General features: G+C 31.3%; 6 protein-coding genes, 1 long non-coding RNA gene and 1 pseudogene across 15 annotated transcripts in view; 4 read left to right on the top strand and 4 right to left on the bottom strand.

The window, feature by feature from the left end:
• Window positions 1-4056, top strand: part of NRPD1A (nuclear RNA polymerase D1A) — a 12201-nt gene extending 8145 nt beyond the window's left edge. For all 6 annotated transcript variants that reach the window (XM_068613090.2, XM_068613087.2, XM_068613091.2 and 3 more), the window contains 5 exons: window positions 1-78; window positions 186-323; window positions 1155-1396; window positions 1843-1954; window positions 3316-4056. The exon at window positions 1-78 is cut by the window's left edge and continues 96 nt beyond it. In XM_068613090.2, coding sequence (XP_068469191.2) covers window positions 1-78; window positions 186-323; window positions 1155-1396; window positions 1843-1954; window positions 3316-3516 — 771 coding nt within the window. In that variant the 3' untranslated portion in view covers window positions 3517-4056. The remainder of the gene's footprint in view (window positions 79-185; window positions 324-1154; window positions 1397-1842; window positions 1955-3315) is intronic.
• Window positions 4057-15035: 10979 nt separating this feature from the next.
• Window positions 15036-20580, top strand: LOC137811381 (hydroxymethylglutaryl-CoA synthase). The gene is made up of 12 exons (XM_068613086.2): window positions 15036-15433; window positions 16076-16182; window positions 16781-16913; window positions 17215-17358; window positions 17528-17686; window positions 17941-18014; window positions 18560-18635; window positions 18778-18833; window positions 18922-19009; window positions 19187-19327; window positions 19418-19567; window positions 20149-20580. Exons 1-12 carry the CDS (start codon window positions 15371-15373, stop codon window positions 20374-20376), a joined length of 1419 nt encoding a protein of 472 aa, XP_068469187.1. The 5' UTR covers window positions 15036-15370; the 3' UTR covers window positions 20377-20580.
• A 2090-nt stretch (window positions 20581-22670) lies between these two features.
• On the bottom strand, window positions 22671-24068 carry LOC137811380 (bifunctional dTDP-4-dehydrorhamnose 3,5-epimerase/dTDP-4-dehydrorhamnose reductase). The gene is made up of 2 exons (XM_068613085.2): window positions 23481-24068; window positions 22671-23369 (listed from the first exon to the last, which is right to left on the bottom strand). The coding sequence occupies exons 1-2, from the start codon at window positions 23925-23927 to the stop codon at window positions 22905-22907; spliced, it is 912 nt and encodes a 303-aa protein (XP_068469186.1). The 5' UTR covers window positions 23928-24068; the 3' UTR covers window positions 22671-22904.
• A 3257-nt stretch (window positions 24069-27325) lies between these two features.
• LOC137811377 (phospholipase D beta 1) lies at window positions 27326-32431 on the bottom strand. 2 transcript variants are annotated; one of them, XM_068613082.1, is made up of 10 exons: window positions 31160-32431; window positions 30958-31074; window positions 30569-30763; window positions 30209-30457; window positions 30014-30082; window positions 29791-29938; window positions 29234-29382; window positions 28653-28820; window positions 28352-28549; window positions 27326-27874 (listed from the first exon to the last, which is right to left on the bottom strand). In XM_068613082.1, the coding sequence occupies exons 1-10, from the start codon at window positions 32123-32125 to the stop codon at window positions 27581-27583; spliced, it is 2553 nt and encodes an 850-aa protein (XP_068469183.1). In that variant the 5' UTR covers window positions 32126-32431; the 3' UTR covers window positions 27326-27580. The 2 variants fall into 2 exon arrangements, with proteins under 2 accessions (XP_068469183.1, XP_090154680.1); XM_090298554.1 differs by having other exon boundaries at window positions 30958-31082; window positions 31160-31268.
• Window positions 32432-40502: 8071 nt separating this feature from the next.
• Window positions 40503-42429, top strand: LOC150029107 (uncharacterized; annotated as a pseudogene).
• Window positions 42430-45951: 3522 nt separating this feature from the next.
• On the top strand, window positions 45952-46857 carry LOC137811379 (uncharacterized). Its single transcript, XR_011081071.2, has 2 exons — window positions 45952-46075; window positions 46190-46857. It is a non-coding gene; the product is annotated as an uncharacterized LOC137811379 (long non-coding RNA).
• Window positions 46304-54018, bottom strand: KNAT7 (homeobox knotted-like protein). Of its 3 annotated transcripts, none has more exons than XM_068613083.2 (6): window positions 53245-54018; window positions 53031-53151; window positions 48521-48711; window positions 48285-48416; window positions 47797-47933; window positions 46304-46331 (listed from the first exon to the last, which is right to left on the bottom strand). In XM_068613083.2, exons 1-6 carry the CDS (start codon window positions 53515-53517, stop codon window positions 46319-46321), a joined length of 867 nt encoding a protein of 288 aa, XP_068469184.1. In that variant the 5' UTR covers window positions 53518-54018; the 3' UTR covers window positions 46304-46318. The 3 variants fall into 3 exon arrangements, with proteins under 3 accessions (XP_068469184.1, XP_068469185.1, XP_090154681.1); XM_068613084.2 differs by lacking the exon at window positions 46304-46331 and adding an exon at window positions 47454-47706; XM_090298555.1 differs by lacking the exon at window positions 46304-46331 and having other exon boundaries at window positions 47578-47933.
• Window positions 54019-62463: 8445 nt separating this feature from the next.
• LOC137811376 (FAM63A-like protein (DUF544)) lies at window positions 62464-71018 on the bottom strand. The gene is made up of 12 exons (XM_068613081.2): window positions 70618-71018; window positions 67833-67951; window positions 67643-67749; window positions 67463-67550; window positions 64491-65556; window positions 64320-64374; window positions 64119-64200; window positions 63898-63978; window positions 63440-63544; window positions 63309-63358; window positions 63099-63219; window positions 62464-62961 (listed from the first exon to the last, which is right to left on the bottom strand). Exons 1-12 carry the CDS (start codon window positions 70820-70822, stop codon window positions 62872-62874), a joined length of 2169 nt encoding a protein of 722 aa, XP_068469182.2. The 5' UTR covers window positions 70823-71018; the 3' UTR covers window positions 62464-62871.
• Window positions 71019-72089: the final 1071 nt, after the last annotated feature.

Genomic DNA, 72089 nt, shown 5'->3' with positions numbered 1-72089 from the left:
GGATTAAATGCTAAAGGCATGGCTCAGCAACGACAACATGCGTCCGTTTCATCACCATTTGTGCAAGCATGCTTTTCTGTCAGTTTTCACATTTGTTATTCGGTCAATGCTTTATGATTTCTCTCATGTTAAGATTTTCATAACCCATATATAATTCATATCGAAATTATCAAATCTTATTGCAGAATCCTGGTAGGAGCTTTATAAAAGCTGCCAAGTCTGAACTCACGGATAATCTCCAGGGCAGCCTGGATGCATTGGCTTGGGGAAACTGTCCCTCTATGGGGACAAGTGGACTGTTTGATATCATATATTCAGAGAAGGTATTGGTTTTCTTATCTATTAATTAATTTTCTTGCTTCCATTCAGATTTAGTGTATTATGTATCATTAAGATTATTCTACAACCATTTTAGTCTTTGTAATGTATAAGATAAATGTTTTATTTTTTTGATATCATACATTCAGAGAAGGTGTTGGTATTCTTATCTATATTAATTTTCTTGCTTCTATTCAAATTTAATGTATTATGTATCATTAAGATATTAAGCTTAACATATAATATAAAGTCAATGTGAGTGATAACAACTCCTAAAAATGTTTTGAAAAATCATTCTAAAAATCTCTCTTTTTCCAGATAAAAATTAATATTTATAATATAGGAGTTGATTTTTAAAGAGCCCAGGAATGTACCAGTGCTTTTACTGCCCTAAAAGTGTTAACTTTTTGAATCGAAAATTGATATGGCTGGTATGTGCAAGTTAGAAGAATTTCACTCAAGTATCAAAATGTTTGACCAACTTCTCCCAAGAAAGCAGCATCCTATTTGTTGACTTTTTTACTGTGAACCTTTCAAGTATAAATGCGAGTAATGCATTCTATAAACACTTTTATTTAGCTGCTTTCTAAATCCTGAGATTGTTAAAACATTTGACCTTTGTTTCTCCAATTGCCATTTTCAATTCAAACATGCTAGTTTTTTTTTATTAGTAAATTTACTATGTTTACCATTTCTGACAACAAATTAAGGTTTTTACCGATTAAAGATAGACTTGGAAGAGTTTCTAGGTTGTTATGGAGAAAAGTTATCTTGTACCGTGCAAGTTGTACATGTAGTTTTGTCATTTACAATGGTCCAACATTTTATTTTATCAGGGACATGAGGTAGACAAGGCTGTAGATGTATATAAGCTGCTAGAAGCCAGTTTTGACAAGCCCAACAATAAGATTGGTTTCCATGCTCACAACAATTCATCTGGCAAATGTGGTTCCGAGTTTAGGCATAAAAATGGTTATGCCTTTAAAGAGGGAAAACAGTGGAAGAACATTCTAAGAAATTTTGTGACGGTAAATGATATTCAGAAGCTGACTACTGCTTCAAGGTGCATATTGAACAAGTAAGAACTGTAGCCTTTTTGAAACTCTGTTGTGTTTTTAATGGTACATAGTTCTGTATATTCTAGGTATGACATTTACATTACCGTATATAGCATGAACTAATATTATATGGTACAGCTGGTTGTACGTATTGTTTGTTATGTATACCATGATTATTTCTTGCAGTCAGGCACTTCCACTAATCTACTTTCTGCTTTGTAATAATTTTTTTTTTATACTGCTGGAAGGTTGTGTTTATTATTATTCTTTGTTATTTTCTTGCAATTAGTTGCTAACACGATATTACTTTCTGTTTCACAATTGTTTCATATATATATATATATTGTTGCCAAACTCAAGGTATATTTTATTGGCACAGTTCTGTATGTTGTCTAAGATCGCTTGCTGTGATTGTGGATCTATGACTTTGCAGAATAATTGTGAATTTGGGCTGTTGTCTATGTAGGTATGAAATTGATGAGTTGCTAAGTGAGTTTGACAGATCAACAATTCTAAGAGTTTTGAATTTTCATCCTCGTAGAAGTGAGAAGTTAGGTATTGGACCACAGGACATTAAGGTATGTGTACTGTTGTGAAGAAGGTTTTGGATTTGCTGTGAAAATATAATTTTGTTTCTTCTTGGTTTTGTCTTAACGCGTTTAAAGGCAATGCACATTAAATTGGACCGCACTTCAAATTTCAGAGTTGGCTATTTTTTTCTATATTTTCTCTGTATTCCTCTTAAAAATTTCCTTTGAAAATGTTTTTTTTTATTTGTCTGTTACTTCATTGCGAACATTTATGCATTATTGAACTTCATTTTTTTTTTTCTTTTGATCGGCAGCATTATTGAACCTGATGAAGTCAGTGATCCGTGAAAACAAACACCCCCCTCCCGAATTCTTTTCTTACAATGTGTCGAACCCCTGTATGATTTTACACTAGGTTCACTCTGCCTAATACCCGTAAAGAAAAAAGACAAAATGAAAAGCAGTCATATGAATTGAGATTGTTTTGAGTATTAGTGAACTTGCGTGATCAGAATAGAACCTTTCTCGGCACTTCTTGTGGTTTAAATTAAAAGGCTAATTATTTCACCTTCCTATATGGGAAATTTCATTCCATAGTAGCACATATTAGTTAATGGCGTGCTGTAGTGACCCTTTTCTGCCACGGGATTCAATGTGAAGCAGTTATACAGTCATCAATCATGGCTACAATAGTGGCTAAAAGAAGTAGGGATATTTGCATGTTATAGAAAGCTACCATGATATAGGCTTTAAACATCCATTTTTACCCTTTTTTTTTTTTTTTGATCAGCATCCATTTTTACCCTTGAAACAATTTTGTTTAAGGTTTTTGAAATTGTGATTTCTCCTCAATTTTCTAATGGAATTTTTGCTTGAGAAACAGAATATAGGATTTGAAACTCTTCCTTAAAACATTCACACAAAAATTGTCTTGTTTCCTTTACACTTTAAAGTTTACTGAACTAATTTTTTCTTGCATGTTAGTTCTTTTTCTTCCTTCAGATTTTCCAGTTCATATTTTGCTATTTTTTTTTATCTAACGTGGCGTGGTATGTTAGTTTTTATTAAAACCATTGTCTTTCATACTCAGACTTCATTACATTGTGTGTGTAACGTCTTATTTCTCATGAATTTCTTTAATGCTGGCCGTTTACTGTTTTGGCATTTTAGTATTTATAAATGTAGTTTGTATTATAATGTTTAAAATAGCAGTAATCGTCCCACTAAAGCATTATGCCGCCATTAGGATTTGATAATTATGATTACGCAGTAGCTTTTAAGTATTAATCCCTATTAATGATAATGATATAGCAGCAATATAAATAATGAGTAGATACTGTACCAATCTTGCTTTTTTTGCTAGTTAAAATGTATCGAGTATTGAAGTTTGTTCTTGCTCTCGGTCACAGGTTGGATGGCATCCTAAATTTAAGGATAGCCGCTGCTTCCATATAGTACGAACTGATGGAACTGTTGAAGATTTTTCATACCGCAAATGCATTCTTCGTGCTCTTGAGGTAGTTGATCCAAAAATGTCAAAGATCCAGAAGAAAAAATGGTCAGCACGTGATGACGCACAAGTCCAGTGCGTGACCAAGGATATTGAGTGATTTTCATTTGATCTGGTGTTAGTAGTGCCTCAACTCTACAATCACAAAAAGCAACGTTGTTTTTCTACCTTCGATTTGAAAGATGTCCAGAATCAATGGTAGAGGAGCACTGTTCTCTTTTGCGACTTTAGAGTTATGTTATTGGCATTACTCCAGCTAAAGGTGGAAGGAATCTGAAAGGTTTTTGAAAGCTTCTTTTGTTGTGTTATTATATAGTATCTCAAAGGGTTTTTCTGGTCTGATAGAGGCAGTGCAGCAGCACATTTTGAAAGAACTGAGATAGTGCATTGAAGGGGGAGTACACAAGTTAAAAGCAATGGTAACACATTCTTTTATATTAACAATTTAGGTTTTCTGTTGTATGGCGTGGGTTCTTAGCCTTAGCTCCTTTTTGCTGTTTCCACTAATACTTTATTTGCCAACGATTACGTAAGGCAAAGAAAGATCTAGTGGAAGCAGCAACGAGAAGCTTGTAAACATTTATACCCTCAGACCATATGTATTCATGAATATGTACCTTATCAAATCTCTGCTTTCTTATCTTTATGTCTTAATTTATGTTTTGGATCAAAACTATCGCCATCTTCCACCAATTCATTGTGATAGGCCAAGTTTTTCTTATACACTGTTTAAATTAAGATATATATACTTCAAATCATAATGTAAATAATAATTTAATACAATTTATTTAATAGGTTCAAAAATAGGTATGTATTGTTAGTGTAAAACTATATGTTTTAAGTCTCACAAAGCTTGTTGTCAACTTTTTACATAGTGTAAAATTTTTCCCATTGACAATATAAATCTATTAAGCCCCTTTTAAAAAATATAAAATAAATTCAATTTTTTAATATGTGGGACAGATTCAAGTTCAATTTGAATTGTTAAACTTGTTTGAATCTCTTATTCCTAGATAAAACTAGTTTATAATATATAACTACAGACAAACTTGATTTCCTTTTTTAAATGAATTTTGTAAGATGAATTAAATTTAAATTTAAATTTTAACAAAGTTTGTTAGTCTTATTATAACATCCACTCGAAGTCTAAGCATTTGATAGTTTTCTTAAGACTAGGCCACAATATATACTATCATATGAAGATATCGTAACCAAGTAACAGAAAAAAGCCTTCTAATATGTTCTTTATTATAATTGAAATTTGTAAAAATTCACCACAATATAAGCAAAGCCTATATCAAATAAATAAAAGGAGTCAGATTTAAATTTGAAAACTCTAATAAGCTTTAACTTAAAATAAAATGTCTTGATAAAAGAAATACTTTAAACAAGTGTTATCAATCAAGCCAATATTAAAGTGTTAGAAATATTAAATATCGTGAAGTTTCTTTTAAAATATTGGAAGTAGTCTAAAGTGGGAAAATGTAATTTATTGAAAGCTAGAAAGCAAAAGAATATGTGATGTTGGAACATATATAAGTGGATTTTAATTTTGTATTAACTTTATGTACTGACAGTTAGTTCAACACTACGTCAATAGTTAAGTAAATTAGTGAATAATAAAATATGATAGATAATAATCAATATACCGACAATTTAAAGGTTTTTAAATCATTATTGAATTACAAATCAATACATGTACTAAACCAATTGATTTTTATATAACTAAAAATTTGGACAGATAATAATTTCTTTTTTTCTAATTAATTAATTTATTAATTAATATACTTTTAATAATTGTGAGTTTTTTTAAAAAAAAATTATGCAGTTCAAATTAAATAAGAAATATTTTATTACATAATACTATATGGAAGTTACACACAATAAAAATTAAAAAAAATTGTAACAATAATTTAAAATTGAGAAATAAAAAAATTCTGAAAAATATAAAAAAATAAATTTGATTAATACTCATTTAAATAAAATGACTTCTTCAAATAAATAAAAAATGCAAAATTTAAGAAACAAATAGAAATATTAAAATTTTAATAAGAATTTAATTATTTTAAAAAATCTTATATATTTTTCTTAGAAAATAAAAAATATTTATATAATACAATTTATATAACAATATCATTTTATATCTATCAAATGCTCTTAATTCAGAAAACTATTTTATCAACTCAAAACTAAGTTATCACCTATCAATTGCAAATTAACTTAATTGCTAGTTTATCATGTCAACCCTAAATCATTTTAATCTTACTTTTAAATTGAGGTAAGTTTCGTCAATATCTAACTAAATATCTTATTTTAAGATTGAATTTGCATTTATTAAGTGTTTAGGCTCAACATTGAAAACATTAAGAAAATTTTCAAGGTTACTAGTTGTTTGAGTTTTGGCTTTTTGTTTTGAGGAGTGTGAATTTTTGAAGAGTTAATTTCCTATTATGAAATACAATCAATTTGTGTAATTTAAAAATCAATTTGTGTAATTTAAAAGTTAAATTTAACTTTTAGATCATCAAACCTAAATATCAATTTTGACTTTTAAATTGTGTAATATGGAAGTCAATTTTTTTAGATAGTGTAATTTAGAAGATAATTTTAATTTTCAAAATGTATAATTTGAAAGGCAAAACTGACTATCGAATTGTATAATTCAAAAGTCAAATTGACTTAAAAAATATGTTTCAGATTGTGCAATTTAGTTGTACATTCGGAAGTTAACTTTAACTTCTAAATTGTACAATCCAAAAACCAATTTTAAAGTTTAGAGTCTATAATGCATAAGACAAAATTGACTTCTAAATTACACAATTTAAAAATCAAAATAGACTTAAAAAAATTGTATTCTTGATTAATTATGCAATATGGAACACATTTTATACTTTTGGATTTTACATTTCGAAAGTCAATTTTAATTTTTGGATTGTGTAATTCAAAAATCTCTTATAAATCATGTAATCTATAATAGACTTTCAAATTGTAAAATCGATTTTTAAGTTACATAATTCATAACTCAAACTCAACAAAACACTTTGAGATTATACAATTCAGAAATCATTTCTAGATTAAACAGTTGAGAATTTAAAAAAAATAAATTAAAATATTATGTTAGGAAAAGAGAAAGAAATATGCACATGATATATATGAAGATAAGTTTAGACAATTTGATATTTTCCTCACTCTTGTGAGAATCAGCTGGAAATTATAAAAGTGCAAAAAAAAAATATTTTAAGAAAATGATAGAGTGATGAGTGTTCCTTCTTACACCATTAAATCTTTACTTTTGTTTACTATCCTTTGTTTTACTATATACACTTGTCTTTTGTTTCTCTTATTTTAAGTAACATACCTATCTTTATTTTTCCTTATAATTAACACTCTTACCTCACTTGTACTCACACACTTTATCACATTTAATAGGTATTTTTCATGTTTCTATCTTCACATTCTAAATACTAATTTTCTTCTTATATTTAAAATATTTATTTTGAAATGTTAAGAAAATTAAAATATATTTTTAAAAAAGTACATTCTCCAATGTAAAAAAAGAAGGAAAAAAGTGTTTTAAAAGTATGTTTCACTTATGTCTTTCTATATTTTGGAATCTATTTTTCTCAAACACATGGTTTATTTCCATAACATTTCAAAAATTACTTATTATATTTTTTTTTTACTTGCATGTTTCTTATTTTTTTAAATATTAAGAAACAAAAATTTATTTTAAAAAAATCATTTCAGAATATAAAAAATAAAATAATTTTATGACCAAGTTGGGCTTAAACTCATATTCCGACCCGAACCCTAGAAACCTATTGAAAAAAAAAATGTTATCAGATTTGAATTCGTACAAATTCTTAAATTTGTTGTAACCCAACTTAATCCCTTTTTTAAAATTATGTTTTCATTTTTATTAAATTTTAGTTATGCTTTCTTAAAAGAATTATAATTTTTAATTTACAAGTTCTTGAGCCTAAAAATTTCAATGAATCCAAGATATTCTCTTTTAATTTGTTTAAAAAACTATAAAAGAACACTGTTTTAAAAATAAGTTATTTAAATTGATTTGATATAGAATTAGAATTTGGATAAAACTATATAAACCTACTCGTCTCCACATTTGCAAACTTAACATATTTTTTTCACAAAAATATGGGTTCATCTGGTTTTGACTTTGACCCTAAACATATATTTTTGTATTATGTTTAAATTTTTTGAAAAAATAATTTGCATAGCACTCTTTTATTTTTCATATTATGGAATGAATTTTTCAAAATATTAAAAAAAAAATGTGTTCTGAAATGTAAAACAGAAAGTGTTTTGCAAAGTATAGAATATTAAAGAGATTGTTCAAAAATATTTTTTTTTGAAACAATAAATGTATTTCGTTTGTTAGTTATTGTTCTTGAACTCAAAGAAGAAGTAAATAACTCAATACTCCCACTTCTCTCCAATTATGTACATTTTTAAGGATGAAATTGAATATTGCAGTCGTATAAGATAAAGTTTTAATGCCTTTGTTTAATTAAAAATGGAGAGTAAAGAAAATAAACAAGAAATATTAATTGCATATTTATTATTTAATAACAATATAATATTTTATAGGATTCATTTTTTTATTTAAAATTAGGATTTTTTGACTGATGAATAAGTTTATTATAAATTGGAAATGTGCACAATATTCAATGAAAACAAAGATTTAAGGTTTAGGATTTAAATAATTATATTATTTATTTTATTTTTATAAACAAAAGTTAGAAAATTTAACGTTTTAACTAATGTGATTAAATTTATATTTTAAAATATTTTGTATTCTATCTATATAAAATTTTAACATCGAAAACAAATTAAATATTTTTAAAAAAGAATTATGATTAAGTAAAATGAAAATATTAATACTAAAAAAAAATAAGAAAAAGAAGAAGAAATAAATTAAAAAAGTTATTAATATATCATTTATTAAAACTTTATTTAAAATAATTTTACAGTTTTGTCTTAAATATAAAGATAAGAAAGAATAAGATATAAGATAAGAAAAGATAATGTTACTTAATGCATTTAATAATAACTTAGATAAGTTTTATAAATAGATAGGGTGAGGTAGACTATCAGAAAAAAAAAAAAAAAAACGAAGAAACAAAGAACGAGAGAGAAAAAAAAAGTTGGTGGAGTGAGATATTTAGGAAATTCTAACCTTTTAAAAACACTTATAAATTTTATTTCTATTCTGTCACCCCCATTCACTATGATAAGGAGCATAAGGAGAGAGAATGGTTAAACTATTTTTTTATATATTAATCTTAAATATTTATGTATGTTTTATTAATATTTTATTTATTTATTTGATTATTTTATTTATTTTTATCTTCAATTTTATTAATTTATAATTATGTGAGTTATTTTACTTATATTACAAGAAAATCATTAATTAGAAACTAATTTTAGAGATAAAAGGTAATTAGTTGTTATAGTTATTAAATTAAAAACGATTTTAGAGACTAAAAAATTATTGATTTCTAAATTAGTTTCTATTATTGGATAAATAATTTCTAAATTGGTATCTAATTAACTACCAAAGTTTTTACTACCAAAATTAAAATATAAATAATTGGTAGTTAAAATCTTGGTAGCTAATTATATACCAATTTAGAAACTATTTATCGTGAAGTATTTCTGTATAAGGGTTGGACCACCTGAAGTGGTCCCTATTTATTTATTTATTTTATTACTGATAAAAAAAAGAAACTATTTATCAACCATAGAAACTAATTTAAAAACCAATATTTTTTTTAGTTTAAAATAACAACTAATTATTTTATGTCTCTAAAATTGATTTTTATTAAATAATTTTCTTGTAGGATATATACTTTTATTGTTATTTTTAATAAATTATATTTTTATTATTTAATTTATCTATGTTACTTACTGATTTTATATATAAAATAAATAAAAATAATAATAATAAAGAAAGTAAAAGTAAATATTTTAAGAAAAATTAACAAACTTTGATAAAATTTTTTTACATACATGCTCTATTATTATTTTTATACTTTTCAAGTTTTTTTTATATATGTTTGAATTGTGTGTTAAAATTATTGAAGATAGGTGACTTTTGATATCATAGTTGATAATATGGAATATCTATCCATATATTTAAGGAAGTGAGATTAAGTGTTATAGTTGTTATAGATTAAATTCTAAATTTTTATTGTATTTTAAGTTTATTAAAATTTATATTTAGAACTTATAATAACTTCACTTTTTTCTTGTTTTTTTATATGTAATTGTTGTACGAGTAGAAATATAAATATTCTCAAAAAAATAAAATAAACTATTGAGTTGTTATCATTTTTAAAGATTATATTAAAATGTCATCCTTTAGTGAAATGTACGACATTTAAAGATTTAAACACGTTATTTAATTAAAAATACTTTTATCATTATAAATAAATATATTTTCTCTCATTTGTTATTCTTTTATTATTTGTCCATTCACATTATTTTTATGGTCACCTTGGACATTTTTTAGTCTCAATTTTTTTATCAACCTTGTTAAACTAATGCTTAAGATACACCCTTTTTCTTATTTATGTTTCTAATTTCCATTGTTTCCATGAGGTAAATGACTCTCTTTTTGGTGGTCTTTCTTTAGATGACAAAGAGATCTTTGACATTGTGGATGAATTTATTAACTCAAAATGATCATTTCTCTTATGATAGTGTCAAGGTTATTGAATATATTAATGTCACTGTTCAGATTATAGTTCGGATAACCACCAACAAGAATTTGAGTGAGAATAATGCCGTATCCATTTTTCTTAAACGAGGATTATAAATGGTTACCAAGTAACCATAAAGTTAATCAAGCGAAAAAACACATTACACAAGTGACATTAACTTGGTGAATCGATATTTCTCTTAAATTATGTGTTTAAGGTTCTCTTAAAATATAACTCCTGAAATTATCTAAATTTATTTATTATTTTTTGCTAATAAAAAAATTTCTTAAAATATAAATTGTTGTAATAGTATTTTTTTTTTTTACATATTTTCATAAATTTCTTATGAAAAAAGATAGTGAATTGTTGATTATGTTGAATCCAATGTGATATTAAGTTTAGTGCAAGTGATATGAGGAAATTATTTAGGTTAAAGTATATTAAAATTGAAAAATGACATATATTTCCTACACTTTACTTGTTAGAGTAAGTATCATGAGTTACTTTAACTATTTGTAAGCTATCTTATAAGTGAAATTTTTAAGTTAAGTGTTAATCTTTAATAAATATATTTAATTCTTATATTTCAAAAGTTCTCAAACGAAATCAAATTCATATATAACATGAACACAATAAAAACTATGGAAAAACTGAGTAAGACAGTGTATGATTTTGTTATAAAAAGTATCAATATAAGTATTTGATATGTTGATTTTTCATACATTAAATTTATGATTGAAAATTTATGTTATACTATAGCTTATATTTTTGTGTATCTTGTAGGTTTCTATTAGGATAATCATATATTGACATATAAATAAGCCTGTCACATGAACTAACATAGATAATATATATATATATATATATATATATATATATAAATAAAAGATTTATTGGTGGTTTTTGTCTCACTAATAGTTTGGTATGTAAAATTCATTGGCCTATAACATTTTAGATTCACTTATTTTATATTTAGATACCAATACATATTATATTTTACATTATAAATTCGGGTGATTGCTGGTGTATATGTTTTATGGAAACCGAGTAGGTTTAATACAAAAATATAAACACTCTAATTTGTATTTTATAAAAAAATATAAAATGAAAACAATGTTAGGATTCAGTTGTTTAGATGATTTTAATATTATTATCCAAACAGAATTCAAGTTTCCTTTATTAATTTACGTTCAAATTCAATGCTAAATTTATCGTGTGAGTGGTTGAGTGAAACTCTATTTTTATTATTGCAAAACAGCCTTAAAATTAATTAAGTACATATTCTGAAGTTTTATTCATGAAATTATAAAATTTGATAGCATACTAAATATATTATAAATTAATAAGTTTTGTCATAAAATCCTCCAAAACAAGAAGATAGAAAAAAAAAGTGATACTTTTACCATTACTTTTAAGTCTGTACAACCTTCAAACAACTCTTTATAACATTTTTAATTTAATATTTTATTACAAATAGTAGTTGACGAAGTATTATATTTAGAATTTTTTGAATAGAAAAAAAAAATGGTCTTATAGTTGTACTTTAGTGTGAAAAAAAATAAAAGCATAGCGTGTGTCCTCGTGGAGGGCGTGGAAAGTGAGGTGGATAAATAATGATTTATTACACCAGTTATTCAATCATCTTATTTATGAGCTTTTGTTACTGCCATCGTGCACCGCGAGGCTGTCATGGAGCCCTCCACCAATTAAAACCACTTTCCTACATTCTCCTCAAAATTCTTCCAGTTACTAAAAAAATCTATTCAACTCAAATAAACAAATACCTTAATAATTTACAATAATATTATCTTTCTGCATTTAATAATTTTTGTACATCATGAACAGAACTCTTACGGGTAACGGTTGTCTATCGATATACATGATTATATTTTAATCTTAAATAAGAGATAATATTTATTATTAAATTAAGTCGATAAAAATGTCAATTATATCAGAGATAAAGTGAAAATTTTAGTATATATAAGAGAATATACAATAAAGAAAGATAGATTATACACCAAGTTAAAAATACACTTATTCTTAACTACACTGGATGATCTAACACTACAAAAACATCATTGAATAAAAACGAATAAAAACCAAATTTTGAAATAAAAAATAATTAGTTACTAACTAAAGTAGATACTATTTTTAAAAAATTATTGATTTCTAAATTAGTTTTTATTATTAATAAATAATTTCTAAATTGGTATATAATTAGCTACCACTCATTATTTAGATTCTAGATTTAGTAGCAAAAACATTATACCAATTTAGAAACTATTTATAAATAATAAAACTAGTTTAGAAACCAATAATTTGTATAATTTCTAAAATAGTATCTAATTTAGTCACTATAACAATTAATTAATTTTTGATCTCTAAAATTAGTTTATATTCAATAATTTTCTTTGTAGCGTAAATTTGAACTCTTGTCTGAAACAATTTCCAAAATATTTAATAAATATTTTAGTAATATTTAGTAGTAACATTTGCATATTTTGAGTTAAATGATATTTACAATATTAAACTTATTTTGTTTAGCCCGTATTTAGAATTAAAATGCTTAATTTTGATACTATTAATATAAGGATTAACCCGTTTAAGCTGGCCACTAACTCTTTAATTTAAAAAATATTTGGTCATTTACCTCATGTTAGACGAAGTAAGCTTAAATGGTCCCTTTCACAAGCAACCATAGCTGTTATACTCACAACGTTAAGGATGTTAGAACAAGAGGTAGTGTGCTAAGGAAAACAATACTTAGACGTGTAAGGAACCAACTTCATCTCCTAACATAGCTCAAAAATAAAATGAAGTGGGAATAACTTGAAACATAGAAAAATAAAACAAAAAAAGACATGCATATCATACCTAACGTCGTATTATTTGTTTATTTTTTTAGATTTTACAAAAGTTTGATTAATAATTTATAATAATATATAAATGAATGTAAATTTCACCTTATAAACTAATTTTATGGTTCAAATCTAACTCAATTTTATAAAATTGATTTATAAAATAAATTTACTCTTATTTATTCTTTATAAAATATTTTAATTTTTAGTCCAACAAATCACATGGTTCCATAACTAATGACATAGTTGGATATGTGAAGGCAACAAGAAGAGGTTAGTTGCATGTGAAGACAAGAAGTGGTTTGTTATGAAATTGAAAGTAAAGTCTCACATGGATAAGAGTAAATCCTCCGTTACTTACGTTTAAGATGAAGTGCATCATCACCCTAAGCATACTCCTGTCAAATTGCAAATGCATGTGAAGTTGTGAAGAAACAAATAGATGCAGAGTGACATTTGAAATTGAAAATGAAAATGAATTTGCTACATTCGGTTTGAAAAGTTGAAGGCCTTGCGTAATCACTCATCCAAGACCAATAAGACAACATTTTATCATTCACCAATATGAATGCAAGATGACAGAACAGATATTGATTTTGGTGGCGTACTTTGCGTTTACCAACTAAACCCTTCTCTCTTTCCAAAAGACAAAAAAGAGTTTGGCATATGATTAACTAAAAAACCATTAAACACCAATACTTAAACTATATTTATAGGTTAAATGTCCCATTTAAGAAATATTACTTGAATTTATGATAATTTAATTTGATTCTAACATTATTTTTAAAAAATATATTAATTTAAAAAAAATTAATTTTAGTATATAATTATTAAAATTAAAAAAAATCATTTTTAACCAATTAGAAAAAAAAACATTTTTTTATTAAAAAAAATAAAACATACACATATATCTTTATTATAATTTATACAAAAATTCATATACACAGTTTAAAAAAGGGTAAAAATAATTATATAGTGGGAAACATGGACCGTGAGAGTAAGGATCCATCCATGACCAGCATAGCAACGGCACGTGATTTTTAAACTTTCAAGTTGTCAAGCCCTCCTTTGTCTCTCCCTTTGGCTTTTTAAATAAAAATACTATATTTTTCAAATATAAAAATTATGTTAAATATTGTTAAAGCATTTTCAAATTATCAATTTCTGGCAGTGGAGCTAGATTGGTTCAAGGTAAAGGCTTAAATACTGATGAATTGTAATTATAAAAAAGTTATAAATATTGATAGACAAAAGTAATAATAACTTATAATATATTTTGGTTATATTACTTTAAATAGAAAATAAAATATATTGAGAGAAAAATACACACGTGTCTAAATAGAAAGCTTTTTTTTTTAAAAAAAAAACTTAAAGAGGGAAAGTAATTTTGGGTTACAAAATCCAATTGAAGGGACAAGTCAAACTGAAAACTTAACTATTTATATAATTAAATAAACTAATAAAATTAATCCAAAGAAAAATTGAAAGTTCTGCAGAACAATATATATAAATAGTTCATCAATACTTGAAAAAACTATTCTTTTAACTTTTGTCCTGACAAAAATAAGAATACACTTAAAAATATTTACCACTTTCTTCTGTATTTCAAATATAATTTTATTGTTATAAGTAAAATATTGGTGTTTATAGTTGAAACTTTGGTTTAAAGATTACTATTTGATTTAAATATTAAAAAGACAAAGTGGGTTTAATTTTAATATCGTTTAATTATTACTCTATTAATATCATTTAATTATTACTCTATTGACATCGTTTAATTATTACTCTATTAATATCAATATTAATCTAACCATGATTTAATCTTCAATATATTAACTAGTTTAATTTTAAAAACATCGATAATAATTGAGCAGCTAAGTTAAATAGTTTATTAACATCAATTTATATTTGTTCCTTAAATTAACAAGACAATACATATATTTATGATTAAATATATGATTTTATTCATATAAATAAGTAAGAAGAATATAATAAAATAAAGAATATGGTAAATAAAGGGGTAAAAAGAGAGGGTTAAAGAGGGAAAAAGACGTGTAATGTTTGTCTGATGTGGGGGTTCACTCACGCAGTCTGCATTTATTCACTTGGAGATGCATGAAAGAGAGAAGCACTTGGTACACCTCGCCGCACCAGATCACTTGGGGTTGGTGGCTGTTTCCCAAACGAATTTCCTTTATATATATATATGCTAATGTCCCAACACTTCCCATGTGAGTGAGTGACTTGCACAACTCACTTCTCTTTCTCTCTCTCTCTCTCTCTATCTTTCTCTGCGATCTTCTGTCTTCGCTTCTATTCGATCAAGAGACCCTTCATTTTCATTCTTCTCTTTGGAACCGCTCAGCACAAAATGGCAAAGAACGTCGGGATTCTCGCCATTGACATCTATTTCCCTCCAGCATGCGTTCAGCAGGTCACTCCACCAACTTCCATTTTCTCTGTGTTTTTTTTTTGGGTTTGTTTCTTTCAGTTAACGTTTTCAAAAACAAGCACGGAAGCTGTTTGTTATCTCACGGAAATTTCGTTTTCCGTCTTGTACTGGTGTTGCTCGCTTAATTGAAGATTATGGAAGGATAAAATTGTCTCAAGATGCTCCAGCTAACACAGTAATTTGAATAATAAAGTCTGGAGTTTAGGAGTGGGGTATCTTTTGAGCATGTACCTTGTTTTAATCACCTGGGGCTGGATCGAATCAACAACGGTTTTCTTAGGAGCATATAAGATCGATTTTCCTATCATTTTTGGTTGAAAGTGATGCTGTAAGGTCTGAGATTTGTTTTCCATTTTCACTTTTTGTTAGATTAGTTCTTATGCGAAAGGAACTAGCTGGAAATCAATAGTAGAGAAAACGCTGTAGGAAATTATTGTATTCTGGTGGATTAACCCGTGATTCTTTTTCTTTAAAAAGCTATAGCGTATTCTCAATGCATCCGAAACAATGCATGTCGAACTTATTTATTTTTTACTATGTTTATTATCTCACTGATATAAAATTGAAGTTGCTTTGACTTTTTTACTTTCGAGATTTTCATTTTCTTCACATAACCACGTGCAGGAGGCATTGGAGACTCATGATGGTGCCAGCAAAGGGAAGTACACCATTGGACTTGGCCAAGATTGCATGTCGTTCTGTACCGAAGTAGAAGATGTCATCTCAATGAGGTTTCTACTCTGATTTTGATAGTCTCTGTTTTTTGTTTATGATTGGCTTATGATTTGCATTGTGTTTGGAGTTGTCGTTGCTTGTAGTTACCTGTTTCTGGGTTATCCTTATCATTTATTAACTAGGATATCATCATACGTCATATTTTGAAAATGCTAAAGTTTTACAAGTTACAAGCTTTACCTAATGGTTTGGTGGACCCTTTTTGGTGGACATGTCAGTTGGTGATATGGTTAATACCACCCATGATGAAGATTTAGCTCTGTCAAAATTGTCCACGATACACTGAATAACCTGACCTATTTGATGTTGTCATGAACCATTTAAAACCTCACGAGGGTCATTAGAGTTTTACATTACGTACACTTAACATTGTCTCTATTTGATTAATATAAATCTTTTAACCTTATGTGATCTTTAGTCTTAATGTAGTTTTATCTTTGAAGCCATCTTAATACAAGTCACACTAAGGTTCCTTGTTTTGCATGTTTAATGTTGAATAAGAGTAAAGGACTCCAGTGCTGAAGATTTATCTAATACTTAACAATTAATAATATTATTAATCTCATTTCTTGAAGACTAATATTGCATCTTCAGTTTGACAGTGGTTAATTCGCTTCTTGAGAAGTATGAGATTGATGCTAAACAAATTGGTCGCCTCGAAGTTGGAAGTGAGACTGTGATAGACAAAAGCAAATCCATCAAAACATTCCTTATGCAGATCTTTGAGGTATACTTTTCGTGTCTAACCTCATGGATTTTGGTTGTGATTTTCCCTGTGACAGTAGACGTACATATTCATCTTCTAATTGTAGTTTAAATGCTTATTTACTTGCTGACAACTGTGCGTTTTTCATCCTAATTGTAACCAGTTACCATCTTCATAATGTTTTACTGTCTTATTGGACAATTATTATGTTAATTATCAGATTGGGTTGTTTCTGTCGTATTATAATTTTCTTTATCATTCATCCATTTCTCCCTTACTTTCCACTATAAATTAAAGTCGTTTATTTGTTTGAAATGAACAGAAATGCGGAAATACTGACATTGAGGGTGTTGATTCATCTAATGCATGCTATGGGGGAACTGCTGCTCTGTTTAACTGTGTCAATTGGGTGGAGAGCAATTCTTGGGATGGACGCTATGGACTTGTTGTCTGCACTGACAGTGCTGTAAGATAATTTCCTAATCATTCACATTGCATGTGGACTATATGCAGCAATACTAAACTTGCTTTGAACTCTCTTATTCGCCACCAGAACAATACAAGTTCCTTATTCAAAGTCCTAAGATTATGTGGTAGATTAATTTCAAGCTTGTGTCAAATGTTTCCCTTCTCAGGTCTATGCTGAAGGACCTGCTCGACCTACTGGAGGAGCTGCTGCTATTGCCATGCTAATTGGTCCTGATGCTCCCATTTCTTTTGAAAGCAAATATAGAGGAAGTCATATGTCTCATGTTTATGACTTTTACAAGCCTAATCTGGCTAGTGAATATCCAGTAAGTTTTTTAATTCCTTTTCGTTGCTGGCAGAACATTTGACTTTTGGGATCATATGCTTTGAAAAACATCTTGCAATTATTTTCCCTCGTGATGGTTAAAATTATCCTTGCAAGTTGCACTTTAATTTTGTCTAGATATGCCATGAAGGATAACATTTTGATTGTCCGTGTCCATTTACTTTCACCCATAACCCACTGATAGCGTATCAGGATGCCAGCTGCAGTAAATTCACATATATTTTTGTGCTGTAGGTTGTTGATGGAAAGCTTTCACAAACTTGTTACCTCATGGCTCTTGATTCTTGCTATAAGAGTTTCTGTCACAAGTAAGTCTTTTAGTTCTTATGAACATGTTTTATAAATATAAATATAAAATTGGATCCTTTTGTCCTATTGACAATTTTTTGTTGACTAAATCACATTTTCAAAATCTTAAATGATGTAATAACGAGATTTGTGTATAACACTGAGGAAAAAATATTCTTCTATTTGTTAAACATTTTTTTATTTGAACTCGTAAAATCACAAGTGAGATTCATTAAATAGGAAATGTGAGTTCCAACAAGTTTTATCTAGCAATAATGTGTTGTAAATGTGGCCCATCAAGGTTTAAAACTGAAAAGATTGACTGTATGAATTAAGGAATTTGAGCCAGTTAGAGCTTTTCCTGCTGATAAACATTCCACTACCTAGTAAAAACAAATAATTCTAATAATATTTGTATCAAGACTTGCAGTGTCCTGCTGATAAGGTTGCTGCTTAGTAGATGAAAGTAAATAAATCTAATAATATTTGTTTTAACACTCATATTGTGTTCAAAACATCAATAGTAACTGATCAGTGAAGTACCTAACTATATCTACTTTTGTAGGTATGAGAAATTCGAGGGAAAACAATTTTCTCTTTCTGATGCTGCATACTTTGTTTTTCACTCTCCTTACAACAAGGTACTTTATATTTCTGAAGGATCTAGTGTTTAATCTCCCAACTCCATATGATGCATAATAATGATCCCTATAACATGTTCTATATATTTCGGTATCTCATCTCCCTATAATAATGTTCCTCTAATTCCACTTGCTTCTGCAGCTTGTGCAGAAGAGTTTTGCTCGGCTGTATTTCAATGACTTTTTGAGGAATGCCAGGTCCTCTTTATTTTTCCAACCTCTAGAAAAGTTGTTTTATTTTTTATCAGTTAATGTGTGGATGTTCTAAAATTGATTATGATTGCAGCTCTGTGGATGAGATTGCCAAAGAAAAGCTGGGACCTTTTGCAACTTTATCTGGTGATGAGAGCTACCAAAGTCGGGATCTTGAAAAGGTCTGAGAACCTATCCCCCAAAATCCATAATCTTTTGTTTCTCTTATATATTGATCAGTTTTCCTTTTCGACCTTGAGTTGTCAAACAAGCAGTAGGTTCGCATATGTAGAATTCTATTGAAAACGAACAGTATTTAAATTTTTTTGCTGATGTGCAATATTATTGATTTGTTGCAGGCAAGCCAGCAAGTTGCGAAGCCTCTATATGACGAGAAGGTACAGCCAACAACTTTGATTCCAAAGCAAGTCGGCAACATGTACACTGCGTCTCTCTATGCAGCATTCGCATCCCTTATTCACAACAAACATAGCACATTGGTGAATGTCCTGACCACTACAGCAAATAAAATTCTTCGCAAAAAAATGTTTTGGGCTTTCTAATAAATATTTACATTTTTCAATTTTCAGGCTGGGGAGAGGGTGGTACTATTCTCATACGGAAGTGGCTTAACTTCCACAATTTTTTCTTTGCAATTGCGAGACATTCAACATCCATTTAGCTTGTCAAACATCGCTAGAGTGATGGATATCGATGGAAAATTGAAGTCAAGACACGAGGTAATGATCTGTAAAACTCTAATTAAATATGGATGTATTCCTCGTATGCTCTCCTGGTTTAATATTGAATCGAAGGTGAGCATGCCAAAAACATAAGAATGCGTTTGTTGTAAACAAACATTTGATTGACAACTGACGAATTTCTCAGTGGACAGAGATACTGTTTGGCCTCCTATGAAGAGGTTATGTTAGAATGAATAGAAAGATTGCAGCATATTAGACCAGCAATAAGCTGTAAACAGGAGGGGAACAAATAGCAGAGAAGAGGAGAGTAGTATCAATTTTGGAATTGTTTGGGGCATTATTTTTAAAAGCCCTTGGGGAAAGTTATTCCCTTAAATTTAGCTGAATCAAACTTGCATTGCATATATAGGTGCTAAGAAATTTTCTTTCTCCTATTTCCTTATTGACATTTTAGAAACTTCAAAAATAGATATATCATTCTCTAAAGTATCTTAGAACTTGAAGATTAGTACCATAGCAGTCAACGTATGATTATTGTTGTAATGTTTGTTAAGTTAAGATGGTGAAAACTAAATCCTGTGTTGAAGAGTGTTTTGATGATTGTTTTTGTGATGCAGTTTCCACCGGAGGAGTTTGTTGAAACCCTGAAGCTAATGGAGCATAGGTATGGTGCGAAGGAATTTGTGACAAGCAAGGACAGTAGCCTTCTATCTCCAGGCACATTCTATCTCACTGAAGTTGACTCCATGTATAGGAGATTCTATTCAGAGAAAACTAAAGAAAGCAGTTCTATTCCCGCTGTGAACGGTGTGGCTGTGAACGGTGTGATTTCTAATGGCCATTAATGTTGAAAATGTACAATCATAGCCAGCTTTGCCTAGAATGAAGAAGGGTATTGTTAGTTAGTGTTCTTGGTTCAAATATTTTATGCTACTAGATGTATTTACTCATTAAGTCTACAATTTTATCTTTTTGTGTATTTTTTTCTTTTGAATAAATTGTAATAACTTTATTTATTTTATTAGGTAAGATGAATTATCATTTGAAAATCATATTTTTAGAGATATTTATCATGAAATCTTTATTACTAATTTTCTTCAATGTCATAGTCTATCTTTCTTCCCTACGATTAAAAACCACGTGAATTCAGTGACCTTTTTCCGTTTTTCTTTTACCCATAAATGTTTCTCTTGTATGTCTATATCATATCTATTTGACGTATATCCAAGTGTAAGTCTGAATTAAAACAGAAAATATTTAATGTGGGTTAAAGATGTTGGTACGAGAGAGTAAGCGACCCAATAGTCTCACTAGAGTTAGATTTGCGCAAGCTGCGGGATTATCAGATGGGCTCAATTTCCACACCTAAATGAATGAGATTTGGCTAATTCTCCCTCCACCCCCATTGTTGTTCCTACATCTCCACAATAAATGTGAATTTCTCTTTTTGCCCTTTATTAAAAATTTAAATACCCTAATTATCTCCTAATATTACACTACACCCCTTCATTTCCTTTTTTTCCTGTGGAGCTGGTAGAACAACATAAATGTGTATTTATTATGTGTATTTTTGTTATCAAGAATGATTTGAATTAATCTATAAAATATACTTTCTCTTTTCATATGGGATTGGCACAGCGATAACAATCCGCGTGAATCCATTATTGTGAAGGTAAGTTTAATTATTTTGTTTTGTGAATCTTTCTCACATCTTTTTGGATCTTTCATTTTTTTGTGTGTGTTGCATTGATATATACAATTTAATTTTCTTTTTAATATTCTAAATTATACAATCCATTATATACAACCAAATCTGAGACATATCAGATTGTAATATAAATTAAATGTACACATTTGATTGAATAATTTTGAAGCTAAAATCTTATTTGGGGACAATCCAATATACAAATTGAATTGTAAAATTCAATATATAATTACAAAATTAAATGTACACATTTGATTGAATAATTTTGAAGCTAAAATCTTATTTGGGATTGTCTACTGAATTGGACAATCCAATATACAAATTGAATTGTAAAATTCAATATATAATTACAAATTTAATTTTAGTTTTCGATTGTTGAATCCATTGTGTAGAAGGTGTTAGAGATTGTTCAATGTGATACATACAAATACAAATAGGTATCTTTGGAATTTTAAAATTATATGGAAGAACCAATGGAGGTGGACGAGAATTTGCCATGAGATTTTTTGGAGCATTAAAGTATCTTTCGAAGAGTTGAATGAGAGAAGAAAGATCCACATCAATCAGCTCTAGCTTAGATTTCCATATATTGGTCTAAAACTTATCAGTTCACGCAAAATTACTTTACCAAATATTCTCACATTTTTAGCCATGTCTAAACCAGGTTAATGCTACTTTATGACTTTTTATTACCTTTCTCTACTAATTTCTTCTTAAAAAGCAAATGTTTATCATCCTTAAGCTATCTTAGGATAAGACCGAATGTTGTGTAATGCAACTTCATTTAAAATCTCGCAATCCTCTAGAAAATTTTTCCTAGATCCTTTTATCGACAAAAATCTTCATAATAATCTTGAAATTCTGTCATTAACAATCAAGAATAAGCTATTCTTTCCCGCTTAGATCCTCACATTTGGGGATTTTTCTTCTTCTTGTGTAAAGCGTTGAATCAACCCTTCCAAATCTTATTTTTTGTTGTTGAATAGAACCGTTCCAAATTTTCTTAAAATAAAACTTCTTTCAAAAGCACTATTAATTCTATACACATGGTTTACAAGCTTTTGTGATATTGATAGCTTTGTTTGTAATAATTAAGTCAGAAGATAAAACTTTGTTCGAACTTCTTTTGACATCGATCCACCATACTCTCATCCAATCCTGTTTACATTAAATCCATTTAATTTTCGTAATTTTTTTAGGTGGACATTTTTTTTACAATTTTATCCTTGCTCGTAATATTTTAATAATTACTTTTTTAAAAAAAAATGGTTTATTATTTTTATTTTAATAGTCGTGCTTTCATTATAAAAACATGACAAATCTGATACGATTGGATACTGCTAACATGTCTTTAGTGATAATAATAAGAGTCCTGATATATTCATAATAAATAATAAAATTAAAATAAGAAAGAATCTTTTAAAAATGTAGAACATAAACTGAAAGTAAATTGTTTTAATAATAATATAAAAAGAAAGTCCTTAGTAAATGAATCCAAATACATTGAAAGTGTAAATAGTGAATGAGAGTGAAATAACAGGATAAAAAATATAGAAATATTGGAAATAGAAAGAAAGAGATAAAGAGGGTGGAGGAGGTGTGTAAGAAATAGAAGATTGAGAACTGCATGCAGCAAGAACAGCAGAGAATCTGAAAGAAATGTGAAAACTAAGAAGGTTGAAGGAGTGCAGGGTTATGGTGATTGGGGTGAAAGACGTACTTAAGAAGAGAGTCCTTGATGGAAAGAAGGTGAGGAAACTCCTTCTTCAACTTAGAGGCATCAAGCTCGTTGTTGCTTCTGGGAGCAACAATCACCTTAGCCTGCTCCTCCAGGGTGAAGTTCTTCCACCTGAAGCTGGGATCCACGTAATCCCTGTACATCTCCAGAATCTCGTTGTGGCTTACCACGCCGGGGTTCGTGAAATTCCAGATCCCAGTCAGATTCCTCTTCGCCATCTCCAGCGAGATCGGGAGGAGCTCGTCCAGTATGCTCATGGAGTTCGGAATGTCGACAACCTTGTCGTATCGAGTGATCTTGGTGATGAAGTTGCGGGGGTTCGTCAAATCCGAGGAAATGGGCATCCTCACACGCAACGTGCACACGTTGTCGTAGTTCTCAAGCAGATCCTCCACCTGTGGCATCACATCATCACATAAGTTTTAATTTTTTTATCAACAATACAAAATAAATAAATAGAATCAGTAATTCAACTCTTATGCAGACTTTGGAGAATGAGTAGTTACCATGGCCTTGGTCTTGGAGTAGAAGGATCCGGTGAAGTTGGGAGTGTCGTCTTCCTTGAAGCCGTGGCCGGATCCCAGGGTGTGGGAGGAGTCGTACTCGAAGATGCAGCCGGTGGCATAGTTTATCAGAATGAGGTTGTTTTGACGGCAGACGTCGGCCAGGGTGAGAGTGCCCACCACGTTGGTGCGGATGGTTTCAGCCTTGTGAGATTCGCACCAGTCCACGTTCGGCCTACCGGTCACTCCGGCGGCGTTGAACACGTGGCTGGGCTTCACCGCCGTTATGTCCGCCTCCAAGGACAACCGGTTCTCCAATCTCCCGCTTCCGTACTCATATTGGATCCCTCGCTCTTCGCACAGCTTACCCAGGAAACCACCAATCCAACCGGTTCGGCCGTAGATCAGAAATTTCAGTTGCTTCTCGCCGCCATCTGCTTCTGCACCCATCCTCTCTCTCTCTTAATTTTCTTCTTCTTCTCTTCTATATGTCTCTTTTATACAGAGGGAGGGACTCCACAATTTCCCCTTCTTTTTTTCTTTGCTGTCTTTTTGGGAGAAGACGGTGATTATAATAATATCACCTTCTCCAATGATACCAACTTTAAATATTTTTTAAATTTAATATGTTAAACATGGTTAATAAGAAAATAACTTATTATCTTTTTTTATTATTAAATTCTAAGAATGATTAGCAAGATATAATTATAATATATAACAGCATGCTCCTTACCGTTTATAGGTTATACATTGCCTGAACCTTGTTGTGGGTATTTGTTAGTTCACATTTTGTTGGCAATGGTGAAATAAAGAGAAAGGAAAGTACATGTCATGGTGAAATAGATGCAAACATGTTTCTGCAACCTATAAATTTGCGATGGAGAGTCTTCTCAAATCATAATAATCTCACTTTCGATCCATTTCTTATCAAGAACTCACCCATCTCCCTAACAAACACACATAATCTTCTGTCAACATAGAAGATGATCTTTTAACACCCTTCATCATCTTCATCATTGTTTATTATACTAATTAAAAGTGGGACCAAATGGAGGTAAATCATCTTCAAAGTTCAAACTTAAACAGCTATCTTTTTTTTTTCATTGCTTCATTTTATTAATCTACCATTTTGAGAATCCTCTCTCGGAATTAAAAAAAAAATAGTTAATCAGATTGAACAAAATTATTTCTATTGTAAGTTAAACTAAGTTAAAATTTTAGTTCTATTGTAAGTTATTGAAAAACTTTCATTTCAACATTAATAGTATTTCCAATAGATTAATAATTATATTGCTATGAAAAAAATATTACGCCTTCTAGGTTTTTATGATAAAAAGATTACTGTTTATTTATCAGCAATAAGATTGAATAACAAGAATCACTTTAGGAGTGGTTCAACCCTTATAGATACCTATACATTAGAACATATCTTCTCGGACCCTATTCCAGTACAAGGAAAGAGTCAAAATTAATTTAACACTACATACCCAGTAAAAACACATTTCAAACATATCAAGGAACATAAGAACAACAAACCTTAGCCACCTAAACCAACAACCAACCCATCAACCCTCAAAAACAACATCCATCAAAATAAAGATACTTGCCAACCTAAACTGATACAAAACATTTATATCAAATTTAAACAAGATAAAGGGGCAAGACACCAGTCAGAAAAGGAAAAACAAGCAGAGGAGATTTTAGAAGTTACCCAGGACTAAGCCTTCAATTGAGGCAAAGTGAAGATTTGTGAATGATCCACCACGCCATCTTTAAAAATGACCTTGTTCATATGACACCAAATCTCTCTAACCATCGAGATCCACACACTTCTCAGGACCAAGTTGAAAGGCTTAAGTGCATTACAAAACTGCGTGAAATGAGCAATAGGATAAATGGGAGCAACCGACGATACTCTAATCACGAGGAACATTGAACCCAAACAACAAACGATACAGTCAACCACCAGCCTGCATCGTACCAAGTTGACTTTAGTAGCAATCTTGTTTTCCAGCACCCTCCACGACAGAACCTGGACCGCAGGCAAAGCCTTAAACCCCAAAAAAACTTGTACAAACTTGACAATACCCCATCACTTTGTCCCCTTAATACACCATAAACAGATTTAATCGAGAAATCAGGAGACACATCATCTTTCCAAAACCACGTGTCGTCAAAATCCGAAACAAGACTCAACCCTTTAATCTCGTCAAAAAGTTGCCCTAACCCATCATTTTCTTTCACATTAAAACTTTCATTTTTCTATTAGTTTGTTGGATACAATTTGTCCACAAAAAATTGATAACTATATTATTAATGAATGAATTTAAATTAAAAGAAATAGAATAATAAATTATTTTTCTATCATCTTTCCATTGCGAAATAATAATGATGTTGAAATAATTAAATTAGTTCAATTTTGAAAAAAAAATCAATTATAAATTATATGTATAACTAAACTAATTTATATAGTTATTTTAATTCAATTAATCTAAACACCAGGTTCAAATGCTAATTTTAACATGAATGGATGAAGTTATAATTAAAACAAATGACTCTCTAGTTAATTCACTTTTTTGGGAAAAAAATTAATGCGTATCTCTTCAAAGATTATGTTTTACTTTTGATAAACTATCAAGTAATATTTTAGTAAATAGTACAAACTTACGTGAGATTGTACTGAAACTGTTCCAATTTGTTTTATGGATTGTTTGATTACGAATGAAATAAAAAAAAGTAGGAAGGAAATAATTAAATATAAAGCTAAAAAAATATGCTTTTGATAGTTTAAATATATAATTTTGTTTGTAAAAATATTCTATAATAATTTAAAAATGAAATATTTAATTTCATATTTTCTTAATAATTTTTTATTGATTTGTCATTTTTTATATTATAAAAAACAAAACAGTTAAGGATAATACCAAATAGGACGTAAAGTATCTATCTGTCACCTACCCATATATACTCCATAATCTGTTAACAAGGTATAATGAGTTTTACAGATACTAGAGAAAATACAATGTAAAATAATAATAAATAATTATTGTAGTTACTAAAATAGTAAAATTAAAATTGTATAATAATGTATATGCCGAAATTAACTGCCGAAATTGATGATATTGTATCAAATAAGAAATAATTATTTGTAAAAGTAGTTACTAAAATAACAAGTTAAAATTATACAATAAAATATATACTTAAATCAAAATAGATGATACGTGGTTATCCATAAATAGTCGTAGATATTTGTTAAAATAATTTTAAGGAAATAAAAAATAATTTTAAAGTATATGTTTGCACCTAAAATATTTTTTTTAAAATATCTTACTTTATATATAATAAGAGAATTTAAATAATTTTAAATAGCAGGTACCCGTAAACATTTCTAATACGTTATCTTCTTTTTATTCTTTTGGAGAGGTTACTATTACACATTACTTATTCTTATTCTATAATTTAAGAACCTCTTTTTCTTCAGCATACAACCAATTGAATTAGTTTTGGTACCATTAGGGGAAAATAATTAAAAAAAGGTGATTAAAAATTTAAGACTACAAGAAGAAATAAAATTGATTTTAAAGAAAACTTTGAAAAACTACATGAATGAAAAGAAAAAAAAATACATAAAAAGAAGTAAAAATTTCAATAACTACAATTTTTTAACTCATAATTTTAATTATTATTCCTTCAACAAATTAAATCAAAATCTCGTTTTTTTACTAGAAAATGTAAAAAATAGCATTCTATTATTACCATTTTAGTACTACTTTATCCAATAACTTATCTGATCCCATCATTTTTTTTTCATTTCAGGAATAGTACACACTATAAATTTGAATCATCACTTCAAAAGAAAAATCCATTTCATCGTCATATTTTTTCAACATAACTACAAAAATAAAAGAGATTTATTGAGCTGAAAAATAGAGAACTGGTATTTAAGACAACCTTAAGGTAAACTAATAACTCAGCAGGTTATTATAATTACAGAGCTTTATACTCTTTATTTTGTTTTTTTCAAAAGAATCAAAACCCTATGAATAAGCTACTGAATTCTACTATAGTATTCAGTGAGTTTGAGAAGTGACAGAAATGATTGATCAGATGGTGAGATTTTCTTGGGGTCCTTTGAAACTGCCACTTATGTTCCCACCAACATCTGGGAATGTCTCACAGCCAGAAAGAGGCTTCACCTTGCCCTTTGAATCAACTTCAAGAGGATATTTTAATAAATGGCTTTTCATTTCAGTTACCTCATCTGCTGCATACTGTCTCCAGTTAGACTCACTCAATGACTTTATCCGCCTTACACACTCAAGCCTCTCTGGTTCCTCAAAACATGCTTCCACACTTCCTATATGTTCGCTCCACAGTGACATTCTATAACCATACACCTGAGATCATACCAAAACACAACATTAGACCTTCTATAACTATGCATCTGAATTCGATAGTATTATATGTAGCATAAACACTGACACAGATACTAATACGATACAAATACAAACATGGAGATACGTATGTTTCTGGTTCAAAAGAATTTATTCAATAAATGTGAGTATTTTTTAAAAATTAATGTATTTCTTCTTTTTAAAATTGTGTTAGAACTGTGCAAGAATTATTAAATATTCAACAAATATTTCTTGAATTTGACATTTCATCGAAACGTGTCATACAAGTATTGGTATCCGATACGTGTGTCCGACATGTACACACCATTTTAGAGGCGTGTCTGAATATTATCATTTTTTTTCATTTTTAGAGTATCATTACTTTGTAGGTTATATCATTTGATTATTATAAGCACAGCCTTCAATCTTTTCTCTCCAAATTTTTGTCTAAAAAAGTACTTGTATGTTTATAAATCTTGCCTGTCCACGAGGTTTAGATTGCTTCTTTGCCCAAGTATGATTAGGCTGATATGCTCCCATTGCTATCTCTGTATCTCTAGTGCCTTCCATGGATCTCTGGTTAATGTTTGCAGACCCCAGTAACACATATTCATCATCCACTATCATTCCTTTTGAATGAACATAAATCATGAATCTTCGGTTCTTTTTAGTGAGTGCCTAGGTTACCAGTGAGCAAACAGGAAGGATAAACTTGTTTAGGTGGCAATGAGACATTCAGATAAGGAGCAATCATAAAGTTTATTCAAGAAGGTAAAAAAACCTGAGGTGTGTTTTCTCTAGTAGTTTTTGTAACATGTTCGTTTTCAGGGATCTCACGATTACCAAGGCAAAAGAAATTCAAGTAGTCCTGTGGCTCATACTGATTGTCAAGCCCAGTCTCCTGTAAGGCCTTGTAAACCGTTTCATACATCATTTGCATGGTTTTGAACTGCCAACAAATCAACATGAGCATGTGAGACAAACGCACAACTTAACCATAGTAACATTATGTTTTCCATGATTTTTCATCATGCTATTTTAAATTGAAGGCAATATATATACTGTTGCTAGACAAACTTCATAAGATCTTTCTCATTTTAAATGAAAAATGTGATACAATTGTCATGAGATCTTGGCAGCAAATTATGAGCATTTTCAGCAATGCAAAATATATATTGTGCTTCAAAGAATTAAGATCATTTGACATTATGAAGCACAGAAAAATCAGCAGTTTCTTCTGGCTTGCGACCAATTTTCTTACACCAAATCTTCCTAATCCATTTTCATGATCTAGCCAATAAAGGTTTTAATGGTTTGTCTTATATACTACCCTTTTAAGAGGTAAAGATAAAGGAAGCCCACCTGCCAAAAGAGAATCCGCTGAGTCAATTTACTTTTAGGCACTCCTTCAGGCCACATAGGAATGACAATATACACAGAGAATCTCTCATGCTGTTTGATTTTGCTGGCTATTTTCAATGCAATTTCCATTGGAATTAAGTTGTTTGCACCTGTGTTGAAAATGGAAAAAACCATCATGTAACAAATTGCCTGTCGTAACATGGGAAGTTTAGGAAGAATTGGTCACAAGTACACCAAAATGGAATAGAACTCGATGCAGAGAACTAGTATTGGGACCCAAAGAATTAATTAGAGGGAGAATAACTTTTCTAAATGATCATCTTTTTCATTTGCTCCTCACCTTACTATGTAATGATCCTACACCTTGTGAAAACAATGTAGAATACTCTACAAGTCGCATCATCTTATATTAATAGAAACAACCTCATAAGTTTGCCAATGACATCAACTAAAAAATTTAATACAAGGTATTTGGAATGAGAATAGCCCATGACATACTTCATAATCGTCAACAGTGGGTAATTTCTGTAACAAGATTTTTTAACTTCAATACTCACCAAGGTTTATGTAAGAATCCCAATTATATGATGAGCCAAGAAAGTATTGGTTCTCAATATAGATGAACTTTTGGGCTGCTCGAATTGCCTTGACATAAGCTGAATGTATGCTCATGTCTATTAGCACATTCTTTCCACAAACCAAGTTCTGTTCGATCAAGAAAACAGAGTTAGCATTTTCCTTCACAAGAAAAAGTTAAAATTCAGTAGGAAGTAACTTCACCCTTCTTATAGCATCTTGTGATTGCTTTGGAAATCCTTTCACAGAATTGGAATCAATTGATCGGAAGACCTTCAATTAGAACAATGCAAATGATAATCTCACACTAATTTGAACAAGTTTCCCAGAGGGAATAAGAATTCTGTTAGAAATAGGAACACGAATCATTCATATTTTCCAACACAATCGATAATATACCTGGGTATGCCAAATCTCCTGGTCATCTTCATTTTGGCAGGAAACTTTATCAATGCCAACAATGTCATCGATTCTATCAATTTTAAGCAATGAATCATCAAGCGAACTTTTCATCGTTCGCAATCTATGCATTTTTAAAGCCTTCAACCAACGCTCCTCGAAATTGGTGAGGATGTCATATGCTGCTGGACCATCAACTTTGGAATGCAAATCATGCCACGGTTGTCTTGGACAGTCAGTGATAGGTCCCTGTTTGTTATTATACAGATGAAACAATCACAACGTAGATGACAATATAATGATTATGAATTTTGAAATTGATTCTGTATGCTCAATCATTAAAGGAAAAGGAAGATTTACCTCAAAGTTATTATTATAATAGTCATTTTTGTGTGTTGTCTGCAAAGTCCTAAAAAGGGAATGGTTTGGGGTATCATATCGACCCGCACATAAATCAAGACCTCCGATGAAAGCTACTATCTTTCTTTTATTGTGATCTGCGTCAGCATCTACAATCACTGTCTTCTGATGATGGCTATAGATTGTTCCAGCTTCCTAACAATTAAGTATAAAGCAAAAAAACTCTTGTTTAAATACAATTACAGTATACTAGAACCGTTACATGGAATAAATATGCATACACTTGTGAGCATCTAAGTTTCCCCCATCTAACTTATAACAAAAGATGCACAAAAAAAAGCATAAACCAGGAATATAAACATTATTAAAACTTTTGGTATTTCTAATACCTGCGTTTTGAGAAAGCTATGTCCCTTTCCACCAGCTCGTTTGCACAGAAGCACCTGTACCGAAGAGTGCTTGAAAAACTGGTGAGTGTCCTCATCGTGGGTTTTCATATGTCCAACCTGCATATCTTACAAAGTCACATACTATATGATTCAAAAGTAGTCAAGTGAATATTGGCCAAAACAATCATTTAGAATTGATTACCGTATTGTATCCAAGAATGCTTCTAGAAGTGGGATCATCCCACACAAGGAGCAACACTCTCACACCTTCCCGTGATTTAGCTTTGAGAAGGTCACCTAAAGTGTGAGCCTTTCCATCACCCATATCCCGAATGAGACTAACATTGTAGTACACAGACCACCCAACAATGTAAACCAATCGTTGAGCCTTACTTATTGCATCAAAGATGTGGTGCCAACAACTTTCATGCTTATAATTCACATCCCCATCCACCTTCAAACTGGGAAGGCACCCTTCATGAACATGAGCATCTTGATAAAGTGTAACTTTTCCACCTTTCCTAAGGGGAAAGTATGTGTCAGGTACCCCTTGATAATCAGGACCAGCACCTACTCCATGGCTATAAAGAGGCACCTTTTCAACAGGGGTGTACTGAATGGATAAACTCAACATTGCTCCACCTTTACATGGTTTTCCATTAGTACTAATGATGGGGAAAAAGCCATCAACTCTTGCGCCACTACATAACGCTTCCACTGGAATACCCACTGCTCCAATAATCTGGGAACCCACGATATCACTGTCCTTTACAACGAAGTGGACTTCAGAAGCAAGGTGGGCAACGGGGACATTGAAACGCTGCGTCCAAACGGGGTTCTCCATGTTTCTGATGACAAAAGTTCTGGCAATCACAGCATCCGCCACAGACACTGTAACATAGGGATCACTGGTTCCAGTTTTGGACATGACGCCTTCGATTTTGCCGCCAAGTCTTCGGGACAACATGGAAACCATTTCTCCCGTTTTCTTGTGAAACATGTCCATGTTGGGAAGGTTTCTGGCCTCGTTGACCCATATTTCCAAGTTGCCATGTAAGAGCAGAATCTTTAAGGAAGTTGCAGTGGTTGGAAACGAAATAGTTTGCTGAGCCTGTCCATGGTGTGAAGCTCCAAAAGATGGAGTTTCACCGTAAACCAAATGAGCCATTAATGTAGGAACTAGTTAGAAGTGAGTCGTTTTGGAATGTGGAAGACTTTGTGAAAGAAAAATGGTTTGGTGATGGATTTAAGAAACGTAACGTGGGGGGTGAGCACGAGGGAGAAGACTGGAATTGAAGTTGACCCACTTGTGATACAAAAGGAGTGTTTCAATTTTGACTGGGTTTTTGGAAGAAAAATGTTACTTTTGTAGATATTTAAGGTTATTTGTTGTTAAATGGTTATGGGATTATCCATAAACATTTACTAATTATCATCCTCAACCTCATAGTAAGTTGGAGATCTTAAAATATATAAATAGATGCATACCCAGGAGGATGTTTATAATGCTTAAATTCAACTTCTTAGTTCTTACACATATAAGTTTAGAAAGTTTACTATTTTAATAAAAAATGAAGTGAAGAGAAGAGAAGGTGATGAATGCAGTGTTAATTAATGTTTATATAAAACATCAAGTTGGTTGAAGTTGTAGGTTGAAGGGGTCAGAGACAGAGCCAGTAGCAGCCACTGGCAGGATAGTGAGAGATGGATTTTCCTATGCAACTGCTGCTACTGATCCCAATTCAAAATGAATCCCAGATTCAGGAATGCCATCTAAATTTAATTTCTATATTCAGTAAAAGTTTTTAAAATTGATCGTGCAAGGCTGTTCCCTGTATCAATTCCTTACCAAATAAAATATATTATTATATGACATGATGCTAGATGGAAAATATAAAAATGTTAATTTAGACCTGCCATTTTTATTTTACCAAATACTAAAACTATTTTAGGAAAAAGAAAAGAAATGAGCTTTGTTATTCCTTGCAAAAGAAAGTAGGCAAATTCTCAAATTCTCACTGCATTATCATTGGTTCTTCACCTTCATATATTTTTTAAATATTAAATGTATCCTCTTATTTTTAAATATCTAGAACTTCAAACCGGATTAAGGATGTATATCAGATTGTATAATCCAGTTGGTGTTTTAAATTTACAAATCGAATTATAGATTCTCATAGACAATTCCGGATTAACCAACCCAATATTCATTTTAAAAAATATTCATTTTGTCACCTAATAATGACTAAAGATTATTTTTATATGAAAAATGATTTTTTGACAACCGATGCTCCACCCTACACCTCAATAAATATTAATATTTTAATCATTTATAATTTTTTTAATTTTAAAAATTATTTTTAATATTTTACATTTTACTTATATTTTTATTAAGGAGATTTTTTTAAATTTTTTTTATTACAAATATTAATATTTTGTTGTGAGTGTAAGGTGAGGTAGAGTGTCAAAATATCATCATCCTTCTTATATAATGAAAAGAGATGTTGTATAGCCAGAAGTTCAAAACAAACACACAAACACTTTACACTCCGACAATGTGAAATATGGATCAAAACGGTTCTAGAGAAAATAGTTCAAACTTAATTACTTAAAATACATGGTTAACCATATTCATTTGCTTCCTATTCCTAGCTTCATTAATAAGAATATCAACATGCTTATTTATATTCTTCTCACTCCTACTACTACCTCTAGACACTATCATCTACTCAATATTTTGCACTTTTTTTCTTCATATTTAATTTCAATCACCAATATATTTTTTAAGATAAATATGGAATTGATAAATCCGATATTCATTTAAAAAAAATATATTTAATATTTAAAAATGATATGAAGTTGTAAGAAGTAGCAATCGAAGTGAGAAAGAATTTGCCAAGAAAGTATAACAAAAAGAACAAATGATGAGTTAAACCAATTGAGACCCAGTTCCTACACGACAACATTCAACGGTGGACTTTTCATTAAAACCCATCGACCCTACAAATTGTATGTGTGGCGTAAAAGTGCTGTCAAGAAAAAAAAAAATCTTTGTTGATATTAAATTCTCATAAGTATAAAAGAGATAAAAAAAAAAAATTAGAAGAGAAAAAGAATGCATGTAATAGCAAATCAAATCAAGCTTTGGGTTCGGTTGCCTTTGTTGCCTCCAAAATCAATTTTTAAACAACGATACTTTAATAACTAACACCAAGTGTGAATGCGATACTTAATTTTGAAAGGCTAAACATTTTCTTCGATTTATTTTAAAAAGCTTATATAACAGCTAAAACAAACATATATTAAAAAATATATTAAATAAAACTTTTAAAAGAGGATTTTTTTTAAAGAAAGAGTCGTTTTAAGAGTTTCTTTCACTATTTCAAATTCCAATATCAGCCACTCAAAAAGTTTTAATTTAAAATTAAAATATAAACTGAATAAAGTTATAAATTTTTTTTTAAGCCTAACTCAACTTCATAAAACCGGTTTATGAGGTGAGGTTTGCACCCACTTATATACAATAAAATGCTTTAGTCGATGTGAGATCTCCAACACCCGTCTCGTGCTGAGAGTGATAGCTCGTGCGTGGGATAACATATTATGGGTGATTAGATAACGGTCCGATAGCGGTTGACCTAATAAACCCAACAAACACTTGCTAGGATAGGCTTGAACCAGACTCTAATACCATATTATAAAATATAACAAAGATGAACAAAACAGTAAAAAGGAAGGTAAAGGATATGAGAATGAATATCTCTAATATATCTCATTGAGATCAAAACTAGTCTAAATATATACAAGTACACTCGTTCTAGGACTAGCTAAAGAGAGAAAAGAATCAATCAATAAATACTAGAATCATAACAGACAAAGACAAAATAAAAGTTATTCTCCTCTATAAAGAGAAACAACTAAGAATTAGAAAAACACAATTAATATTAGAATCCTTCTATAACTTTGGTATCCATATACTTTAATCATTTTTAAATTTAAATTTCTTATTTTTAATCGTAACTATAAAATACGTTTTAATTAAAATTGTTCTCACCGATTCAAGTTTGGTCGGACTTTGGGTGAACTCCGGATGGTCTCACTTTAAGTTCTGTGAATGAGCTCCCTAAGGACAAAGGGGAACTCCACCTGCAGAAGACACTCCGATACTTAAGTCAGTAAGAGCACAAAATGTTGTGTATGTAGTGACTATAGTGCAAAGATGCGAATTGAGATTACTTCCTATGAGTGGTCGTGTATTTATACGCCTTCATGGACTTAGATCTTTAACCTTGGTTTTTCCAAGTCTTAATGTGGCATATTAAAATATCCTTCCCTAAAATCCGAATATGATCTATATAAATCGAAATATTTTGTAATAAAATCAGAACATTTATGTGACATAATATAGGATATTGTGTAAGTAAAATCAGAGCATTTAAGTGATATAATCCTACATATTGCGCAAAGATCCCATGTGATATTATTGGGGATTACGTTGTGGTGTGAACGTCTTTTCCTGATATTATTCGTACCAGACCAATGAAATGGGCTTTAGACCCACTCTAACGCATTTTGGGCCAGGTCGGTCGACCTCATCAGGCTCCCAGATCGATTGGTCTTATCGACCTTATTCCTAGCAAGTGCGGGACGATACAGAGCCCCCCAGCCTAGAGTCGAGCCCATGAGGCGAAAAGGCTTTTGGCTACGATGTTGTGCCTTCGAAAATGTGGCCCTTTCTTTGGGTAAGAGAGGTCGGCCTGGTTACGATCTTAGAGTAGCTCTCGAGAGGTCGGGCAACTGCACCTGGTTAACGTTCGAGAGTGCATAAGAATCTTCGATTTTAGGCCGAGCTAGGAAGTCGAAAAGGAATGCTTTGACTTTGAAGAACATGCTCGGCTTTCCTACCGAGCTTGCATGGGAACCCAGTTTTTAGCAGCTTTCTCGGATTCCGACTGAGGTAACGTTGGGCGGGAAAACTTGCCTTTTGAAGTACAGAGTACACGGGTTGTCTTCTCGAGGTTGTCACTTCTGAAAGACGTGAGTTAGTCATTTAATGCCCTTGGACACATGTCAATCGCTTATAGGTCAACGATTGATCTTCTCCTACTGTTTCTCATTAACTTTGAAAAATGCTCTCCTTCTCCTTCATTCGTTTCACGTTCTGGCACCCTTGCTCCGTGCATACTTTTCTCACTCTTTGGCTTCCTCCTAGTTTTGTTTGGCCATCCTCTTAGGTACGCTCTAAATCTCATCCCTGTAGTGTTTTCTATCATGGCTTTTGGTTTGCTTAGGCCTCCTTCCTTGTTGTTTTCCCCTGCATTTGGTTTACGTTCTATTCTACATTTGTTTTTTGGAAATATGAACTATACTGCCTTGTTCCCCTAGGCCAAAAAGGACCTCTTGAAATAGGTTTCCATATACACAACCCCTTCAAGACTTGAGGGTTTGTGTGAGTCATGTTGTTTAAGCAAGACCGATGAGAGCTTGATTAAAACGTTCGTTTATGGTGAAACAGAGCCTGTGTGTAACGATGAATTCGGCGATCCCTACGGACCCTTTTGTTTTGAGTATGATACTTGCTTTATTAAGTTAGGATTGCGTCTTCCCATTGATTTATTTGAGAAGAAGTTTTTGACCGAGTTAAACGTCTCTCCCGCTCAGCTACATCTGAACAACTAGGTTTCTTTACACGTGTTTCAAATTATTCTTAACACACTCGGCTTGTCACTGACTTTGAATATCTTCTTTTTCTTCTTTGAACTCAAGGTTTCCTCTAGGCAGTTGTGGGCTTCCCTTAACAATGTTAGTGGGAGGGGTTTATTAACCCTCTTTCAGTCTTCCTACAAGAATTTTAAGGGCTGTTTCGTTAAGATTCGTCCTTCGGCCGGATGTCCGACCTTGTTAGAGGGTTTTCCCTTGTATTAGGCACCCAAACCGAAAACACACCCTGCACGCTGTATGGAAGACCTCAACCCTTATGAGCAAAGTGTTTGCGATTTCCTCCAAAACTTGGATGTGATTTTTGAAATCCCCAAAATACTGAAGCGCGAGTATCGAGCTTCCAATCTTAAGAAATACATTGGTATAACTTCTTTATCCTAGCCCATTTTTTCGAGACTTGGTTACTTTAATACTTTAGGTTCGATTTGCGCATATTGGTATGTTACTGGTGTCCCCGGATCTGATATTAACACATGTTTCTTGTTTCCTTTGTTTGCAGAGAAATAAATGGCTTCTACCCTTTCCAAGGTTGAACTAGCTCGCCAGTTGAAGGAGATCAGGGCTCCTAAACCCTCCCTCGTTGCTAATAAGAGTGGTCTGAGCCCTTTTCTTGTTCACTCGGAAGAGGTCAAGCGCACGACCTCGGACCTGAATACGAAGAGAAGGAGAGTAGAGTAGCCGACATCGTTGGCACATTCCTGATCGAACGACCGAGCTCTAGACGTAGAACTAATCATGGTGGAGAATTGGGGACCTGCGTCTGGCTCTTGGATGAGGAACAACTTTTGGGATTCCTCCTTCGAATTTCAGGATGTGGAGGTTGATGCCTTATGCAGCAACGTCGAAGGATTACCGAGTCGGGATAATACGTTGGTCAGTATGACCAACGTGAAGACTCAGAAGAACCTCTAGAAAATCAACGAGTTACAATGTCGCATCGGCGAACTCCAAAGTGAGATCAATCATCTTCAGGTCGAGGTTGTTAAGATTTACCGCCTTCGGTCGGAGGAAAGATGTTGGACCCAAGAGAAGGCATACTTGTTCATTCAGATCCACCTACTGGAAAAAGGGATGTGAAGGCACGAGAGGAAGAGATAAGAGAGCTGAAGGGGAAGATTTCCCGTCGGGAGGCCGAATGGGCGAGCAACTTTGAAGCCATGAAGAACGACATAAAAAATTTGTACGTTGTTAAGTTTGAGGCTATGATAGAGCAGACATGCCTTATTCATCTCGAGATAGATTTTTCTGACGTGAATCCTTGTCATGTCGTGGTGGATGGCAAGCTGGTGAAGGACTTGTGAGTCCATGGTGGTCTATTTTGCGTTTCCCTAGACATTTTCTCTAATTTATAGAGGTTTATTATTTGTGGGCTTTGTAAACTTATTTTTGACCTTCACTAGAACACTTTTCTTTTGTTTGGTTGCATGGCTATGTGATATGAGTTGGATTGACACTTAACAAGAAACAACACTTTAAGGAGGCTTAAGGTCATCTCAATGGAGGATAATGCCATCCAAGAGAGAAGCCAAACTCATTGAACAATGAGTGTCATGTCCTTTTCACAAACACTTGGCGGAATTGAAAGGAAAGCAAGAACAAATCAAGAACACAAATAGAAACACAATTGAAATATGTAATTAACTAAAACTGGACAGAATTGAAAGATGAAACATATCTACCGATTAAAATCATCCAAAGAACACAATGAACCGATTAGAAACTTAAGAACAACACAAGAACCAAACTAAACGGTACAAATTGATGAACAAGACATAAAAGCTGAAACTACCGAATGAAAACAACAAATGAGATGAAAAGGAATGGAACTTAGATGGTTGAAGTCCGGCTGGAATGGATTAGGAGAATGATCACGCCACTTGGTGATGGAGTCCCAAGATGAGTGAAGGAAGTCGCCACTTGAAGCTCTCCAAAAGCTCACAAGATGAGACTATGCTAAGGAGATCAAAATCTCACAAAAGGCTCTCTCAAAATGAGTAGAGTTTCTCTATATCAATTATCCAAATCTGAATTTACAAGAGCCTAACCTCTCTATTTATAATATAAGGGGGCTGAAATGAAACACAAATGAAACTCAAAGTTCCCTCCAAATTCAAATGCAAATTGGTGCCACCTAGTCATGAAGTAAGTGTGATCCACTTCCTATTTTCAGCACCTCCTAAAATGCGTCTACACCCCCCTAACTATTCACACTTTTTATTTAATATTCACACCTCCTACAACTATACAAAATTAATTCAAATGATGCTCTTTTATTTAATGCTTGGCCTTGCCCCTCATGGTTTGGACTTGGGCTTGGACTTTCGGCTTGGGCCTCATCTTTTGAAAAGACTAATAAGAAGAACTTTAAATGATTTGGCCCTTGTCCATTCTTCCTATTAACAACATCTTTTTTATTCTCATCACTATGTTATGAACGTTTACGCTTTAATTTCATGACCTTCACTTGAACACTTTTTCTTTTTGTTTATCTACTTGGCTATATCCTGAACTTATACGCTTTGATTTGGGGGAACTTGTTTAGGTGCGATAAGAAAACCTTGATAGAAAATTTTTTAGGGGAAAATTTGCGCAAGAAATTACCTTTGTCTAGTCGCCTTCCGACCGACTAGTTGTCGCGTTGCGTCTGTCCCAGTGGGACGAGATCAGGCCTGAATGGGTACAGCTAGTCGATCGAGCTCGCGTTTCCGTTAGGATGGAGGCACCATGATTTAAATCCTAAGTTGTTCTTGATACTGGAATTGTCGGATTCGAATCAATGAAAACCATATTTAAAACTCTGGGTTGCTATTTATCGTAGGCCAGTCGTGCTCGACCCTGACTTAAAACTGAGTTGTTTCCGATCGAACTACTCAAGTTCAGGGTGATGGCAACCAGATTTAAAACTCTGGGTTGATGTTGATCACAAACTTCTCATGTCCACATGTACACAAGTAGATTTAAAACTCTGAGTTGTTTCTGACCGAACTACTCAGGTTCGCGGTGATGACAATAGATTTAAAACTTTGCGTTGTTGTTGATCATGGACTTCTCATGTCTGCATGGAGACAACCAGATTTAAAACTCCGAGTTTTTTCTGACCGAACTACTCAGGTTCGTGGTGATGGCAACCATATTTAAAACTTCGGGTTGTTGTTGATCACAGACTTTTCATGTCCGCATGGAGACAACCAAATTTAAAACTCTGGGTTTATTAAGATATCAATCAAAATTTGGAAAACCAACAACTTTATTAGGATAAGAACGACCTCATTAAAAACCCTTGAGAAAAATTTCAAAAAAATCAAGGGAAAAAATGTCGAACTGTTATTACACAAGTATTTTTGGATGGAAAACATTAAACAATTAACTAAAGTAAAACTTTAGATTTGAAGCATTCCAAGTCCGTGGGATGATTCCACCGTCTAAGGTTTCCAACTGATAGGCTCCATTTCCCATAACTCTATGTATTTTGTACTGTTAGCTTATTTTTGCATTTTAATTAAATAAAGCCCTATTTTTCAAGGTTGAACTAGTTTAGCAGTTAGTTATTCTTTAGGTGTGCATAGGTGTACGTGTCCTACTTTGTAGCCATATACTAGAATTAGTTTTCAACAGTTTTCATATAAAGGGTTTATAAAAGTCTGATTGCTCTAATTGAATAAAAGCAGTATTCTCCACTTTCAAACAGATATACACAAGGTGTATTTTAAGTTTTATAACAATTGGTATCAGAGCCTTGTAAGGGGCCTGTTAAGGTGAGAATGCGAGTGAAAGGAGTGTAGGGTTTGGGAGACAGTGTGAGTGCATAAGCAGAGGGAAGAAGGATGTCTGGGTCAAAGAAATTTGTTCAACCTGCCATCTCGAAATTTGATGGTCATTATGAGTTTTGGTCCATGACCATGGAACATTTCTTACCTAGCAAGGAGATGTGGCAGATTATTGAAGATGGGATACCTCTATTCGGTTCCCGCTACTGAGGCTCAATGAAAAGTTTTAACTGAGGCTATGTTAAAAGATTTGAAGGTAAAAAATTACTTATTTCAGGCCACTGACAGGGAGATCTTAGAAACCATTTTGGACACAAGTACGTCCAAGATGATTTGGCAATCCATGCAACAAAAATATCAAGGTTCAACCAGGGTCAAGTGAGCTCAACTCCAAGCCTTGAGAGATGAGTTTAAATTACTCACCATGAAAGATGCGGAAACCATTGATCAATATCTGGGACACACTCTTAGTACTGTCAACAAGATGAAGTTGAATGGAGAGATGATGGACTCAAGTACCGTGGTTAGTAAAATACTCAGATCACTCACCCCAAAGTTCAACTATGTTGTATGTTCAATAGAGGAATCCAATGATTTGAGTTAGCTAAGTCTTGATGAACTTCATGGAAGCTTACTGGTTCATGAGCAGTGAATGCAGGACTCTCAATCTGATGAACAAGTGTTGAAAATTACTCATGATAACATATCAGAAATAGGTCATGAACACAGTCGAGGAGGTGGTGGTCGTGGTCGCGAAAGACAATTACTGAATAGAATGTTTTTGTTGTCACAAACTAGGATACATCCAATACGAGTGCCTACGAGAGGAAAAGCAAGCGCATTATGCAATGTATGAGGACTCATCAGAGGTAGAGGAGGAAGTACTATTGGTACCATATGAAGCAACAAATCTATCTACAAAGCAAGAAAATTGGTTTCTTGGTTCTGGTTGTAGTAATCATATGACTGGAAATAAATAGTGGTTTACCAAGATACACGAACAAGGTTTGTGCAAGACTGTCAAACTTGGCAATGACACCACTATGGCACTAGCAGCAAAGGGGGACATTCGAGTTTGTATCAATGGCATCTCAATATCATCGCAGATGTATATTACGTACCAGAACTTAAAACCAATCTTTTAAGTTTAGGGCAACTCCAAGAGAAATGATTAGTTATGTTGATTCAAAATTATACCTGCAAAATTTTCCATTCGGACCGTGGATTACTTCTTCATACTACCATGAAAGGAAATAGGATGTTTTACCTAACATCTTCAATGAATCCTTGCAAACCACGGTGCCTTCTTGTAAGTGAAGTATCAGAACAAAAAGCACAGTTTTAACATAAAAGGTTTGCTCATCTGAACTATAAAGGACTTTGCACACTTGCCAACAAGCATTTGGTAATCGGTATACCTCCTCTAAAGTCTTCCAAAGAGATATGTACCTCGTGTATCACTGATAAACAACATAAAGACACTATACCGAGACAAAGTTCTTGGAGAGCCTTGAGGAAACTCCAACTAATTCATGTTGATGTGTGTGGTCCCATTTCGCCCTCGTCTCGCAGCAACAAAAGGTACATTTTGAGTTTTATTGATGATTACTCTCGTAAGACATGGTTTTACTTTCTGCATGCAAAATCTGAAACATTTAGTGCATTTAAAAATTTCAAAGCTCGTGTGAAAAAAGAAGTCAGCGCTTCCATTATCTATCTAAGAACTGATAGAGGTGGTGAATTTACCTCTAAGGAGTTTGCAAATTACTGCAATCATCAAGGAATTTCAAGACAAAAGACCACAACTTACACTCCACAACAAAACGGGGTTGCAGAGAGAAAAAATCACACTATCCTGAATGCAGTACAGGCAGTCTTACATGAGAAATGTGTTCCAAAATTGTACTGGCCTGATGTTGTCCGGTGGTTTGCTCACGTCCAGAATCGAAGCCCATCATCTGCAATACATCACCAAACTCCATAAGAACTTTGGAATGGAGTCAAACCACATGTGGACTACTTTCGAATATTCGGTTGCATTGTCACGTTCATATTCCATATCAGAAGATGAGCAAATTAGATGATAAAAGTCAATCGTGTATACTTCTAGGGTAAGTGAAGAAACAGAATCTTACAAACTATACAATCCTACTCACAATAAAGTCATCATAAGAATGGATGTAGTGTTTGAGGAGTGATAAGTGTCTAATTTCAGTAATATTTCATATTAAAATATAGGCACTTATGAGGATTTATTGCTAATTTACATATAAAATAATCCCTAATTTATGAATTTATACATTTTTATATTTTTTATTATCTTTATTTTAATAAGAGTATTTTATTCCCAAGTTTGGTGTTAATTGCAGATTTCTAAGGAAGATTGGAGATTTGGATTAAAGATGAATGATTTGAGCTAAAAAGATAAAGATGGAAGGTCCCAGACTAGAAAAAGATGCAAAGAAAGATTAGGTCTTTTTTATGTTTTATCATTTAGCCCATTAACACGACACAGGAAGCTACCTAACCCTAGAAAACTAGGATAAATAGAGGGCTAGAGGCTCAACCCTGGTGTGCCAGATTGAGAGGAAAACACCATAGAGTGAATTGTAACCAATTGGGAGAATGGAAGGTGCTGGAAGTATGCGTAGCTAATTCTACCCTTTGGGATTGGGAGTAATCTGCTCAAACTCTTATGTATTGAGGTGATATCTTATATATTAATATTTAGTTCTGGATTGATTATTGGTAATGTTGTTTTACTTTTAACTTTCCGTGACAAATTGAGAATCTTAAATCTGACAGAGAGGTATTTTTAGGGTTTGTACCTAAACATCAATACTTAGCATATTTGAGTGCTAGGGATAGACTTGAAATGTTAATTGTCATTAATGTATGAGTGTGATTCTAAGTTGTTTTTATAAATATGCGAGGGATCGATATTTAGGAAACATTCTTAAGGATTTTATATGCGAGAGATCGATATAAATGAATTTTCTACGGGCATTAATTTCAATCAAAGAACTCAATATTAACATGCTAATCAAAATACATGAGAGTGGGAGAGATGAAACCTAATCCCTATTTTTCCAATTGAAGCAATTAATTCTTTGTTTGTTTTCTTATTGATCAGTGGCAAAGACACAGGCAACCACCACCTGCATGGATGACCGACTATGAAACTAACCTCTCGATAGCATAAGAGGAAGAGAGTTTACTAGCCATGATGATGTGTGAATCTGAAGATCCTCCCTCATTTGAAGAAGCTCACACAAATCCAAAATGAAGAGATGCAATGTACGCTGAAATCAACACAATAGAAAAGAGCCACACCTGGGAACTTGTGGATCTTCCAAAAGGAATTACACCTATCGACGTGAAATGGATATTGTACCGGGATGACCGACCGGTCTATTGACCCGGTCAACCCATGCGTCAAGACCATACTTTAAGGTACGAGGTCGACCACGTGTCATATGTGGCCGACCGACATAAGGTGCTCAAGTCAAACCGTTGACCCAATTAGCAAAGGTCAACCCACGGTTAGGAAACGACCTAATCCAACCCTAATCGCTAAACAACCCCCTAATCCGGCCCAACAGCAAGGGCCCATCAAGGTAATATAAATATCACGCATTCCAAGGAAGAAGGTACGTCATTATCTACAGTATTCTAACCAGCCGAATACGATACCCCACTGACTTGAGCGTTGGAGTGCCATCTGCAGGTACCCCACCAGCCTGAGGAGTCGTTCAGCGAGAAGGATCGAAGGAGGAAGTGAGACACGACCGACCGAGTGACACCCGAAGACAATAGTTCTCCCAGTCCCCAACCTAGTTCGAGAACAGATATATTTAAGACCAAACTCAATGAAAGTGGTCAGATTGAGAAATATAAGGCCAAATTGGTGCCAAAGGTTATGCTTAGAGGTTCGAAATCGACTATACAAAGGTTTTTGCCCCAGTTGCTCGACTTGATATGGTATGAGTCTTACCAGCCATGGCAGCTCAAGGCACATGGGAAGTCTTCCCGCTTCAAATAAAGAGTGCCACTCAAGAAAATTCTTTATAAACTTGGTATAGCCAGATTGAAGTATATTTTTATTTATGCAAATACCATTAAAACTGAGAATCCTCCTACGTTAATTTAATGTCCATCATGGGATCATCTGTGAAACAAATCAAATCAAGCTTTGGATTCGGTTGCCTTTGTTGCCTCAAAAACAATTTTTAAACAACTATACTTTAATAACTAACAGGAAGTGTGAAAGCGATACTTAATTTTGAATGGCTAAACATTTTCTTCGATTTATTTAAAAAAAAACTTATATAAAAGCTAAAACAAACATAAATTAAAAAATGTAATAAATAAAACTTTTAAAAGAGGATTTTTTTTAAAGAAAGAGTCGTTTTAGGAGTTTCTTTCACTATTTCAAATTTCAATATTCAGTCACTCAACAAATTTTAATTTAAAATTTAAATTTAAACTCAATAAAGCTATACCAAAGATTTTTAACTTTAAATTTCTTATGTAACCGTATCTATAAAATGAGTTTTAATTAAAATATTCACAAGTTAGATCATAGGAGGGGACCCTTGACTCCATTCCATTTTTTCATAGCAGCTGAAGGCTTGGTAACAAAAACCCATTTCCATAGATGTCTTGCAGTACATGGATTTGTTCGTAGGGGAGACAATCTTTTTAAGTGTGAATATTGTAAATGTTATTATGAGAGGCTTCGAATTAGCAATGGGACTGAGGGTAAACTTCCATAAATCCAGAATTGGGTTATAGGAATTGAAATGTCAGTGATCTAAGTGAAAAGGGAGATATTTAATTTAATGTTCCTTGGGAACATCGGTCTCATTAAATTTGTTACTAATGTGTGCCTTTTTTTTTAAAAGTACTAGTGTCCGTGTGCAACACTCTAACAAAGGACATTTGCAAAATTATAATACAATTGTTAGCTCAGTTGATTTTAGTATATTTTAATCAGTTAATGCATTTTTCAATCAATGTCCAAACATTGGCGTGGCCGTTATGTTTGAGAAAGTGACAACAAGAAGAAATTTAATTAGAAGAGGGATATTTTAAGTATTGATGTCTATCCTTTAAGCCTTCAACATCAGCAAACTGTCCAACAGCTTATTTTTGTTTAGTGACATACCATCTAGGGTCTGGAGTGGGTAGGTATCCAATCTGTCCAACACTATAATTTAATGGTACATTTTCTGCAGTTTCACCTTTTCTACTTAAATCAAAAAACAGATCTGACGTGAAAAGGTTTTTAAATTATAATAATATGGTGTGTTTGGGAGCATAGTATTCAAAGAATGGAGGGTAGATGTTGATGATATTTTTTATATGGCTTAACTGAATGGACTTGGATTAAATATAAATTTTCTAGGTTTAGTTACTCTGAATGGAATCTTTGTCCTATTTTTAATGTTTGAAAAGTATTATGTGATATCACTTGGGAGGAGCTTTTCAATATGGGGGTTGGATTAGGTTCTTCGAATCAAGCAACGCTCATGGTGGCTACAGGATTGTTGAGCCTGTAATATAAGAATTCATAATTCTAGTTCTCTAAACAGAAATAGGTACATCAGTAACTATCAAGAAAATACAAGGTTAGAATCTTATGGTTTATAATATGATTATGTTTTTCTGGACTCAAGAAAACTTAATTTCGATTACATCTCTTGTGTTTGAAAAACTGGAAAAGGTGTCTACTCATCTTGCAGGGAACATGGCAAAGAGGTATGACAATTCATATGGAGGGTAGCCAAGGAAGGAGTGCAGCAGTGGGATCAAGCAGCTGGAAAGATCTGTCTCTGATGGTTGTATTATATTGCTGGAATTCAGAATCATAGTCAATCAGAGCTTCTGTTACAGGAGAAAGGAGTATGGTGAATCTTGGCAGAAAAATTTTCTCATATTTTCATAGCACCTCCAAGACTTTATATGCCTATGCTAGTGTTCAAAGGAAGAGGAATCTATATTTGTTTATATTGGCAGTCATATAAGCTTCATGGACTAGTGAATGTCTCACTTTGGTCAGATTGACGATGATTGATTTGCATTCAGCACCTGCATCTCAACTAATATGCACTATAACCTTAATTATTCACAATCCTGTCTCCAACATCCAGCTATATATGTTTGCTACATAAAACCTTTGGTTATATCTATCTCTTCTACACCCAACCATTTTCATTGTTGTTAGGCATCAAAGGTTGAACTGTGCACCTATTATTGCACTCACAGCTCCAATCTGTACCTTCTACTATTGCTCCAACCCAGCCTCCATGTAATTGCTTCTACACCACCACAGCCTTCATTGTTTCATAAAGAAATTTTTTATAGATTTGTTTGTCACTTACCAAAATGATAACACTATTCGATTTTATGCTTATATTTGACACGATATTATTTTAGTTTGTGTACAATAATGTACACTTCATTTGGTCTTCAAAAAAAAAAACAAAGAAAACAAGTACATTTTTGTCTTTACCTAGTTCATCATTTTCATTAGTTCTATGAAAAATATAATATTATTATAATTGTATACACAGTAGGAAATAATTTATACTGCATATTTATTATTCAAAGGTAGGTTTTTCCAATTTGCCGAGTCCAAATATATGCCCATTTTATTAATAAATAATTATAGTTTTTTTTATGTACGGGAAAAGATAAATAATTATTATCTAAAGTGTCTACAAACTACATAACCTGTGCTTAGCTTTTATTTTCATGTGAACCAACTATTAAACTCTTTACTGTAAGTTAAATACTCATTAACATGCAAAGCAAAAATCCAGTTAAGGGTTGAAGTGCTCTTTTTAAATTTGTCTTCTTCGTTCGTTTCTATCATAGATGACAATTATTGTCAGCATAAATATCAGCATTGTAATGTGAAGAAAACAATTGATCTTATTCCTGTTTTTGATAACGAAGTGGAGTGGTATAAAAGTTCAAATATGTAGGATCAAAGAACATATATAATTTGTAAATAACCCCGAATCTTTCAATGATATGATATGTGAGTAACAGTTATAATTCTTCCACCGGTCAGAAAGGTAGCAAACAATTTACAAAGACCGTTAAAAGAGAGAGGCATAACCACACCTAAAACAAAAGTTTGCATGAGTTAAATTCCACAAATTTACGGCTAGCCTTTTCTTGCAGCTATCTTACATTACAGTAACCCATCTACTATTTTCTTCTGCATCTGATTGGAATCCTTAGGGACTACACTCTATCAGAAATAAGCATATATATATATATAGTAAGTCCTTATATAAGTTGTGTTGCTAGCTGTTCAACATAGTTGAGAAAATATGTCTACCTCTTGCGCTTGGACTTCAAAGAGGTAACCGATTGAGAGTTGCTGTGCCAGTTGCGTTTTCTTTGATTGATGAACCAATTATTAATTTGCTTCAGCTGCAACCCTGTCTCCTCCACAAGTTTTGCCTTGTCATCTTCCTGAAACAAAAGCACAACAAAGGGATAATGCAAGCTCAATGAGTCAGAGATGTCATTATGTTATCATATCATCAAAACTTCACTTGTTAGACTCTTAACTCCTGCGTTTGGGTGGCAACATGCCAATTGCCTATGATAAATTATAAATGTCACAATTAGCAAAATCTTAGTAGCAATATTGGGACATGACATGAACTCTTAGAAAAGAAACATCATTGTGGATACAGGGATAAGTTGATGGTTGCCTCAATAATGAACCCTACCGTCTAGAATTGGTTTCAAAGAAACACAAAATTATGAAAATATTGATTAGACCCAAGATGCAAGGAACATGAGAAGGTGTTCACTTACAGTTGGGTAAGGCCACTTTGCATGTTGCTGCCACCAATTCTTTAACACCGAAGTTGTGTCACCTGGTAATTTCCCAGCTCTACGTTTCCTTAATATTTCCTCCCGCACATCTTCAATTCTTGACTTGAAACCCTGCAGAAACTAAAACTGGTTGGTGATTCAAACTTACGGAAAATAGTCAACTACATGTAAACTGCAAGAACAGCTAGCACATATATATTGAGTATAAGAATGACCTGCTTCAGCTCAATCTTTAGTTCCTGACGAACTCTCTCCATCAGTGACCTTTCAGATTCTGTAGGAAGTAAGGGACCAAATCCCATCATGTCATGTCCTTCAGCGCTAGATTGATCCAAAGAAAAATCCATCTGTAACTCATCTTCGTCATCTGACATTGTTGCACCGGTTCCTTCTCCCAAACTCACTCCTGAAATATAATTAAATAGCAATAGCTTCATTTTGAGAACATTTGGAACGACAAACCCAAATTGGATACTACAGAAATTCAAGTTTGTCACTGAAGAAATATCTTTTCACACATCACACAAATTATACTGGTAGATAAAGGATTCTAGCAGTGAAATTACTGGAACTGACACATGACAAAGTAAAGGCTAAATACATGGGGAAAAGGGTAGTCAAAACATAGTATGGTTGATAAAACTCTTCCTCAATTCTCCAAAGATTTTTCTCTAACAGGTGAGGGAGCAAGTTTGGTTTATGTCTGACATCTTCGGATTATCTTATTCTTCTTGGCAGTTACACTTAAGAAGTAATTAGTCTTACAAAAGATTTTCCTTTAGCTCCATTTGATGTATTAGACCAGAAAATGCATTCCATAAATTTTGGCTGACAACTTTGTCATTTGAAATTGAAAGTGCAAGTGAGGGAGAGATGTCTAGATACAAGGGCCCCGTGGTTTGTCAGTGGAACAATGACGGGTCTTAATAGTGCCAAAATGTTTGACACATCTTAATCATACATAAAAGCATGCAATAAAGTTAGTTGCCGATAACTTCAATAATGGACTAATCATCTATTTTTAATCATAATTCACAGATGACATTGACCAGGCGAATTGAAGTTAATTATTTTATCCTAAAGTGAGTTATACTTTGAAAATGTCCTAAAGGGACAGTTGAATATCTCTTCATTATCCCACTTAAATATAGGCCTATATGTGCAGTCATATCATCCATAATTATGAGGTGAACGTTAGTTGGATACGAAAACAACCATAAAAATCCCCCATATCTAGCAGATCTCCTTAAACCAGAGAATAGAATTGTTAAGCGAAATTTAGATTATTTATAATTTTTTTAAGATTCAAAGAAATTCCTCGTATATCTATTTATGCATATTATAAATTTCACGTAAGTTTAACATGATTATTCAATTCAGTTTTTTATAGGTGAAGGAAACAAACCATAAATCAGTTTATATATTGCGTCAATATATACCTTTGAGTGGATCAAATGAGCTTCAAATACAACTACAAGATAAATATGAAGAATTCTATTTCTTCTTATACTATCTCTTGCTAATCTGCCTACTTACTAAAAGAAGAAGCTAATATTAACTTTTCTTATTCTTAAACTACCATTTTTTAGTTTTAAATCAACACTTTTCTTATTGTTAAACTTTATACTGATTGAATTGAATTATGTTCAAACTACTTCATTGCTTCTAATGATATGTTTTAGATAAAAAAAAAAAACTCAAAATATAGACAAGCTACACTAAATCCAAAAAAGGTAGGCTTGAAAGGTTTCCAAAATCTAACACGTTTTCTCTAATATTTTATGTTTTGATATTGTACTGCTAAATCCAACAACACTTTCATGTCCTCATTTTTTTTTCATTTTTTAACTGTCATAAAATAAATTAGTTCAGCAGTACACTGAACTGCTATTTAACTACTAATTTAGTAGTTCAATATTCAAAACTAAAGTAACAAAGTGGTTTAGAAAGTTTTTATTATAAACATCTTAGATTTTCTAATTTACTATGGATCTTCAATTCAATCCAATTAATTTTTCCCACTCCTACCCTTGGCAATACTCAATGTGCTCTATTGAATTCAAAGTGATTAATATATAGTTTTTCCGGCTCAAGTAACTAACCAGTGATACATACTGGTATATAATTAATTGATACATAACATCGAAATAAATTCCAAAAGAAACAAACTTCAAAGAAGTAAAGACCTAATGTAATATAATTGGAGTAAAATTGAATTCCTAACATGTAGTAAAAATTATAAGAGCAAAACACCTCTTCAACAATCACTACTAAATAAATAAAAGAGGCTTTTTAAAATCATGGTATTTAATGTATTAGTAACAATTTAAATTGCAAGGTATTTAATGTATTTAGTAAAACAATTTAGATTGTCTCAAGGATAATAATCAATAAAAGATTCCTCACATGGAGTGTTCCAAGAATACAAGGAAAAAAAATTAATATAATGAAAATTTCTTTCAAAACTACTGTGAAATCTACTGGAAATGTTTTTCTACAAAAATAAATTTCAATTATTCAATTGGTATCCTAAAAAAAGATGGCTTGTTTTAGCAGTCTTCTAACTCATATATTATATAAAGTTAAGTATTCAAATGGTTAATGTCAAGATAATATTAAACAATCTAACACAATTCTTTAAATTAGATCTACATATATTGTTCCAAAGCTATCACAAGTAACAAGATTTTTTGTTAAATATTTTAAAAAATAATATCTGTGAAAAGATAATTTGTTTATAAATTGATAAAAAGTAAAAAAAAAAATCTTATTTAATGCGTTAATATGTATAAATTAATGTTTAACGTTTATTATCTATTTAATTCATTTTCTATCCTGACCTTAAATCTAGTTCCAATTGTCAATGCAACTAAGTGAATGGTGGATTCTAACAAGGCCGGAAGGAAATAATTTAAATTAAACATTGAATAGTCAAGTAAGGAAATGCCTAAATAGTAATTTTCCCCCTTTGGTTAACCTTTTCATCAACCTTTAGATAAACACACAGCTTTCTATTAAATAAATAAATAATATTTTGTAATTGAAGATTTTTTATAATGTCATTACACAAACTTTTTTTTTTATTAATATCAAGTATTTCAAAAATCTAATGATTTATGATCGACTGACTACCACTAAGCACGTGTGCTTCTTAGAGTCGCATATTAAATTATTTGTATTTGTAAGAGTAAATATTCTCCCCTAAGATAAAAACATATGCAGCTTCTTATGTAATTTTCACTTTTGGGTGAGTTAGAACTTCTAAATATTGTTAATACTTTAATAGTTAAAAAAACACCGTTTTGAAATAAAATATTATATTATAATAAAATAATAATTTGTTTTGATATCAAGTGATGAAACTATCATATCTAGATGCAGTTCCATGGAAGCATATCCAATAATAGGATTATCAAGTAAGAACTTTTACATACTCTTAATTCCTTAAAGAAAGGCCTTTGATTTTTTTTTTCCACACTCGTTTTTTTAAATGTTTTCCTTTCTTTTATTTATATTACTTTTATATCATTTAACACCCTTCCGTTTTCTGCTTCATGTTTTCTTCTCCTATTTCAAACCCTTATATAAGATGGCTAGATATTTATAAGGGAAAAAAAACTTGTGTATTTGGCAAGAAATTGAAGGGAAACAATCTGTATATTACAATGAACTTAATGTTCTTAGTTCTATATTTTTCACTTACATAACTTCACCTATATTTTTCTCCAGTAACATCAACATGTCACCAGCATATACATGTGTGTGTGAATTGATCTCTTCTATTTTCTTTCTTCTCAGCAATATATTCTGTGTCAACTAAGCTTATTATATTAGTATCCCAGGTTGTAAAATTGTACGTGTAAACAAATCAGTGCTGAAGTTGATGCAGATTGACAAGAAACTCATTTGGGATTGTTTTTTCCATGCAGTACATTCGTACAGGGAAAACAAACTAGGAACGGTCAATCAACTGTTTGGATATCTCTCACTCTACTGTTTAAAATCATTGTCATGTCCTAATTAAATACTTTATCAGAAGATGTTTAAAACCATTCTAATGTTAAAAACAAGCTAATCAATTTGTCTGACTCTCCCATTCCCCACTTTCATAGTTAATTTAATTAAATAGTTACAAATATATATATAAGTAAAATAGTAAAACAACATCTTGTAAGAAATCTTACTGAAATGCATTATAGGGATAATTATATATATTATATGCATATATAACAGATCCTTTCTGGAACAAAATTATTGGGTCACGGCATTATAAGTTTGTTAGCAGTGGCATAGTGGGAGAAGAGGGTCTACCATTCCTCACCAAACTAACTAACTCTTCCCATTGCCATTTGTGTACACTCCACCAGATAACATTAGTAGACCCTACCACCCCATTCCTTAGTCTAATTAACTCGACAAGAAAAGCTTTTAGAAAAGAGAAAAATATGCATACCATTATTATGTACCTTCTTTCCTTTCTGCTAAATCGAGTAAATCACAAGAAACAAAAAATGCTTTCATATGCAGAGAAAATTAATTTTACTTGCCTCCAATAACTCCTCATAAAAAATGGCAACATCATACACGCTACTCCTTTTTTATTAACATGAATGATATTTTTTATATAGGAAATAAGTAACAACAACTGCTTCTTCTAATCTGATGGGAAGAAGAATCAAAAGAACAGATAAAAAAAATAGAAATAAAGAGTGCCTTAGTAAATACCTGTGAGAGCTTGTAAGGTATTTTCTATATCACGGCAGGCCATGACAGCCTCGACGGCGTGGACTCTGACATGCTGCTGAAGCTGTTCTTTGAAAGTACATAAAACTATCAAATACTGTGCCTGCAGGGTAACAATAAACAGCAGGGATTCATGAAATTGTGTTAATTTATTTTGCGAGTAAGAAAATAATACGGGTTTGTTTGGTTAATTTACCAGGAAGTTATCGAGTTCTTGGCGGTCATTGGGGGAGAGAGAGTGGGTATGGTGAGAGACATAAGAGCGTAGAAGATGGTGAGAGTGAGATAGCTGAGCATCGATGAGTGGAAGCTGGTCGATGGGAGTGGCCACACGGAGACATGCCACGTGTGCAGCGAGGAGCTGCTCGTACAGCGGATGAGTGGCGATCTCCGCCTTCAGTTGACGGTGGTGATCGGCGGAGACCTCGCCGCCTAACCCACCCATGATTCCCAGGCTTGGTTCTTGCATTTTGTGAATTTTGAGAGAGAAAGAGAAGCGTAGATTGATAAAGGCAAAGCAGAATAATATAGGAAGAAAGGAGTGAGGTTGAGGTTGAGGACCACTCTATTAGATAATAGGTTGTGTGTAAAATTGTAAATGATGATTTTCAGATGAGAGAGAGAGAAGCAGAGTGCACAGAGTTGTATCGTTTTCGGTGTATATAGGGATCTGAGACACAACTTTCTGCAGAAGGTCTGATCAAAACAAAGATTTTACATACACAGAGAAAGAGGGAGAAGCAAAGGCATTAAACACGGTTGATTTGTGCGGTGTGGGTCGTGGAAGAGAGATTGAAGTGAGAGAGAGAAAAGAGAAAGAGAAAGTGAGAAAAGAGAGAAAAGAGTAAGCTGCGGAATCATTACTATGAAAGGGGATGGAAGCGAGGTCAGAAAAAGAAGATAAAGCTGCTTCTGCCACCTGACAACTTCATTTCTTTTTCTTTTTTTTTCTTTTATCTGAAACAATAATGGATTTTTAGGCTAAGGTACTTTCATTTTATTGGCGACAATGGTTTTGGGTTTATCACACCTATCACTACCAAAGAAAATAAAAATCTGTGCCTTTACAAGTAAAGAGAGATAACAAACAGACAAAATAATTAGGCACTTCAAGGACTCTATTAAACCTTTGTTTAAACATGTAAAACACTTATCATTTTCATCATGCTTTTCACTTCTTCTTTCTAAACTTTCTTCAAATGTTTTTAGTTTATTTAAATTTATTTATTTATTTTGTTTTCTGCTTGACTGTTTATGTAGATAAAATCATTGTTTGTTTTTACTGAAAAGCACTAAAATGCAAATGGAGAAAAATGAATTCCTTGTAGAAAAAGCAGGAGAAAGTCCCCTATGAGTTTGTTATGTTACTGACAGCTTTTATTTTTATTTTTTTATAAATAATCGATTTGACAAATATTATCCACATTTTTATTATTACTAGTTTAAATATATATATATATATATATATTTAATATTAAATTATTATAAAATATATTAATTTATTAATTATTATTAATATTATTATATAAAATATAATTGATTATATGTTAAGTTAATCGATTGTATATATAAATATTATATAATATAAATAAAATAATGTTATAAAAATAAATTTAAATATTTATGTAAAATAATAATAACACTACTAATAATAATTAAATTATAAATAAAAAATATTATTATTATTTAAATTTAATATAAAATTTCTTTTTTTATTAAATTTTTTATAATTATAAATATTTAAGTATTATTTATTTTTATTTAACAATGTTTTATATATTAATAATATTAAATTATTCGTATTTTCTTAACTGAGATATTCAACATTATTAAGATATTATTTTAGTATCACTTTTTCATTCATACCATGCATGCATTTTACTGTAGTTTTTAGTATTCATTACACATGTACTTTATGGATTAATAAACTTATTGTATTTTTAAACTTTCATACACATCTTTTACAATTACAAATATTAAAAAAGGAAAAAAAAAATTATAGTAATTTATCTAATGTCAATTCTTAGACAGGAATGAAAATAATACTTTAGTTACAAACAATTAAAATATATAAATTAATAAATCATATTTATTTTTCAATTATTTTTAGAAAATAAATTTATAATTTACTTTTCTATCGATCAAATAAAATTAAAATTTTAACCACGTTCGTTATATTATTCATAAACTTTCATAATTTTTTTCAATTTTTATGATATTTATTTTAATTTAAATAACTATTTTCCTCACAAATTCATCCATCAAATGTACTATTTCAAACAAAATATTAATGTCAATATCACAATATATTGGACTAAAATTTCAATAAATTACATATTTCTTGAAGAAAACTTATAAAAATAAGTTGACATTTTAAAGTAAAATTATTTTTAAGAAAATATTTTTCTTTAATAAAGAGAATCAAACAAGGCTTGTGGAAGTATTGCCTCATGCATGTAGAAAACTTGTAGGACACTGAACATAACAAACGTGGCATCCACATGCTTGCTTCTTCAATGTTAAAACATGAAAGTAGATCTATTGTAATGTAATAAACACTGTGATATTATGTTATTATATATTAACATAATTTGTAAAACATTAATAAAGATATTTTTGGCTTGTGTCTCCTTATAAATGCCTCTCATTCATATAAAGTAATTTTGCCTCAACAATAACAGAAACATGTTTCATCTATTGCACTCACAAAACTTTATAGACTACTCATTTTTAGAGGCTTTCAAATACAAGACAAAATTAACTTGCATTATCAACACGTGGGTTGCAATTTTTTAAATCTATTTTAAACACATTTAATTTAATTATTAAAAATAATATAAACAAATATTTGGCAGTTAATTTTAGCACTCATCTACTTTAAGCAATGTGACCAACGGTAACTGTTTCCTTTTGTTGTGTCTAGCTCAAGTCTTACAGTTATTCTATTGTTATCACACACCAATAATGTTAGTTGTTGAATTAATTTTTTTTTTTTTTACTTCAATAATTTTAGGTCAGCGTATTCTGAAATTTAACGCCATAATAAACTTTTTTTCACAATTTAATGTGTATTAATATTTTTATTATACGAAATAACAACACGTAGTTTGTTTAAATTATATATTATTTTTAAAATTACCCACTAACTACTTAAAAGAGATAATAATACCCATTGTTGATATGTAATTTATTTGGAAATGCATTTTTCTTAGATTTTTTTAAATTTTCATCATATTTTTTCCTTCCTTTAAGATTTATACTGATTAGACTATCGATGCTTCCAAGGTTTTAGAGACCAAATTTAGAAACTAAATAATTGGTAGTTAAAACTTTGGTTGCTAATTAGATACCAATTTAGAAACTATTTAACAATAATAGAAACTAATTTAGAAACTAATATTTTATTTAGTTTCTAAAATGGTCTCTAATTTAGTTACTATTACAACTAATTATTTTGGTATCTAAAAATTGGTTTCTATTTTATGATTTTCTTGTAGTGAATGTATATGTCTAAAGATTAATTAAGTTACTTCATAGTTGATAGAGTAATTTCATTGAACAACTAGTTATATCAATAATAATAATAATAATCTATATTTATATATATAAAGAGATTCTTTTTTTTATAACGGTCTTTTGGTGTATACAATTTTTTTTCTGATTTTATCCTATTAAATATATCTCATTTTATTAAGTATTTTGTCATTTCATATGAATTATTTAAAAAATAAATTATTTTATATTTTTTAAATTAATATTAATGTACATTTTTTATACTCAAACTAACTCTCTAACTCTTTCCATAATTTCTTATTTTAAGGCAACAATAGGAAGAAAGAGAGAGCATATATACTCTCATCCATTTCCACACAAAATCTCACAAATCAAATAAAATAACCTACACTTCCAAAAAAAAAAACTTAAACCCAAAAAAGAAATGTTATTTAATTAATTCATCATTTTTCATTTTTCTTTTACATATTAATTTTTGTTTTTCAATTTCGATTCATTCAAAATTATTTTTTATGTATGTTAGATTTCTATCATCGTAAAAATTAAGCAAAAAAGAAAATACAGATAAATAGATACTAACAAGTTCTGTGTTTGCGCTAGTAATAATTATTATTATGGATGGTATATAAATTCAACTAATTAGTGGGAGGAAAAAGTTGATGAGTGCTAAATTCAACAATAGTTAGTTGTACCAAAAAGAAAAACAAAGAATGAGTTATCATAATTTAATGTTTTAAATTAACCGACTTCTTTAATATATACCCAACAGCAAAATATGATTCAATTCCATTAGGTTGAACAAAAATATATGAAAAAAAAGGAGTGAACCAATTGGAATGCTCCACTAATATGAAAAGAAAATAAAGATGCATATCTTTTGGCACCAACCTTCATTTAAGTTTAATTTTTTTAGTTGTTCATAAAGTGGGTTGAAGGTTGAGCTGTCACATTTGGTGGTGTTATGCTTTTCATCTTCCATCTTCTTTACTTTATGTGCAAATTAATTATGTATAAGAAGGCTACACATATTGCAGTATTTAGAGGGTAGAGGGTGAAATCAAAGAAAGTGACAGTGTTTATGTTCTGTAAGCAACCCCTTTCTTAAATACAACAAAAAACCTTTCATATGAACACGGTTTTCACCATCAAAATCATAAATATCTCCTTTCCGACCAAGCCTAGTAATTTCAGATCCAATTTCAATTTCTTTCTTCCACCTTCTCATTTATTCCTCCACATCAATCTCTTTTTTTAAGATTATGATTAATAATAAGTATTTAAATTTAAATAAAAACTGAAATATTTTCAGATACATATATTTAGGATATCATTCTCACATGATCGATTCTCCACTTTCTAGAAAAGATATGTTTCTAATCAAAATTAATATGTTTATTTAACTAATACAAAAATTTAAGAATAATATTTATACTAATTAAACTCGACATTCTATATATCAACTCAACCCTATAAATAAATTGATTATATCCAAACTAACATACTAAGTAAACAAAATTTATATAATGAGAAGCTTCTTATAAAAAACAAAACTAAAAAATTATTATTATTTTGTTATGATTTTGCATGGAGAATACTGTTATTTTGTAACGAAGAGATTAAATTGATGACAATTTTGCAAGAGAGCAAAATAAGTCACGGACATCTTGAGAGACTGAAATTTGTGGAGTTTTTTTTGTGTCTACTTTAGAAGAGGTTGAATGATGAAAAGAAAAGTTATAAATGCATAAACCAATTGCGAAAAAAAAGCATATAAAAATCTGAAATGAATATTCTTATTACTTTGTCTGAGATTACTTTTGTTTGAAGAGTAGGTGTTGCGTGCAAAAGAAGGAAGCATTTTATCCATAACATTAGAATCACAACCTTTCAAGCAACATCTCATATCTACCAATTTCTCCAATTATGTACTCTTTCTTTTCATCACAAGAATAAACATAAAAATAAATAAAAGTAAAAAAAAGGAAATTCGAATTTTACCCTGTCTTGTTAAAAGAAGATAGTGTTTCCATAGTCTAAAAATGCGTGGCCTTTTACCCTTTTATGTAAATTGTTTCTAATCGTCAAAATTTATTAGTATTTATTTTCTTTTCTATTTTACAAATAATTGCCTTAAACTTTAATTTTGTTTTAATTAATTTTTATAGATATATATCTTAATTTTAATCAATTATTACAATTTATCAATTTATCTTAATTAATACTTATATCAATTCAGAATACAGATTATAAAGTTTACTCTTACAATGTATAAATATTTTTTTTTAAGATAACACCATCACGTAATAGACAAATTAAATCAAATTAAGTCAAAGTACTAGATTTTTTACATAAACAAAGTAAAAACTTTACTCAAATAAAATTTATCTGTATAATCAAATAGATCTTTTATGACTTTCTTTCTTTATAAATTCTTATTATTATTTATATGAAACAAAAAGAAAAAAACAATGAATTATTAACGTTTAATACAAGTTATTTAACCTGAACACGTTAGAATTTTTTTATAAAGTTTGATCAATTAAGAATTTGGACATATATTGGATAAAAATAATAAAATAAGAGGATCATTTTTGGAACAACGATAAAAAAAATTTGAAGTATCTAATAGTGGATGAGATAAACTTTGAGAATGAATTATTGTAAAATTAAAATTTAAGGTGTCTATTTATAAAAAAGAGTTTAGGGATTAAATGTTACTTTTGTATGTTTTTAGTATCATACCATTTTCTATGTTTTAGTTAATTAAATTGTTTTTCTTTAAATCCAATAATTATAGAAGTTAGATATATTTTGCATTTTATATGGTATTGTTATATTTTATTATTTATCTTTACTTTAATTTAACATAAGTAATAAAAATTAGCTTAGAAGCGCAGACATGTGATGTGATCCAAGATGGAAAGGAAATGAAACAAGTACACCATGTTTTTATATAAAAAAAATCATGAATGTGGAAACATTAAAAGATGAATTTGTACAAAAACTGAAGAAGAAACAAGAAGACTATTGATACAATGAAAAAAATATAATTATAAAATATGTGATTAGGTCAAAAGTTGGTGTTGTATAGTGGATGAGTGTGTGGTGGAGAATGAATAGACAAGAGAAACACAAACTTTTACCCTTTTATTATGTCTCTCCAATTTACATGTCCTTCTTTTACATCATATTCCCATAAATTTGAAATTTGAAATAGACAAAGGTGAAACTAACAATAAATACATCATATTTTTCAATTCAACTAAATTGCAAAATGTGTCAAGTAATTTTACACCCAAGAAATTACAACCACGTAAAGTTGTTGTAAAAAAGTTTAACACATTAGGATGAATAGAAAGAAGCAAAGAAGGATAATTACTTATTCTTAAATTAGTATTATTAAGAATAAAAAGGTGGATTGAAAAAGAAAACATGATTTTATGTAAACTCATTATTAGATAAATTCGCACATGTATTACATATGTCAAAATAGTATATAACACATATTTTGTCGAGATGTTTTAGGATGTTTAGTCGTATAGTTCCCTAACTGTTAAAGTCGAGAGTACATCGACAAGTCAAAGTAAATGTCTCTCTTAAATATAGGTTTAAATTTTGCAAATAATATGTATGCTTTGTCAAAATTAATTCATGAATTAATCGTGATATTCATGTTAATCTAGGTCTATAACCATGAGGACTCAATACATCTCTATAAATAGGTTGACCAACGTCAAGTCAAGATACGCATTTAATAGCATTTATTACCTTTAAACAAGATTTTGATTATTATAGGTCTGTTAGATTGCAAATTAAGGATAGAAAGATAAGGAATATATTAAACCAATTAAATGAGTTATCGGTAAATGATTCAATTTCTACTAAGAGTATTTTGTTTTCTTCTCCTCTTTATAAGGTTTCTTAAGGGGAGATGTTGTTGAAATAAAGATTTATAATGAGAAAAGTTTGTATGGAACTTGATTGGTTTTTTGGAAGTATCAAAGGAAGCCTAAGCTTGTAGACACAATACATCTAGCTAAAGCTAGTTAATGTTTAATGTTTACATTTATTTAATAAATTTATTATTAAATGTGTGAAGGGTGTTATATTTGAAATGTTAGATAAATGTACAAGGAAGTTGTTATATGCATCTCTCTTTGAGTATGATTCATGTTAATGTGAAGTATACCTTTTGTTATGGATTAAATGGGAGTTGAAAATAATACAAAAGATTTATTTGGTGCATTGAAATAAAATTGGTTGAGATTTTCATTGATTTTTTTCTATTTTCTAAAAATAGCTATGTTTAGACCAATATTGCTTAAGTGATGTCGAAATAGCATATAATGACTACATCATCACTCACTAATGTGAAAAATGTGGACACTTAAGTAATGACTACATTCATCGCTTAATTAAAGAAAGTGAGGTCAATTAAATGGGAAAAATCACTAAGTATTATTATTTTCTTTTTAAATTAAAAAAATAGTATGTAATTTTATTTATTTTTTTAATAAAATTATATTATTATTTATTGTTTATTTTGTTTCTTTTCATCTTTTATTTTAGTTGTAAATTATTGTGGTATTACTTTTGTACCCAACTTATGAAAACTCATCAAGTTAATAATGCTCACCGTACTACAATTGGAAGTTTAGGGTTTTTATAGTGGGCTAAAGATCTGATCATAAGAGTAAAGATGTTTATTTTATTCTTTTTAGAAATGTTTATGAAAGAATATTTTGAGAAAGAGTCCCAAGTGATTGAATAGAGGAAGAAAACAGGGTAATTAACGAAATGAGATATGAGAATTTAAATAAAATAAAATGGTTTTGGTGTGGTAGTGAATGAAGGAAGGTAACAGCTGGAGATTGCATCAGCATCACAGCTGTAGTGCTGTCGTCTTCTGCCATTATTCACTTCTTCCTTAATAACACGATAACTTAGAGTGGTCCCGTTAAAATCTCACCTCAATTAAACACGACAAATTATGTACCCAGAACCAAACACAATACGCAACAAATCAAACTAAAAACCAAACCCCTCATACCATAAGGGATCTTCCATCCATCACTTTCGTTTCACCTGACCACAATAAAATAACAAAAAACTCTTTTCACTCCTCCCCATTATTGTTTTTTTGTTCCTCATTACACAAAATCTCATTGTTTATTATATTTATTATTTCAATTGTTAAATCATTTTGTTTTAATTAAATTATATAACAGGACAAACACAAATTTCTTACTTCGTATTATCGTTCAAATATGTTCAAATCTATGGGACAAACCGAAATGATCACCTATTATAATTTTTAAAATAAGGAGAAAAAGATGAAAAAAACTTAAAGAAGAAGAAAAAATGTACTAAAATATTCTCCATGGTTTGGAATGGAAATCAAAAAGAAGAAAAGAATTAAGATGAGACTGACATGAACAAAAACCTCTCCTAATTTGGAGTAAAACAGTAAAAGAAATAAATGACCTATATACCATTTATAATTCCATTGCCATATTATATGGCTATATTTTTTCATTCACTTCTTTATTATTAATTTTTTTTATTATTCTATTTTCACTTAATGTCCAAACAAAACATAAGGCACACAATTAACACCACCAAATCTAATTCTAATGGGAATAACCTGATGCTGACATTATGACAAACAAGATTCGACTACCACACTTAATATCAGCTCCAAAAGCTACAAAATTTGTACAATTTATCAAAGAAGTGACCTATACTCAATACCAGTTTTATTGAACGTCAAAATAAATGTTTGCAGTTTTAAAAACATCTTGTCAGGAGTTTGTTTAAAAGTTGGATTACTAGCTGAGTTTAAAAGTTGTCAATAGAAGGACGAAAAAAAAATGTCTCACTTCAAAAAATTTAAAATAAATTGTTTTGGTAAAAAAATTAATATGATGCACTTTCATTCTCTCAATCAATTTCTATCTGGCAATATTACATCAATATTATAGATGGAGGACCAGGTGAAACCGCAATGTTAAAATCCTGAGTTGTGTCTCAGTGGCCTTTAACTCCCTACTTTAAAGTGCTGCACAGGGAATCAGCATACTATGGTTGCGATGGTTAGTCCAGAGCAGACAATATTAAGTGGCGGGAAGGGATTGGGCGTTGTGGTCACAGTTAAAAAGGACCTGGCACTGTTGTACACTATATACTTCCAATATTTACACAAGCAATTTAACCTAATATCTCATACAAGCTGAATCAGATTGCTGTTATGGGGATACAATTATCAGGGTGACACATTTTGAAATGCATGCTTCTAGACAAACTCTCAATTTCACATCACTATACATTTTTCTTTGGATTTTCCATCAGGCCTGGGAGATGTAGATGCAGACGAAGACTGTCTTCCAGTGTTTCTTGCAACCTGCAATTAGCATTACCAGTAAATTCTTGAAATTTCAACTTTCATCTAAGCAGCGTTACCAGTGCAGTCAAACACTGCAGACAATAATATCATTGGCCAAAAACACTGTAAATTAGTTGCAGTAAAAACATATGTACCTGGGGTCCTGTGACCAGTCTAGAGTTACCACTAATGGATGGTTGTTGTAAATTATTCTGGCGGGATGGCTGCTGCTCAAATTCCTGTTGTTGCAAGGCTATTGCTAATTGCAGATCAGAACTGTCAAAAATTGCACAATAGTTAAGACTAAAATTTTGAAGAGGAATAATTTAAAGTTTTCATGGCCAACAGCAAATTATGAAAATTACTTGATGTCTAAGCCTGCCTGTGCTGCACTATCGATGCTGGCAAGATAGTCCTGAAACGAGAAGATGTCAATATCTAAGAAAAATTGGTTTGCAAAGATTAACATATTCCTCATTTAAGAGAATATACATACAGCAGTGCTGGTCAGAGCATTGTTTTCATCCCATGTGCTATTTTCTTGGTTTTCTACCTTGAATTCCTTGAAATTACTGGTCATAAACAGTGTATCACCATTGACCTGAAAGTACATTAACAAACTTTCCGCAATTTAATATTTACTCAAAGACGGTAAGAAAACACAAAATAGGATAAGATGGACCAGGAAGGCTATGCTAATAGTACAATAAAAATTGAAACCATACAGCACAACATACTATATAAAGATTCCTGCACACAGAATTCACTACAAGTTTTAAAAAAACTGCCTGCACAACTTGTCCCCAAGTGCTGAAGGAGCTCAAATCACCAAGCATATAAACTTTCAATTTTCAGGATGTTTAATTGAGAATATCTACATCTACCAGTGGCAACATGGAAGGAATTTTTTTTAAATGATCCCAACAAAAAAGATCATATAACAATACTTTTTACCTCATTCAGTTTTTCCCAGACCAGATCTGGCTGATTAATGTAACCTTGATCAGTGGCTAGAAGATAGAGCTCACCCTCATACTGTGGATAAAGAGAAAATAACTTTAGTATGAAGACTCTCCAAGACAGCCAACATTTTCTCAATGACAAAAAGGTGCCACTGCACTTGATATCAGTAATCCAAATGTCCAAAGGAATAATATTCGATGACTTTTACTGACCTTGAACATAGTGCTGAAATGATTGTTACGGAAGAAAACACACAGCTCACGCTCTTTAAGCCCATCTTGTAAACAGAAAAGACTGCAAAAGAATTAATCATATATAAAATGTAAAAAGAAAATTCGTCTCAGACAATGAAGAGAAATATAAGGAACACAAAATAGAACAAGATAATTAGACCAGAAGAAGGCATCCGGTACCCATAAAATGTCAACTGGCTGGCATTATTCCTCAAGAAACTCTTGATCAATTCACCTATGACAATAAAAGGACATGTCTCCCATTAGATAAAAACATATAATTATCTAAGAAAATAATACTCTAATCATAATCAGAACCAATCCATTTATATGATATATAGCACCACTAACCTTGTTCTGGAGTTAGTTCATCCTTAGCTCTAAGATCAGGAGAAGCTAAGGTGCTTTTGTCAGCCTGTTCTGCAAGTACGACCTCACCTTCATAAACAGGTTCACGGTCCTCAAATGTTCTTCTGTCCAACACACATTCCTCTCCTTCATATATGGGCTCACTCCCATGAACACTTGAAGTCAATGCTCCAGAAACATCAGTTTGCTGATATCTGATGCTACATGAATCTGAGTCTGCATGGCCTGGGGACAACTGTAATGATTTTGTTGCATCAGGTCCATGAGATTCACCTACAACTTCATGATCTATAGTTATAGGAGTGGACTGATCATGGACTTTTCCATCTCCTCCGGAAACATCGGAGACAGAGTATTCTTCGTGAGAAGAGATAACTTCACTCTCATTCAGAACCAATGCATCAAGGCTGTTCTTCTCTATCACATCATTTTGGTCAAAAGATTCTTTGGGTCCCGTATAAGTTGATTGATGAAGGTCACTCATTGTATCAGTCTTTAAGGATGAATTAGCTGCCTCTCCCAGTATAGATGTAGAAGATATCTGTTTGTTGAGGTATTTGCCAGAAGCAGTGAAGTCATTGGATACAGAAGGCTCTTGATCATGAAAGTGACTGTTACCAGCACCAGTGCTATTTCCTAGTTTATCTCCAGAATCCATATCTAAAACCTGTTCATTACTAATATTTCTACCCATACTGACAGAAATTTCTCCTCCATCAACGTGAACTGCAACAGGATCACTTATTGAAGCATTAGAATCACCCTCGGACAGTTTCAAGATTCTCAACAACTCTGCCTCTTCTTCACGATCACCTTTTCTTGGTATCAGGTCAGAAACAGATTGAGAAGAATCATCAAAAGACCTGGCTTTTGAAATACTGGGAGAAGGAACTCCAAGAGTAGCAGTTGTTGCAGCCACAAAGTCAACACAATCTTCTTCTGCAACATTTTTATGATGGACATCCATGTTTAGTGTTTCAAGAGAGACAAGCTCTCCCATAAGAGCATTATAGGACTTTGATCCAATTGCATTTGCAGTGTCATAATCCTGGCTCAAATGAACATTTTTTATATCAAATGAACACATCAAAGAATAATAAATAAACCCCACATTGTTTGAGAAAAACATAAAGACAACATTTTGATAAACATTTAAGACCCCAGTTGGCCACTTAAAATTTACAGTATGCAATTGAATTGAACCACACATAGTGACGTAGTAACAAAATGCTCTCCTTTCCTTCCTTGTGTTCCATTTATACCGTGATACACTTCATTAATGGGAATTAACACATAGTAACACAACTACTTATAGTTACTTAGCTAATACCCCCTTCCCCACAGCATTCACCTTGTCCACACTGTAATTATGTTCCACTTTATCAAATTATTCACCCTTCTTCAAGACATTTTCTCACATTCCGTTTTCTTGATACCAAGATTTTGTTTCCTGGCAGTAATTCTGCTTCTTGATCTTCCTGTTCCTATCTTGGTCCCAAAATGATAGGTAGATATGAATCAAAATCTTGGATACGGAAGTTTCCAGCTTCTTAAACATTTAAATACGTTGAATTAAAATTGATCTCATTTCAAATAGGTTCATTTTTTAAAATATTTTGTTTGGATAAGGAAATTCAAATTGGTTCAATTTTAATTTTCTTGTTTGGATAAAGTATTTCAATTGCCACTAAATGAAAAAAATTATTTAAATGTCAAATAATTGTTAATAAATAAAAAATATCAACATTGATGATATTTTTAAGCATATGTTGATTGATGTTATTTTTCGGTCAAAATGTGACATTTGTTCACTAATATTTTCAACAAGGTATCAAGAGCCTAACCATAAGGGAATTCAAATCCATGATTTCCCTACAAGGCCACTACTCATAAGAATAAAAAATTTAAACATCGTATACATTTTCTAGTTTCTTTGTCTAGTGTTGCTATTCACACCGGATACACTATTAATTGTCATTGTTATTGTTCATCACCAACAACTCTTTGCAGAGCTTTTTTTATTTCAGAAAGTGTTATTATTTACCACTAACATTTTTCCAATAATATTGTTTACTAGTGATGGTTTACCGACAAGTGTTGTAACAAGCTTTCCTAGTATGATATATATGTAGAGGAAGAATACTATAGATATGATTTGATTATGTTAGAGATGTGATTTGATTATGTTAGAGATGTGATTTGATTACATTAAAATGGGATATATGATATGATTTGACGAGGAAATACCATACTACATATTTCTCATTATTAGATACTATTTTGTTACTTATTATTGTATCTCTTCTTCATTATAAATAAGAATACTCATGTGTGTACACAACACATAGAATTCATTATATTCCTTCTCAGTTTCTTTATTCTCGCATTGGTACCAAAGCAGTACCATCCTATGTGACCATGACCAGTTTTGTTACTAATGCTTTTAACAGTAGCTAACTACTTACGGGGTTACCTAACAAAAAATGAAGTGAATGAGGAAAGAGGAATGGTTACCAGGCCACTGGAATGTACTGAAAACAAAGGAATGTCCTTGACTAACATTGATGAGTTAAAATACATATCTCATTTTACATACAGCAAGATTGTTACAGGCACAGTACAACTTGACCGAATGCCAACAACTAGCAAGAAAATGTTCTTCCAGAACCTCCCAAATTCATTTGGCATCCCAAAGGATTGCAGTTTTACAATAACTACCTCAATTATTTTTTATAACATCGTAATATCCCTTAATAGTCACAACAAAATGATAGTTGAACAACCCCCCACAAACACACAAAATGTACTTGCCTTGTATCCAAATTCAAAATAATCATTAAGTTGTCAATCAATGACGCAAACAAAATTAAAAGATTTTAATCAAATTATTCTGAATAAAAAAATACATGACATGATAGAACTAATAAATTTGGATTGAGGGTGAAAAAGAATACCTGAGGATCAACAATCCAGCCGTGATACAAAGGGATGTCCAACAGATCAAATATGGCACACTCTCGAGTGAATTCAAAATCAGCAATTCTGTAATTAATGTGTAATTCTTATCAGAACTTCAGAATTGTTAATGGGTGAACACAACTACAAAAAGAAATGAGCAAAACTGTGGAACTAACCTCCTAAATTTTATATTTACATCGATGCCAGTAGCAAGCCTAGGAAGCAAGTCAATTGCATCAGCAATGTTCTGTTGTTGATTTTCAACATAGCCTGCATCTTTGTCCTACAAGACAATAATAAAAATTGTCAATAAACTTACATCACAGGAGTGAATGTGTAACCAGTGATAACAAATGTAAGTCTTACATTCACATTACTATTTGAATCAATTAATCGTTCAGCAACCAATGAAAGCAATTTCTCCTGTGAGACTTCAGCAATATCTGGACTCAAATTTAAGTTGTTTCTTAGTAGGAGAACATTACCTGCAACATTGCAACATATAAACAATTAAGTAATAAGTGTGATGCCAAACAAATGTTGCAAGTAACCCGTCTAAAGTGCAAAAAGTAAGCATGGCATATAAGGAGACAGACAGTTAATTACATTTTTCAAATTATCGTCTAATAGTAGAGAGCATCAGTTTGTGCAGAATCCTACGTCTATCCAAATAGTACAAAAGAAATGGAAAAATATATAAAATAAAACACAAACTGAAGAAACGGTAGATCAGAAGGAAAAACATATAATAGGATTCCTACAAAGGTGACCTCAAATTTAGATAATTGGTATGATGAGAAATAACTGACTATTTATGAAAATAAGAATAATAGGTGGTCAGGGAAATCACAAGAGGATGAGAAGAAAACGTATAATCATTAAAAAAGAAAAAATTGTATGTCTGCATTCTTTGTTTAGCTTCATGTGTGCAGTATGAGTTCCATCATTAGCACAAGATAGTTCTTGATAGATGATTGGTGGTGTATATGATATCATAGTTGTAAATCCCAAAGTGTGGTCTGGAATGGCTGACCTAAAAATACAATATTAGGACAATGGGTAGCAAGATGGACGCCATGCTAATCAATTAGAAATAAAAAAAAAGTAAAGGGTAAATCGTAGAAAAGAGCAAAAGAAAGTGAGATGAAAGGCCTGGACTACAACACAGAAAATGCTGGAACTGAACAGAGCATGATAGAAAAGGTCACTTCGGCTAGAGACTGTAACAGGTTTGCCAGAAAATACCTCTGGTCAGGGAGGGCCACAAACTAAGGAGTAAAACATAGGAATAGAGTGGCCTTCGCTCTCCCTGACAGACATAAATATTGAACACATCTCCATGCCTATAATGGGTTTTATTAAACCCACTTCAAAAAAATTTAAACTATAAATATTGCAAATAAATTTAAGCTATCACGAAATTTCGAGAATTTTCCTATCCATCAAAAAAGAATATCAAGAAATAGCATTGGAAGAGTGATGTGTAACATGGACTAAAAAGCAATCAAAGAATTGAAGAAAATTGTGTTGAAGGCCCGTATGACATTATATTCATATTTATGTTGAAGGCCTGCACTTCCAATATTTCATTTTAAATTAGTAAATATTCATAGATATATATAGATTCAAAAATATACAAATGTCTTTTTTCTTAGAAATATCATACACGAATGGCATAATACCTAAGTCTGGGAGGGGAAAACACTACATGTATTCACTATGGTCATTCAATATTATAGGCCAATTATTATTAAGGTAATAATATTTCGAATTTATTATTATTTATTAAATATTAATGGGACACATATGTGTGTAGATATGTATGTATGTATATATTGATGCAGAGACAGGTGCAGGGAGTTACATCCTCAACCTTGACTTCGTAAGTCCAGAAAAACCTGAACTTAACCACAGTCAAAGCAAATTTCCCATCAAAGTTGGGGTAAGGTAGGATGGGTACCCACAGGTTTGAATTTAGTTGCCACGCATGGAGAAATGAGGCTGCACAAGTTGGGGCAGCAGAAAATTTACACAAAAAGTGATTGAGAAAGTTAGGGTTTCATTCTACTCCAAAAGAAGGGGGGAAAATCCTGAATTAAACACTAAAACAGCCATAAACGATGTTTTAAAACTGCAAAAATATCTTTGTAGCATGCTCCAACAGCTTTTTCATCCAGTTACACAACTCCCCCGCAATTTTGCTTTATTGACAACTGTAGTAGATAGTTCTGAGAACTATAATTTTTTTTTCAATTGATGAAAGAGAGTGAATCTGGGGGAGACTTCCAAGCATAAATAATATCATTTCCTTGAAGGTGAAGAGAGTTTATTAAAAATATACTACGACTTTTGCCGCAATTCATAGGACAGAAAATAAGACAAGCAAGTGGGGAAAATATAAACAAATGGATGTGGCAGAAAACGTCGGTGTATTCAATTAAAAGTAACGTAACACGATTCACGATTGAGAAACCTTGAACAGGGGACACTAGTAACTTGGCAGAAGAGTGAAAGCATTGACACAATTAATACCTAAGAGAGACAGATAAATAACCAGGTTGGAGTAATGGCATCTTGGCCAGCAACCAATTTGAAAGAGAATTCGTATATGAATTCTTATAAGTTTTTCTTGATAGGTTGCAACTAAACCCAAATATTAGAAATAATAACCCCTGTTGAGTTTCCGTGTGTGGTATTTGTTTGTGATATGCTATCAAGTATAACAAAAAGATAATCTAGGATATTGTAAAAATTGGCATCCATAAAAAAAAATTGCTCTGGTAAATCTCCCAGGGAAGAAAAATAGAAGCCAAATAACAGAATGAGCACAACCTAATAACGAACACGAAGGGAGATGGTGGTGGGAAAACGAACATGAAGAAATAACCAAATACTATATGAATTCGAAAAAGAAAAAGGGGAAACGGTTCATGGCATCAACTTGAAGAATCAATAACTAACATAAATAAGATAAAGGCAATAAATAGAGAAGAGAATTGATAGTGAGTAAGAGAAAATCATTGAGAAAGGGGAAACATAAAAGAGGGAATTCCATATCCGAAACGCAACAGAGAAAACGGTATCTTAAGAATTAAGTATTAGCAATAAAAGATGCGAAATGGCGAAACCCTAGGATGCGAAATGCACTGACAGATAGCGAGGAGCGGGCATGGTCCATTGTCGTTTTGGAGAACGATCGGAGTGGTGCGTCCGAGAAACTGAATCGTTTTGGTTTTGTGGACGCAGTCTTTGACTGGCTCTGGCTGAGGCGGAGGCGGAGGCGGAGGGTGTTCCTCTTGACGATCTTCGTCTCTGAGTGGTTGTTCTTGGTCCTTAGGGGAAGACGACGATGCCATTTCGATGCTTCCCGATTTGCTTCCAACCCACACAACGCCACAATACTTTATGAAAAACAAATATGTCAATGGAGTACGACTACGAAACCTTCTTACATTGATTGCTCCACCTTATTGTCAAACCTCGCTTTTTATTTCTTTTCTTTCCCTAATCTTTTTCTTTCTTCTTTCCCCTAACTAACTTTCCGTCAAATCCTTTTTTTTTTAACTTCCGTCAATACAAAAATAATATTTTCTAAAATATTTCAAATAATATATTTTACTAACTTCTAATTTATAACTTACATTATGATTTATAACTTCTTCAAAATTTCAAATAAATAAAAGTATTCAAAATTTAATAGAAAAAATAATTATTTAAAAAATAGTATAGTTTTCTTGAAAACACAAATTTTATTTATATTTTATGTAAATTTCAATATTTTTGGAATTATAGAAATGCATGAAGAATGACTTTCTTGGACAGAACTCATCCTAGATCCAATTTTAAATAAAGCCTTCCACGCAGGCAATTTTTATTTGCACCATGCAGGTTTTTACTAATAAACTTTTATCTCTAATTTTTTTGGAAAAACACTTTCAAATTGTTACATTTTAAACTCTGAAAATACTTTCTGGAAGTTAGTTTTCATAAGAAAATAAAATGAAGCAGTAATTGGTATTTAAGGGACAACCGTTGCATTATTTGAGATATCATGTAAGTGATGTTGTAGTCAGAAAAGCCTAGAAACTTGGTTGTTTTCATTCTCATTGTAAAAGTTTTACTTGTTGCCCTATAAAGCAAGTTCACCATAAAAGATACAGTTAGAAGAGAACCTAAAAGAAAAAAGAAAATGTAGAATTATAAAGAAAATCAAATGTAGAATTAATAAAGAAAATCTGATTTTTGTGATAAATACATTTATATAAAATGGCAGATAAGAGATGGGTCGTTGGGACAGAATATAAGTAGGTAGTTTATTAATTTATGGATCCATTAAAACTTTTTTTATGGAACTTGGTAACCAATTGGCGTTAAAGATTCTGTTATATTATTGGTTTTCGTACAGCTTCTTTAAGTATCTCATAAAAAAAATATTCATTTCTTTTGAAAAATCAAGAAAGTAAAAATTCAGCTAATATAAACAATTTAAAGACAACTTCGTTTGTCCCAATTTTTCCTTCTAAAAATTGGTTTGCGATCTTTTTATTCAAATTAAAAAATTAACATTCCACGCACTACCTTTCAAACATGTTAGAAATTTAACATTATAAAAATTAATTTAAA

The sequence above is a fragment of the Phaseolus vulgaris genome, chromosome 2, assembly GCF_051622355.1.
Source record: "Phaseolus vulgaris cultivar YP4 chromosome 2, ASM5162235v1, whole genome shotgun sequence".
Lineage (NCBI taxonomy): Eukaryota > Viridiplantae > Streptophyta > Magnoliopsida > Fabales > Fabaceae > Phaseolus > Phaseolus vulgaris.
Note: the sequence above shows the minus strand (reverse complement) of the source record. Positions and strands in the feature narration are given on the sequence as shown.

Coding starts and splice junctions, on each gene's coding strand:
- LOC137811381 (XM_068613086.2), top strand. CDS start 15,371: ATGGCAAAGAACGTCGGGATTCTCGCCATTGACATCTATTTCCCTCCA. Junction 17,687..17,940: donor ATCTGGCTAGTGAATATCCA/GTAAGTTTTTTA, acceptor TTTGTGCTGTAG/GTTGTTGATGGAAAGCTTTC. Junction 18,834..18,921: donor GACTTTTTGAGGAATGCCAG/GTCCTCTTTATT, acceptor TTATGATTGCAG/CTCTGTGGATGAGATTGCCA.
- LOC137811380 (XM_068613085.2), bottom strand. CDS start 23,927: ATGGGTGCAGAAGCAGATGGCGGCGAGAAGCAACTGAAATTTCTGATC. Junction 23,370..23,480: donor ACTCCAAGACCAAGGCCATG/GTAACTACTCAT, acceptor GTGATGCCACAG/GTGGAGGATCTGCTTGAGAA.
- LOC137811377 (XM_068613082.1), bottom strand. CDS start 32,125: ATGGCTCATTTGGTTTACGGTGAAACTCCATCTTTTGGAGCTTCACAC. Junction 29,939..30,013: donor CACAAGATGCTATAAGAAGG/GTGAAGTTACTT, acceptor TTGATCGAACAG/AACTTGGTTTGTGGAAAGAA. Junction 29,383..29,790: donor GGATTCTTACATAAACCTTG/GTGAGTATTGAA, acceptor TTTTCAACACAG/GTGCAAACAACTTAATTCCA.
- KNAT7 (XM_068613083.2), bottom strand. CDS start 53,517: ATGCAAGAACCAAGCCTGGGAATCATGGGTGGGTTAGGCGGCGAGGTC. Junction 53,152..53,244: donor AAGAACTCGATAACTTCCTG/GTAAATTAACCA, acceptor GTTACCCTGCAG/GCACAGTATTTGATAGTTTT. Junction 47,934..48,284: donor CAAAGTGGCCTTACCCAACT/GTAAGTGAACAC, acceptor CTTTTGTTTCAG/GAAGATGACAAGGCAAAACT.
- LOC137811376 (XM_068613081.2), bottom strand. CDS start 70,822: ATGGCATCGTCGTCTTCCCCTAAGGACCAAGAACAACCACTCAGAGAC. Junction 63,545..63,897: donor TCTGGGAAAAACTGAATGAG/GTAAAAAGTATT, acceptor ATGTACTTTCAG/GTCAATGGTGATACACTGTT. Junction 63,220..63,308: donor CAGGCAGGCTTAGACATCAA/GTAATTTTCATA, acceptor AATTTTTGACAG/TTCTGATCTGCAATTAGCAA.